Source organism: Gavia stellata, chromosome 4 (genome assembly GCF_030936135.1).
Source record: "Gavia stellata isolate bGavSte3 chromosome 4, bGavSte3.hap2, whole genome shotgun sequence".
Taxonomy (NCBI): Eukaryota; Metazoa; Chordata; class Aves; order Gaviiformes; family Gaviidae; genus Gavia; species Gavia stellata.
In genome coordinates, this window is record NC_082597.1 from 40,187,533 (window position 1) to 40,258,095 (window position 70,563).

Genomic DNA, 70,563 nt, shown 5'->3' on the forward strand with positions numbered 1-70,563 from the left:
CGTGTCTAGTACTAGGATTTCCAATAGTGATATAAACTGGCCTTGTTAAAAGCCCTATGCATGAATCATAACACTACATCTGTTAATTTTCAGTTGGGAGCACAAGAAGAGTTGGATTTGGTGAAGAGTCTCTGTTTTCCTTCCTTCCTCAAACTTGTATCTGCTCAGAGGCTTAAGTGACTGGTTTGACTGAAGTTAAGCCTCAAACTAGATACTGTGATTGATGCCTGAATTATTGGTCCTGGAGAAACCAGGGAGCGGTTGCTGCTCTGTTGTTCCTACATCATTAATAACTCGGCTGTAAGTAGAAGGTCTGGATCGGAATTAAAGCGCTACCAGTAGATACTGAGACACGTGGAGGTCTGATTGAGAATTCACCCCTGAGCAACCAAGCCTGTGCTTAGCTGAGCTGTCCCGTGTGTCGAACGGTCTTTGAGACTGAAACACGCTCTGTTTCTTAACCTTGAAAGAGATGAGGTGATTTACAAAGTATATGCGTTTATGAAAATACTAAAATGAGGCACTTTTTCTCTTTTCCTTCACTTATTCACAGTGGGACCTTAAAAATTGCCGTTGGCACAACAGAGGGCACTGCACAGCTGGAAGCGAGAGGCAGGAACTCAGAACTAGCGCTGCTGCTGGGCTCTTCCTATTTGGGTGTCACTGCTTTTACATGGTATAAATCATAGCCAAAATATTAATCATAGTCAAAAGCCCCTTAAACCAAAATGACACATTCGCTGTAGTAAGTTTTTCTATGAGCATTTGATCTTGCAAAGGCCGTAACTTGGTTAATTGTCTGAGGCACTTTTCCCCCCATCTCACACCACAGTAGCAGCAAACGTGAATTAAAATGAATCATTAGTTCAGTGCAAATCTCTATGAATGCTTTAATTCTCAGATAAAAATAGTTAACGTTGTTTTAGTTGGGTTATTAGCCCTAGCCAAAACTTAAGATACTTTTCTACATAACTATGAGGAAAACTGAAGATATTAAAATTCATTTAGTACTGTAGTTTTCAGAACAAGGTTGGGGGGATAATATATCTAACTCTTTGAAAAAAACAAAGCAAAAAGCCCAAAGAACTCAAGAGAACTACTAACTGGGTATTGACATACTAAAAAACAGAGATAGATGTGAAAGGTGGCAGAGTTTTAGCCATGGTCTTTTTTGCCGTCTCCATTGGGATAGCTAGCTGTCTTCGGCCAGTTTGAATCTAGAACGAACAGCTTTGCATACATCCCAAGAGATTTGTATCTGGCAGCAAGAGGAGAAATACTAGCTAGAATTAATTCTTAAGGAACAAGTCATACAAACAAATTCACTGTTTTTTACATGACCAGGTAACTAACAGGCTTTTTGTGTGGAAAAGTAGCGACAGAACGAGGCTTGCATGTGGTCTCACACATCTGCACAACTGCCAAGAGACTAGTTACCAATTTTTTCACACTGAAATTAGGAGTGTATTGAGTGGGATTGTGCCAGGATATCTCCTGTGCACTGCTTCTAAGTGGCAAGGTGGATGGTACAACAGCAGATACCTGCGATGGTCTGGCAGGGGCACGGGAGGTCGGGAGCAGCAATTTAGAATGCTTTGCCCGGCTTGAGAGCTGACCTCCAGGAATATGATGACATTAAACTGGGGAAACTGCCAGCCCCTTTGCTGGGCAGAAATAACTTGGTATAGAAGTACAGTGGGAAGTAAGCGCCTAGATGGCGGCTCTTGGGGGGAACGCGGGTGTGCTGCTGCGCGCTGCCGGGCAAAGCCAGGGCCGGTGCTGCCGTGCACGAGGCCGGCGTTACACAGAACGGGGGAGGAGGCAACAGGCCTCCAAGTCACGTAACTCATGAAAAAAAGAGAAAGTTCCGGCACCAGGGCTATGCCTGCCGTGCGCAGCCGGTGAGGAAGCCGGGCCCGGGGCACAGCAGAGCCACGACCCGCCGCGGCACACGCTGCGCCCCATCGTCTGTGCCGGCGCAGAGGACCGCCTCCTCCGGAAGGACGGACTACGGCTCCCAGAATGCCGCGCGCCGACGGAAGCGGCGGTTCCTCTGACGCCAGTTCCGCCAGCAGCTCGGTGGGGGCTGCGGAGCCGCGTGCTGGTGCTCTGGTGGAGGCGGCGGTTGGCGGGATTTCGGCGGCGGCGGCGGCACCGGCATCATGGTGAGCGGCGGGGCGGCGGTGCCCGCGGCTCCGCGGCGCTGTCGCCCGGGGTGAGGGTGGGGTGCGGCAGGGCGGGGCGGCGGCCGCCCTCCCCGTAGACACGCGTGCGAGGGCCTGGCGGTCGCGCCCCTCCGCCGCGCTTTGTCCGGCGGCGGTTGCAGCCCTCGCGTGGGGGCGGCCTCGCGCCCTGCCCGGCGGGCGGAGGCGGTGTTGGCGGTGGCTGGAGGCGCTTTGGGCCGGGAAGGTTCTAGAACGCGCGCGAGCAGGGTCCGTCAGGGCGCGGCCAGACCGGGCCGCCGTGTGGCAGCGGCCGAGCCTGCAGCGGGGAGGTCTGGGTGGTTCCCGGTCCCGTGGTGGGCCTCCCGCCCGGGCCCCGCAGGAGAGGCTGTCTCGGCCCGCCCGTGCCGGGCGCCCGCGGCATGGCTGACATGGTGGAGGCGGGCGGGAGGCCGCTTCTTCCCTCCCCTCGTCTCCAAAAAGGCCTGGGGAGGCAGCACCGAGTCCCCGAACGTGAGAGGCGGCTCGTGGTGACCCGCTGAAGCTGCCCTCGCGCCGTGTGGCGTCTCCTACTGCACCCTTTTCATTTTTATTGTCAAAGCGATGATGGAACGGACACGAAACTGGTGGAAAAACTGTGTGCTGATCACGCAGCGACGTAAAAAGTCACGGAACTCTCTTAAGAGGATCGATACATTTGTTCTTTTGGGATTTGATCCATTTAAGGCTTGAGTTCTTTGCAAGTATTAGTCTTTAACGGCATGTATTCATTACTGATATAATTAATTTGCCTGGAAATGCAAGGAAAAAAAAAAAAAGATGAGGGTTCAACACAAATATCAAAATAATAAAGCCACAGTGTGCTCAGTAACTAGATTTTTTTAGGTTCTGCTGGTGGTACTTTTCTTTGGGTTGTCTGGATCTGATGGTTAGCCATGCAGAACAGCAACACAAACATTGACATTAAATAAGGTACTGGTAACGGCCTTTCAGGCTCATAGATTTTATCAGACAATGTGGTATTCAGTCTCTTGGAGTAGATTGCAATCGATCTTGTAATCTTTTCATGTGATTAACAGATTGCAAGATAAATTCACCTTGACTCTTCCTTAAAAGTCTATCTTGAATATGCTTCTTATTAAAACCAAATGGGGTATACAAATTCAGCATTTAAAGCTAAAGGAATATTCTTGTGTTACCTCTGTTTTAGGCGTCCATTTCCCTTGCTCCTGTGAACATTTTCAAGGCAGGTGCAGATGAAGAAAAGGCAGAAACAGCTCGGTTGGTAAGTTTAATTCTCTAAGAAACTGGTAATACTTGGGGTAATTAAATTTAGTCTTTTCTGCTGTTAAGTGTACTTTATGGTGATGTGGAACTTCATCTGGCTCGTCGTTTTTTCTTGTTGCATGTCTGTGAACAGAAAGAGGAGTGTTGTTTATACTAACGATGAGAGTAATTCCTCATGAGTGCTCAAAAACTAAATACCTTAGCTCAGAAGACTGAAGGCATTTCTTTTGGCTGTGAGACATGCTTTTGTGGTTTCTGTGAGAATTAAATACATTTGATATGGTTATCAAAATGTAGCAGTTAAGAAACTTGGACCCAAACTGCTGAAAGGAGTGTGACTGTGGAAGGGTTGGGTTAAGATGTCCCCTGGGAAGTTATGGGCAAGCATCTATTTCTTGTATTAAACTAGAAATAAATCCTTTTCTAAGGTATATTTGCTTTCATTTCAGTCATCCTTTGTTGGTGCCATTGCTATCGGTGACCTGGTCAAGAGCACTCTGGGGCCTAAAGGCATGGTAAGACAGCTGCAAGTTCTCAGTGGTCATATCTGTTAATTTAGTTTTAATAGTTACAGTGTGTTTTCAAGCAGTATTCTAAATCTTGTATCTTGTAGGACAAGATTCTTTTGAGTACTGGAAGAGATAGCACGGTAACAGTTACCAATGATGGTGCAACCATCCTGAAAGCTATTGGAGTTGACAACCCAGCTGCCAAGGTCTTGGTTGGTGAGTTTTTAATAGCTTGTCATTGGAGTACTTGGCATTTCTTAATTTGTAACTTTATTATGTGGTTTTAATTTGTTCTTAGAAAAGTATTCAAATAATGTGAAAAATTGAAGGGAGGGGGAGCAGAGTTCCTGAAGTAAGGGGGCCAAGGTGTTGCACACTTGTGGAACTCTGCAGAAGTAAAATTGAGGTATATGCTGCTCTTGCAAAACGGTTCTGGTGTCTCGTTGTTTTCCCTCAACCCTGGTTTGTCCCAGGAGTCAAAAGGGGCAAAAGACAGCTGTGTGCCCCTCTTTTTTCACCGGGGAAAATTTGAAGCAGAAATTTACTGGGGTACAGATGTTCTCCCTGATTTAAATCTCTTTTTATTACTTAATCAACATTGAACTCTGGACAGAGTTTACCTCTGTGATCAACTGTCTTAGTGTGGAAATGGTCCAGTTCTAGTGACAAGCAGGACCCTGAACAATTTGGTGTCAGATTTCTTGATGAGTTCGTGTTTGCTGCGTCCTTGTTTATGAACAGTTCATGGGGCATACTTTGTTATTATAATCTTGTGTGTATACCTTAGAGCTTCTATCTGGCCCTACTTTCTTTTGGTGACCATCTTCAGGAATGAGGGGAGTAGCTCTTGACCATTGCGAGACTGGAACTGGTGTCTAGGTTGCACATGAAGAGCAGGAATTTGAAGGATGCTGAATTTGATTTGTATCTCAGGTTTTTCTGTGACTTATAGAGTGACCTCTTTAAACTACTGAGGAGTAAGATTCTTTTTTCTTCTCCTAACTAATGAGAGATAAACATATTGGTATTTAAAGCTGGTACTGGGGAGCATGGTATTTTGAATCAAAACATTAATGCAGCAGCTTCTTTCTTTAGATATGTCAAAGGTTCAAGATGATGAAGTTGGTGATGGAACTACATCTGTCACAGTTCTGGCAGCTGAATTACTGAGGGTGATGTATTACAGTTTTTCAGATATGTTTTTATTTGGCAGTATACTCCTGTGATATCAATAGGGGATGTGTTATTTGTTGTTTATGAAGAGGACTCCCAAAGTACAGCGATACCTTGCTCTGTTGCTGTTGAAATTGATACAGTAAAAAAAACCCCGTAGATATTGTGTCATCATTTTTTTTATTTATTTTAAGCTATAGTCCTTATTTTATTATTTATAAATTCACAAGTATTTTAATTTGGTATGTTTTAGAAAATTATTTTCTCTTATTTCATTATGCATGTGAAACAGAAATATCATTCTGTCACAGGTCGCTTCCTGGATGTTGCACTGGGCAGCATGCAGCACTGCTTAGTTGTGAGGTTCAGTCCTCTGAAATCCTTTTTGTAACATTAATGAGAAAAAAACCAAGGCATGTTAAATTCTGTTCTTGTGTGCACAAGACCTGAATTCATACTGTTTCTTTAAACTCTGCATACAGAGTTTACACTGGCAAACTCTAAATCTGAAATTACTGTGAAAGAGACTTCAGAAGTGAGGAGCTCTTGTTAGCAGAGCTGTGCCAGTAAATCTAATGATCTCAGATCCAGGAACTGTGATCAAGAGCATCTGAGAAATGATCCATCAGCTTGCCAAGTTCCTTGCAAATAGGGATTTTGAAGATTTTTTTCTTTTTTTTCCCAACTACACTTCAAGTTGCAGCTGTAAGTGAACAGGAAACTGATCTCAAACATCAAGTGAAAGATCGCTATTTTGAAGTGTATGTCTGGTTGCTATTCATATTAGAGTTAGGATTTTTTTTTTTTTTCTCAATTAATCAACATTTCTTGACGATACTCCCAGGGCAGATCATATTTGTCTAGATTGGGGGGAAAAAAGCTGCCAGTAGGGTGAATTCAATATCATTGTTACAGCTCTCTGGTTTCTACTGCCATTCAGAATTTTCTGATTACTTGGAAGTGTCTTTCCTAGTTAATGTAAATGTACCTTGGGGGAAAAAACCTAATTATTAATTTCATTTAAACAGGAGGCAGAATTACTGATTTCAAAGAAGATTCATCCTCAGACCATCATTGCAGGCTGGAGAGCAGCCACAAAAGCTTCAAGAGAGGCACTTTTGAAAGCAGCTGTGGATCATGGGTTAGTAATGTACATTTGCTGTAACTCTTTATAAACCAGTCAAGATGAAAACATCAGTGAGAATTATATACCTTTGGGAAATTCTTTGCTGTCTTTTAAGTAGTGTAAAGGCTGAACTTATGAATTTTAACAGTTAAGATTCTTTAGATGAACTACAGAAGCTTTATGAAATTTTTTAAAACTACTTCTGATGTGCAGAAACAAAATACAAGGAATAATTTGCTCCCTAGAAAAATACTTGAGCTGTTATTTCAGATTTCATACTCTGATTTTAAATGTGACTGTTTTCTTTACTGTCACTTTGAGAGCACAGGCTTTCTAAAACTGAATGCAATGGTTCTCCTAATTGAATGTGTATTTCAAGTAGAAGGTTGTATTCTGGGACACTGGAGGGATTCTGTGTAGCATTCCTCAAAAATGGAACATGGTACACATAGAGGCTAGAAGAAGTAGGGAGAGACTCACAGTGATAGGTTGACAATAGTTAAGGCTTTCAGACTTTCCACTTTAACTGTCCTGACTTTATTTTAGTGATGATGAAGTGAAATTCCGTGAAGACTTGATGAACATTGCAGGAACGACTCTTTCATCAAAATTACTTACTCATCATAAAGATCACTTTGTCAAGTTAGCTGTAGAAGCTGTTCTTAGGTTGAAAGGTTCTGGTAATTTGGAGGCTATCCACGTCATTAAGAAACTTGGTGGAAGTTTGGCTGATTCCTACTTAGATGAAGGTAAGTCTTTGTATGTTGGCTCTAAGTATGCTTGAGAAATGAAACTGTTAGAAGTTACATATCTCTCTACAAATTTGTTCTGGGAAACATTGCTGTGTTATTATTAAACTGAGTAATAAATACGAGTAGTTTTTGTGATACTGTAAATGAATTGTTTTCCTTTTTCAATATCTGTTGCTACAGGCTTTTTACTCGACAAGAAGATTGGTGTAAATCAGCCAAAACGAATTGAAAATGCTAAGATTCTTATTGCAAATACTGGTATGGATACAGACAAGATTAAGGTATGTGACAGAACTACTGTTGTGAAACAATGTTTTTGAAAATGGAATTCCTTTTTAGACTGAACTCTTTGTTTTCTTTGATTTAGATTTTTGGCTCTCGCGTTAGAGTGGACTCTACAGCAAAGGTAGCGGAAATAGAACAGGCAGAAAAAGAAAAAATGAAGGAGAAAGTAGAGCGTATTCTTAAGCACGGAATAAACTGCTTTATTAACAGGTATGTATTTTCTGGGAAAAGGGGTCGAGTTCATAATGCAGTTAGAAAGTAGCAAGATTTTAATGTTGTAGGGTGTGAAGAACATTATTTATGTTTGTATCTGTAAAATTACATGATCCTACCTAATGCTTAATTTATTCACTTTAGTGCGCCCAGTGTTTTCTTCTGTGCTTCCCCTTATGCACCATGCACCCCTCCCCTCAGTTTTGGTTTTTTATTTTAAAGAGAAAGAAGTGATGTTACTTAATCAGGGATCCATGTTTCAGTCCAGTTGAAGCAATGTCACTATGCTTTTATACTACCAGATTTATTTAGTTAGGAATACCAGCAGCATTGCCCATATCCATATTCTCCCTTTTTGGGGGAAATTGGTGCTGAAAGAGTCTGTGCTGCTGAATGCATTTAGTTCAGATTGAAGTGGCTATGCTTTTTCCTGCATTAAAATGCTGGTGCTGGAGTACTGCTCCAAATTCAAGAGTGTTTGAGGGACCTTTGTGTTCCCTGTCATGAGCCTTTTCTTCTATACACATCTTTCAAAGTACAAAAGATAACAATTTTCATTGAAGAGATGTCACAATCTAAGTTACTTATTTTTGTTAGTAGTGCGCTTCTCTCTTAAACTGTCACAGTGAAAAAAGCATTCAGGTTCTTCATGATGAAAAATGCTTCTGCCTTTCAGTAATTCTCATTTGAGTGAAACTGCCATATGTATGAGCAGCTTGACACCTGCTGGTTCAGCTCGTCATGTAGTCTACTAGGAAGCTGATTAGCTAGTACTACACCAAAGGGTAGGAGTTGTAAGAGTAGCACTGTTTTCCACAGTAGCAAAGATTCACTCTTTCAGGACAGAGTGCATCTTATAACTCACCTTCAAAATTTGTGTTAAATATCTTTTAAGAACCACTGACAAACTGGCAAATCTGTTAGTCCCTCCATCTATGTCATGTTTCACATACATCACGTTCTAGTGTAAGTAAAATGAGTACTCTGTCCAGTGGACATGGTACGAATACAGACTCCTAGGGTCAGGAGTCCTGTTGGCAAATTGATGGAAGAATCCTTTGAAGTATGCAAAAAAATCCTTAACTCCACCTCTGCTATCTGGTGTGCTTGTAACACAGGTAGTTGCCCTAAGGAAGCTCAGGTAGCGGTCAGTCACTGTAGCCAGGCTAGTGGTATTCCAGTTAGATTGACTCTTGACTTCTATATTTATTCCCTGATAAAATTGACTTCAGCTTATAGCCATACTGCAGATCCACTTCACATCTGATACTGTAAGTGTTAGCCAGTTAAATACCGCAGAGGAGATGCTTGACAAAGGCCAAGGCTATATGGATGCAGAGTTGGAAGAATCTTCTCTGTGTGTGCGCAGCAGCACCAGTTGTCTCTTTTTGAAGATAGATTAGAAACATCTTTTTTGACAGAGATGGCATCTCCCAGCTCCTGCTGAATCTCTATAACGCTCAAAATCTCTAATTTGGAAAGGAAAAATAACTTGGCATAGCACTCCAGAATGGTCGTTGACCATTCAGCTTTAGATGATTACTTTGTTCTAGAGAGAGTGGGATACATATTAATAAGGGAGCGCATACTCTTCTCTGTGGTCTGCTATTTGTATGTGTTACAAGACTGGCCATTTATTGTTCCCGGAGAGTTGTCTACTGTCTGGATTTTGTACTGGTGAAGGAATTAAAGACGTTACTTCACATGTTACTCTAGTGCACTCTGCTAGAATAGGCAGTTAAGTGGCCAGCAGGCACTTAGGATCAAAGGACTTAGAATTTAAAGCATATGGTCCCCTCTGCATTGATGGTATGTCTTCAGGGGAAGGGTATTTCAAAGAGGTGTAACAGTTTGAATTTTTTTTCTTTTTTTTTAGCTTAGTATGTTTTCCTGTAGCTGTATTTGCTTCTGTGTGGTGTAACTTTCTGTGTGTGGCAGATGCCTCACATATTGACTACTTTTGTAGCTTTTAGAAATCTGTCCATTTCCATGCTGCTGAGAATCACACGTCCTTTGGTATTAAAAGGTTTGTTCCATGTGTAATGAGAAGATGTGCCTGTGTTTTAATTGTAGACAGTTGATCTACAACTACCCTGAACAGCTCTTTGGAGCTGCTGGCGTCATGGCTATTGAACACGCAGACTTTGCTGGTGTAGAACGTCTGGCTCTTGTTACAGGTATGTAGAGTGCCTTGTCATGAAACTTGGAGGGTCACATTATTTTTTCGATCTTTAGTAAATGTTAATGCTTGATCACCTAGTTTGTACTTTTTACTATTAAGCAGATCTGTGAATGTGAAAAGTACTCCAAATAAGCTTTATTTTACAGTACTTAAATACAAATGTCTATGGAGGGCCCTGTGAAACTGGCCATAAGAAACTTTGAAATTACTTTGTTGATTTACCAACTGCTAGGTAACTGTCAGTATTTTTTCAGAAGCAGGTAACTCAGTTTCTATCTTTAGTATGTTATACTTCACATGTAAAATGTCTGTTTTGATTCTGAATCCTCCCTGCATAATGATTTAAACATTTTTTTTTCTCTAGCAACTGTGTATTCACATACATACAAGGATCACATACACATACAAGGATCATAATGCTAACTGTGGAGTATAATTTAGCCAGTTAGTGCCAGTTAGTAATTTTCTTTCGTATTTAAAAAAAATATTTTCAGTTAAGTCCCTGCTTGATAAACTTTTGAAATGTTTGTTTTCTAGGGAAGAGATGAAATTTAGCGATAGAAAAAATAAGATGATAAATCCACAAGTTAGTTAATACCATCTTGTTAGAAATGGCTGTTGTTTGATTGTAATAACAGAGAAGACTGAAGAGTCATCCTTTGTTAAAAATGTGGGTCTGAGTCATTGACTTCAGGTGGCCCTCAAATGGCATGAACTACCTGGATATTTTTAGTAGTGGTTAGTGTAAATGTGACCCTAGTAACTAACAAAAATGAAACATCTGGAATGCTACAGATGATTCTCATTGCCGAAGTTAGAGGTAGTTAACTGGAACATCATAAAAAAATTGATGATGAAAGTGATCAAGAGAATGGATTACTTGCTTTGCAGGGAGAAAAGATACTGACTTGTTTAGCTTAGCAAAACTGAAGTAGCAGTTGTGTATAACAGGCAAACACTTGGTTGAGAGGAACATTGCATATGTTCTGGGACAAATTCAGAGCAAGTTTTATAGGCAGAGCAAGTGAACCGTATCAGACCACACTGGATCAAATAGTATAGCTGAAAAAAACAGACAAGCTTTTAGTAAGCACAGACTCTCTACTACAAATCTTGTCTTCCCTTGTACTGCTACAACTACAGCAGTGCTGCAAGCTGATATTTAATAACTGAGCATACATTAGGAGTGAATACATGTAAACGGTTTTCTAAGGCAAAGAGCAAAGTACTAGAACAATATTCCATTCAGGGACATTTTGGTCTTTGTAATAATCCGTTTTGTTTATGATATGGAAGTTTACAAATGCTGCACTATATATGACTCCTACAACATGGCATGAGACTCATGATTCAGGAGCTTGGTGGCCAGCACTTCTCAGCCATTGTCAGGCAGGCAAAATGAATGCTGGCACAGGCTCAAGTTTAAAAACGTAACAAACTTGATTTAGTATTTTATAAATAGTTCATCAGTAAATACTGCTAAAACTTTAAACAGATTGACATTTTAATACTGTCAAATATCAACGTTTAGTCTCTAATCCAGACAGAACTTGTAAGCATTACAGCTATTGTAGTTCTTGTGATGTGAAACAAAATAGGTGTTTTAAGGACTTGTCAACATCGGTAGAAGGTTTCTGGTGCCATATGCTGACATTGGAAAGATTTGGCTTATCAGTATTGTTAATTTCCATTTATTTTTGGGAAATTATGAAGATGATGCTTTTTTTTATCTCCCCCCCCTTGGTTAGACCTTGACTGAATGGATGCTTTCATCGTGAGCTCTTTGATTTTTGTATGATACTACATTTTTAGGTGGTGAAATTGCATCAACCTTTGATCATCCTGAGCTAGTAAAACTAGGAAGCTGCAAGCTTATTGAAGAAGTCATGATTGGAGAAGATAAACTCATTCATTTCTCTGGAGTGGCAATGGGTAAGTTTTTTACCACTAATGGCATGCTGTAACATTTGTGTTAACCCTCTGCTAACACTGTTCGGTGACCAGGGCGGCATAGGAATTTTCTAATGATTCATGTAACCATTTTTATTAAAGCCTTGCTTCTCAATAAAAATCCTGCAAAGATGTATGTATGTATATTCATGGTTGAAATTGTTCATCTACGTAACATTAAACATACGCATAAACACTTGTAAGAATGGGAGACTAAATTGACAAGAAAAGCAGCAACCTGTCATACTTCAAGAACTTGAGAGCTTGTTCTGTAAATGCCAATACTGTAAGTTTCCGAGGGGTTGTTTTGAGATAATGTTCATTTTCTATTAAATTAAACAAGGTGTTGTGGAACAGTTCGTTGATAAAAGTGTACATAGTGTACATCATTTCATTCTACCTGTGAAATGTCATCATGCTTTCTTTTCACCCCAGAATTGATCTATGTAGAACTTGACTGCAGTGACAGCAAAACCATTACAAATACTTTGCAATAGCCTCTTTTTCTGTCGTTGGTTTCTTTTTTTAATCTTTTCGCATTTGCACTTTCTAGGTGAAGCTTGCACCATAGTTTTGCGTGGAGCAACACAGCAGATTTTAGATGAAGCGGAGAGGTCTTTGCATGATGCTCTCTGTGTTCTTGCCCAGACCGTGAAGGACACTAGAACGGTGTACGGTGGAGGTGAATATTAGATACTTTGTACATGATACACATTTCATATTACTGTTCAAGTCATATATAAAACATCTGTGTGTCTTCAATGAATAGGTTGTTCAGAGATGCTGATGGCTAATGCTGTTGCAGAACTTGCCATCAGAACACCTGGCAAAGAGTCTGTTGCAATGGAGTCGTTTGCTAAGGCTTTACGAATGGTAAGTTTGTTTAATCAGATTGCTGGATTAATAGACATAAAATTTCAGTAAGTTTACGAACTTCTGACATCAGCTTTCAAAATGTTGGTTTTCTAAAAGTAAAAGTGAAATTTAGCAGCATATCTTGGATGAACAAAGGGGAAAGAGTTACTGTTTTCTCTCTTAGAAAAAAAAGTATTGGTGTGTTAGTAATTCTGCGTGCTACAGAATTCCGAATGTTGATGTACTAGCCCTCTTCTAATTGGTTCTTGCTCCCCTTACCTGCAAGGTTAAAAGTGCAACAGAAATAGCACATGAAATCTTGGCTGATTCAGTTGACAACTGATTTAGAAAAGAGCAAGCCTTCTGTTCTGTCGATACTCTAGTACTATTTGATTGTATTTGTGCTCTGGTACTATCTATAAGCTTCTAGACTTGTATTGGCGATTGCATCTTAGTAGGAAATGAGAGTATCACAAGAAACGTTTATAGACTATTACTGTGCTAACAGACTCAATTTGAGAAAAAATTGCCTTCCTGTATTTTAAATTAGAGAAAAACTTTCTTAGGAAGTGAAAGACCATAGGAAAACATTTCTCCTAAGACAATTAAATTAAAGGGCATGGTAAGACAACCTGTGTTTATTCCCTTAGATCCCAACAATAATAGCTGATAATGCTGGCTATGACAGTGCGGATTTGGTTGCTCAGCTCAGAGCCGCTCACAGTGAAGGGAAGACTACTTACGGACTTGGTAAGGGGCTTGGTATTACTTCTGTGATTGGACTGCTGTTTGGGAGGGGGATTATTAAACTTGGTCACATCTGTTTGTCGCTGATACATTCAGCTGGAAGAACTGAATACGTTGATTTTTGTTTGCTTTGCATAGAACGTAGACATACAATATTACATTCCTTTATCATTCTACCAGGCTTTTTCCAAGAGAGTGAAAAGCTTTGGTTTTGAAGGGGATGGTTTCCACCTGTGAAAACCACTTTTATTACTTACATTGAGTCTAGTTATATTAGGCTTAAAAAGAAAGGCATTGATTTAAAAACAGACAAACAAACACCCCCCCACCCCCCCCAAAAAAAAACCCTTAAAAAAAAGTTGCAGAGAAGAATTCTGAAGTTGATACACCTAAGGAAAAAGTGCTGGGAGTCCTGCTGGAATCTTGTCTCCTCTTCCTGGTGTATAAAGTTTTCATAATTTTTTTGTATGTAATTGCAACATGTTATGCTGAAATGCAGAGCCTTGAAGTGAAAGACTTTATTTCATACTTCCCTTACTATCAGTATGGTTCATTTGAGCAGGTAAGTTACCATACTGTCAGCTGTTTGTAACTTCCTCAAAAAATACCCAACCTCTTAATGTATCTTTTCTTCCAGATATGAAAGAGGGGATCATTGGAGACATGGCAGTCTTGGGAGTAACAGAAAGTTTCCAAGTGAAGAGACAAGTTTTGCTGAGTGCTGCTGAAGCAGCAGAAATGATTCTTCGTGTAGACGACATTATTAAAGCAGCACCGAGGTATGATCCGAGTATCTACATTGGTCAGTCACAGTGGTATAGAGAAACCTCCTTCTGTGGAAGAGTAACTATGCAGGAAAGTCTTGTTCTAAAAATACTTGAAATAAAGACTGACACCTGACATGCTGACATTCCTGTTACATGATTTTTTTGCATTAGGAGTGTGAACAGACCTTTAGAGCCATCAGTGTGCTTAAATTAGTGTGCCTGAGCAACGCCTAGTTAATCTTAGGTCATGTGTCGTATATAGTACTAAAACATCTGCAAAAGTGGCTGACCAAAATGTAAGGGATCATGCTGCTTTTTTTTCTTTTGGCAAAAATTGTAGTTAAATGTCCAGCTGCTTCTGAAATAGAATCTGCGGCTAAAACAACCAAGTTTGTTAAAAAGTTTTCAGAAGGAATTCCACTTGTAGGCAGGTTATCCCATACGTGCCTGCTACAAGGTAGTTGGCACTGTTTGAATCATAGTTTTTTTTACTGTGGTCAGAGGTGATGTATTAGCTTTGAAGTGATACTGCCTTTTGTGCTGTGAGATAAAGCTAGCGCTGAATACAAAATATCAACTAAAAATTAAGTATAAAGGTGGGTGGGGAGGCTGGTGGACGTCAGTGTGGGAGGGAATTTTCTGATTTTTCTTTTTCTCCCCAGAAAACGCGTACCAGACCATCGCCCGTGTTAAATTTTCTTCGGTAGCTGAGGATGTGTGGACCAGATCTCACCTAGTGATTTTTTTTTTTAATGATCTAGTTTTCGTGAGTTTGTGGAACAGAAGCTTGAGATGAGCAGATCTCCATCAATGGCATGAAATAACTGTCTTCAGTTGGTTTTAACTTATTTCAGTTGATCTGTGTTGTGGGGAAGATTCACTTTCAAGTAAAACAGGGGTTTTATACAACCCTATTCCTTCTGTTCCTCTCCAGGTTCCACTTAAAATACACAGAAATAAAAAAAAGTAAATTCAAATCCATCAAAGTTGTATTTGTCTTTGTGGAGAACCAAGAAGGGCAGTTTCATTAGGAAAGCAGCAGTGCACATCCTCCGTCCTTGGATGCTTCAAGCGGTGACCAGGCAGTCAGCACGAAGGGAAACCTCTCAAGCCTTTGTAGCTTGCTGTTTCGGGTTGACCTGGTGCATTTCGTGTGAGCGGTTTATTACACTCCTGGCTGTATAGGTTTTGCGTTGGGACCCTAGAAACAGGCTTTGAAGTTAAATGTTATCCTTTTCTAGTGATACTGGAGTATTACTCGTTTTTTGATGATGAAAGAAGGAGAAGAAGCTGAAGAGGAACCTTGGTCAATGCCCAGAACTACAAGTCGGGGGATTTTGCAGCTTCTTGCACCACAAATTTTCTGTGGATAGGAGTTCTGCTGAGGGGGGTTGAGAGGAAGATGCAGTTTGGGGGAGAGAGCAGCATCCTGGACCAAATAGCGTGTTTGACTACAACGTACTGGACTTGGGCCGACTTTACAAACACCCATTACTGCCATAGAGGGCAGTCAGTGGAAAATGTGCCAGACCCCATTGCATTCCCATTTTCTTTCCCCCCCTTTTCATGCCTTTGTACTCTCTTTCCTATTCCTATTCCAGTGGTTGCTGCAAAGGCCATGTGTTTCTTAATTGGTCTGGTTTATGCTCAGGTCATAAGGAAGTCATGACGCCTGCAGCAGTGTTCACATGGATTCTTGATGACTGTAAGCAGGGACAAGCGGAGGCGCCCCATCTGCGTGGGAGCCTGTTGAGAGATGCCAGCTGGACGTTGTGACCCTTCTGGCCCTCACGAGCGTAACACTGCAGCAAATGGCAAACACCGGGGGAAGCCTGCCAAAGCAGGAAGATTAATTGGAAATGGAGAAAGTGTCTGTGCAAGCATTTTTCTCCCTTAGGTTTCCTGAAATGAAGAGAATCTGTTTACAGAATGCTCCTCCAATCTCTCAAAACAGACTCTCTTCAGATCTCTGGAAGTGACAATGCTGTGTAGAGAGCGCTGTGTTAAATACAAACCATTGACAAGCAGGTGAAAGCACCTTCCCCACCCTCAGACAAACCAAGTACCAATCAGTTCCATAGGAAATAAAACAGTGAATTTGGATGTTAAAAAAGCCCCAACCTCTTGTCCTGTTCAATAATTCTGTTTTGTAGGAAGAAATGGTTTCTTGGAACAAGGTTAGATAAAGAATTTGGAGAGAGAGAATTCAGTTAATTCCAAAGAAGGATGGTTTAACTCAGCAAGACGCTAGTACACTTTATTTCATTTAATGACTAGTAAGCACACTACATGGGTGCCAGCCAGATCCAAATTCAGGCTTCATTTAACAAGACAGCGAGTGCTAGCAGAGTCTATATATTTCCAGATATTTTTTCAAGCATGTAAATGACATTAAGCAGTCACGAACTGGCATGGAATCAAACCTTTTCTGGGAAGTCAACTGCTGCTTCTGCAGGCTGTGCTGGTGAGACAGTTCCACTGATGAGTGAGGCGGAGAGGGAAGTGGCTGTTCTGTGCCACCAAGGGCTCCCCACCCTTTTAAAACTGTCTTTCACCAAACTCAATGATCCGTGCCATGGAATCAAAAGCTAAAAATGTCACTTTGAGCCGGATTTCTTTTCTGTGTTACACAATTAAAGCAAAACATACTTTAAAAAAAAAGGGTTCGGTGCAGTTCCAAGGGAATCCGAGCTGGTCTGCGTTGCAAGCTGGAGAGAGACCCAGCTGAAGTCAACTCAGTCAAGTTCGCCTCAGCTTCTGTGCAAGCCTGGAGCAGCAGGCTCCCAGTCCTGGGTTTTAGTCATGCAAGTTTACCTTTACAGCTCTTGTGGTTTTTCCGTTTCAGTCAGGCTTTGATTTTCTCCTTTGCTAGTGCATGAAAACTCGGCGTGTACAGCTGCCCTTACAGGCAGCGTTGTCAGTAACATAAAAACAAGCAGGAAAGCCTCTAGCTTTCCTCACCATCATTTAAAATGCTGCTTGGCAATAAGAAAACAAGAGGGATCACTAATTTTCCAGGATGAAGGTAGCAGCGGTAAGAGGAGAGCTCGCTGGTACATACGCACTGCTTCCTTGATAGTGCAGCCAGGGCTCTGCTACTGCTTCCCATGTGGCAGGCGGGGAAACCTTCAAGCTGCTGCTGCGTTTCAGGTAAGTCATTTGACACAAATGCTGTGGGTTACTTTAAAGCTGTGACTCCCACCTGAGAGCTGAGGCTTGGACAGCTTAGCAAGGTGGAGGTGAGAAGAGCGAGCCCATGGGTGAAGAGCAGCATGTCTGTACATACAGTCCACCCATGGAAAACTTCTAAACTGTGTCTTCATCTCTACTGCAAACTCTGAGTGGTCCCTGCATGGGAAGAGAGGGGAAAGGAAGGAAGTCTTGGCTCCAGAGAGAGTGCTGGGTGCTGTGCAAAAGGGGGTGTCTGCAAAAGAGAGTTTTGCTGTCACCTAGGTCTAAACCAGTGCACCTACTCCCGAAGACTAGCCAGGCGGCATGGCACTCCCTGGACACCAGCAGGCGAAGGAGAAGCAGAGGCTGGGCGTCGTCGTGAGTGCGCCGCCACCTTTGCCGGAGCGGGCAGCCGAGTATCAGCAGGGCTCGGCTTCCAGCTCGGGCTTGGCAGCAGGAGGTGGCGACGGCTTCTCATCGAGCGTGATTTCTATCACCGCCCCCGACCGCTTGCGGGGTTCGGGGGTCTCCTCCGACCATCTCCCCACCCTGCGCACCCCTTTGGCCACTTTGGGTGCGTTCCTGCAGGGGTTGTGGTCGTAGATCACCAGCTTCAGGCTGGGGAGGTGAGCCAGGCTGGGGAAGAACCGGATGGAGTTGCGATCCACGTCAATCACCTCCAGAAAAGGCATGTCCAGGAGCACGGGGGGGAACTCGGACAGCAGGTTGCCTGACAGCCAGATGGTGCGCAGCTCCTGCAGGCACCGCAGCTGGGCAGGGAGCGTGCGCAGCGCGTTGGAGCCGGCGTGCAGGGTTTTGAGCAGGCTGAGCTCGCACACCACCTCGGGCAGGCACTGCAGGCAGTTGGACTCGATCCAGAGGGTCTTGAGGTTCTGCAGGAGCCGGAGCTCGAGGGGCAGGCTGCAGAGCTTGTTGTTGCCGAGGTAGAGGATGCACAGCTGCTTCAGCGTGCACACGACCAGGGGCAGCGCTTTGAAGTTGTTGAAGTCCAGCGCCAGGATCTGCAGGTTTTGCAGCTGCTCCAGCTCAGGGGGCAGATGGTTCAGGTTGTTGTCGCTCAGGTACAACTTGACCAGTTCCCTGAAAGAGCAAATGTGCAGAGGCAGCCGCCTCAGCTGCCTCCCGCTCAGATCCACCATTTTATCCACTGGCATCTCTTCTAGGTCTTCCAGGAGGTACTTCTGGCACTCGTCAGATGGCACAAAAGCGACCATGGCTTTCAGACTGTTGCCCATCCCGTGACTTTCTTTGTTTAGGGATCGCCGGGACTGCAAGGGACAGGGGCCCGCCTTGGTCTCCTCCTGCTGTGCACTGACCTGCCAGTAACTCAGTCTTCCCAATATAAGGCTCTGTTTACATGGCACCAGCCATTCATCTCAAGGGCTCTGAAATGTTTCTGATAACTGAATGAGTGTTTGGTGACGGGGATTACGGACAGGACGACTTCGAGCACAGGTCTCCCTCTCTCACCCACACTCCTGCTCGCTCCCCCCCGAAAACATTCCTTCTTGCTTCTTCCCGCACACTATAAATGTTCTTGGATTTTGCCCCAAACAGTCGCCCCGATGCCCCAGCGCCTTACCTCTCGCTCCAGCTGTGCTGTCTGTGCAGCTGGTGCTGGCTGCAGGGATTGGCTCGGGAAAGTAAACACCACAGAAGACCAAATTTTTAAACTCAGATGTTTAGCTTTCATGAAACTTTCAGCGGAAATGTTGGATGTAATCTAATTGTTGTTTTAAATACCTGTCAAGACTTGACTGACTTTCCAGATGAATGGCACTTTTAGGGATTTACTTTGGAGGGTGCCAAATACATAATTTCAGAGTGTAACTTGCCACCCAGTACTTATCTTAAACCTTTAACACAAATACTTGGCAAACTGCTATCTTGAGCTGTTCTACTATTTATGTTCCTAATTTAACGGTGTTTACTACAGCCTCTGGCACTCTTGACTGTGTAGGGCCTTTTTCATTACATTATGGTTTTTTCTTGTCTGAATCCCTGTTTAATACGCCCACTATCACAACCTGCCAAGGCTGTTCTCCGACCGCCTTCCGACCGTGCTACTGCAGTTCCTGTATCTGTACCAAAACCTGGCAAGAAACTGCCATGGATTTAATTCCATCAAGATTCTCACTTGTTATGAGTGAGATAAATACAATGTTAAACGTTTAGATGTGACAGTGTAAACTGTTCCCCTCCTTTTCTCAGCAGGACCCATTGCTATTCAGGTCAGGACCTCTGATTTCTGAGAGGAGCCTTTCCATGCGTAGGCACCTCTGCATACTTTGGCTTCTTGAGCTGCTGCTGTTTTAAGCTTTCTTGGGGATTGTCCCACTTGCATGTTGGCCACGGAATTTGGGTTTGAAAGCTGGCAGAGTGTTTTAAGGTGAAATAGCCTTTCCAGCAGCTGGCTCTCTACTTTGGTATCTACAACTCATTGCTGTCATTTTCCACACTTACCATAATCTAGGGAGGATACTTTCTTCAAACGATCTGCAGTTGGTTTCTGGGCATTAGGTGCTACACAACCAAAATATGTGATTGCTGAGAGCCACGTATTCTTGGAAAAACAAAAGGCAGAACAAACAGAAGATTGAGAAAAAGGCAATATCAAAACGTTAAGGTGGCCTCTGGATCTCTAGTTAAATCTGGTAATAGAGAGCTCTTTACTATCACTTGCTTTCAAATGCAAAGCAGCTCTGAGCTATCAATTGAATATAGGCTATAGGATGTTCACTGGTCTTTTCCCTTCAAGATGAGTGACTGTGGCATGCAACAGTGATGGTATGAAGGATGTATGGAGGGTTTCCTGGGGGAGAAGAACAAAAGAGAGGGCATCTGGGGACCAGTATTGCAGCAGGACGGAGAACAGCGAGTGCTGCGACCCAAGTGCCATAAAATTGGTTTTGGATGGAGAAGCTGGGCCAAGTGTCAAGCCTGGAGAACAAAGATATGTTGCAGTCATCTTTGGCTGTAATGTGGAAGAGAGACACTGAAAATACTCTCTCTCATGACAGAAGGCGGGACGTGCTGGGCATAGCATCCCAGCAGCAAGAGCTGGTTCCTGCTGAACGAGCATCTCAGAGTTGCCACTTCTTTACTGCTTTAACACGATGTGCCCTGTCAGAGGACCACTGTGGAGAACATGTCATTCCTAGATTTCACAGGGCATCCTTTCCCAAGCAGTTACCCTGGAATGTGATCTGACTTTTAAGAAAATATTCTCATGGCCCCCAGTAGGTTTTTGTATTTGTTTCCATTTCTAAGTGGCTGTGGCACCTTCTAAAGGCAAGACTCCCCACCCCGTTAAGGCACTGTAGGCTACAGGTGTGGAAAACCAAATGCATTTAGCATAAATAATAATGAATTTACATCCATGGCAAAGACATGTCCCTTAGATAAATCTCTTTAGATATCCTGCTGATCAGAACAACATAAAAGCCTAGGTAAGAGTATTTTAAGAGTACAGTTTAGGCATATTTTTCTTAATAATCCATATGGAGAGAAATAACTTTGCAATATACCTTATGTCTATAGTCACAGATACGTATTTTTTCTGTTTGAATTATTTCTACTTAATGAAACATTTAAGCTGCAGACAACTATTTCTTAGGGATCCTCTGCACTGTAGTTTAATCATTATTCCAGTTTATCAAAAAAAGTCACGATGACCTTTTGTTGCTGCATTTTGTACCTCTGTTGGCTAAATGAATGTCTGCTTAGAACACACTGTGAGATCAGAGGATTTGGGAAAAAATAATCTTCATGTAGTGGGATAACAAAGGGCTACATTTGCAAGAAAATGAACAATCTCGATCCTTCTGAGAATCAGCGATTCAGTGGAGGCTCTAAGGCAAAGGCAGTCCCCTCAGCAGACCCAGGCAGTCTTTTGAAAGCCACTTCACATCTCCAAAGTTATCCTGATGCCCTCCAACACGAGCATTCATGACTGCCCAGAAGCATTTGTGGCATTTGAGGAAAAGTTCAAGCGATAAAGGTGCTCAGCACAGACATTGTCTTGCTCTTGTCAAAGTGACACTGCCGTACCAGAGGGCAAGACATCTGCTCTGCTGTGCCTCAAGTGGCGCGTGTAGGCTCCTTGAGAAATGCCTTTCTGAAAGTTCACAAATGACCACAGCTATTGCTCACTGCTCCTTCGGTTTGGTGGCTGGGACGGCTGCGAGACAGAAAACGGGGTTGCTTGCTGAGAACATGTGTAAAACCTCCGAGTCCAAAAGAAACAGGGAACACTGCTCAGAGCTAGACAATTTAAAAAATTCACAATAAAATGGAAGTAAACATAAAAGCTGTGCGTTTATTCCTGCATTTTTTGAGATTTTTTTTTTAAAATAAAACATTAGAATAGAGATACTGGTGCTTTTTCAGATCCAAAGCTCTGCACACAGCTGTGTGACGACACCAGGCTCAGCCTTTGCTGAGAGCAGGTTATGTAGCCCTCACAATTTTGGAGGTAAGTTTGAAAAAACAAACCATATATTTCAAAATCCAGGGGACTAACGAAGAGAGCTCTAAAATCATTCATTTTAAGCCTCTCATGCCCCTCCTTCAGCAGCCTGACATAGCAAGGAAGGAGGCTTAAAGGAAGAGTTTTTAAGAATATCTTTAATATATGGTCATAATGATTTGCTTTACATTTATTTAAAGTCCATGCCAGGCATTTAGACCCCTTCTTCCCTCACAAATGCTATGTGTTTGGTTTTTTCTGCTGTTTTTTCTTGACTGGAGTGTTGCCGCTAGAGCGGATGATGACTCCTGCCTCCTCCATGTTCTTGACATTCATTCTTTGCTACACGCTGTCACACATCTGCTCTCTTTTGGAGGGGTTACTTAGCTCCAGTTCACCTTCATGTGGTGAGCAGTCTATTTTAAATAAGCGATGTATTGTGGGGGAATAATCATTATCGCTCTTTTCCCAGCATCCTAGCATAGTCTTTTGAACAAAAATGGCTGATTATTCAAATTTGGCTTTAATGTATGCTAGGCTGCAGTATGTAATTGCTCACTGCACTTTCTCGTGCAGAGGAAAGATTCAAAAAGTCTCGCAAGTAAATTGCAGACTCAGTGCTGAGCTTCCTCCCCAGGCAGCTAATGGGTTTGGGGTTGCTCTCTGTCAGATCAGAGTCTCTTTTTGACACCATTATTTTTCTGCCAGCTTGACTTGAACCTAAGTGTCAGGGAGGGATGGGAACCACTAACCTCAGGAAACTCGCAGGAAAATCAATCCAAGAGAGTGCGTCCAAATGTCTTGCTGAAATGTGTGCAAAACCACTGGCTGTTTATTACTGTATGTTGCAGCCTGACATGTTTTTTACTTTTAAGACCCATTTTTTCAGGTGGCAATCACATTTATGTTTAGACCGGAGCTCTCCCATAAATAGGGAATTACACTTCAGTTGTTAGGGGATGACTTGTCACAACCCTATCAAATGCCCATCTGCTCAGCCCTGCTTAAATGTCTCCTTGTACAAGGGAAATGGTTATATATTATGTCCTCTTTCTCTGCGTTGAACGCCTCCGGGCCGCTTACTTGGAGGGAACCAGGCAAGTCCTTGGACTGCTTCCTCTTTCCCATGCTAACAGGAGCCAAGCTCACCCCATTTGTTATATTTATGTAAAAGACATTAAGGATTGTTAGCAAAATGTCTATTTGGTCTAGACTGTGCCCTAGTTATCTGTGCCTTAGTAGCTTCACTGGACACCAATATTTGCACAATCCAGCGGTTACCCTGAGAGCAAATTGATCGGTTTTCTGCCAAAGCACTGACCTCCTGTGATTGATTGACCTGGCGAACGGCCGTCTGCTGACAACGGGGTATAAAAAAGGGACTTCTGAGTAAATGAGTGTCATTAGACTCCAAACTGCTTGGAGCCATGAGGGTGATACTGCTGGCTGTGGTTTACATCCCATTCACCGTGGCCATGGAACGGTAAGAAAACATGTCTAGCATCACTGACGTGTGTCTCAGCTGGCTTCCTGGGGTGACCCGTGCTTGTTGCTACCTGAAGTCTCAAAAACCCCAAATTTTTTAAAAAAGACTATATGAGAACTCTAGAAAGGCGATCCAGTTAATTTTTGTGTGTTTCTTTTATTTGCGTAGAATCCCTCTCATTCGATTCAAATCTATCAAGAAACAGCTGAAGGAAAAGGGAGAATTAGAGGAATTCTGGAGGAACCACCACCCCGACGTTTTTGCCCGGAGGTACCTGCATTGCTTCCCTGCAGATATTGCTTTATCGGTAGGAACTACTTCAGAAAGCCTGTACGATTACATGAATGTAAGTACAGTTTTGGTAATGCAATCTTAAGGACTCACTGTTCTCTTGAAGGCAGATTTTTTTCCCAGCACATTTGAAATCTAGTCTCTCAGTGAAATTATAGGGCTTGAGACAGCTCGTTGCTCTACGCTATAAATACTAGATCATAAAAAATTAGTTTACCTGTCTGCAAAATAAAGCTCATATGGATCTGGATTAGCATGGGCGGGACCCGGGTAGAAAGCTGATGTAATCTAGCTGTGGTAGTCCTGTGACAAGTATTGGACTTGGATGGGTCTCCAAGCAAATATGGAAGGTTTGCCTGTATCAATCTTGGTTGAGGACTGGGTTTTTAGTAGCAGAATCTGTTTACTTCATTTAGCTATATTCTATTTGTCAGAAACTTGGATGTTTACATGTTATAAAAAATCCCCCAAATCTCATTTATTTGATCACGTGGAGTCATAAATCAGTGATAACAAAGACCCGAGTAGAGGTTTGTTTTTTCTTCTTTTATTTCCTGAGCTTAATGTGTGTTAAATATTTGAGACTGACCTGGGTCTCACACTAACCTGGCTGAATTTACCCTCTAAACTGAGAAAGGAAAAATATGAGTTTCAATGGATCTCAGACAGGCAAGTCAACAGGTCAACCATTTTGTAAACTGTCTTTCTTGGGTTTAGCATTTTGTCCATTTGGTTGGTCTCTGTTTTTTAGTTTATTCAGTTCTTCTGTTACGCTTATCTAAAGGAAAGCTAAGTTGCAGAAATGCTGTGGAGGCTGCATCTGAACAGAAAAGGGAAGGGAAGGGAAGGGAAGGGAAGGGAAGGGAAGGGAAGGGAAGGGAAGGCCAAATTAATTCAGCAAGAACTTCCTGACACTTGAGAGCCATAAAGGAATATGTCAAGAGCAGCTAGAGATGTGTGTGAAGAAGAACAAAGGACACTGTAAAATTTCAACCTGCTCTAAAGCTTATCAAAGAGGTATAAATATCAAAATGACAAAGAAAAATCCACTTCCCCAGCATATCAAGCTAGCACCAGGAAGAGTTTTGTGGAGGTTTCAGTGTGGTGTGTTTGTAGGGTTATTTTCTTTTGTTTGGTTTGGTTTTTTTTATTGACCAGCATGAGTTAGAGCTGCCTCACTTTACAGATTAGTCAATAAAGGTTTGTTTAATTCAGGAAGGAATAAAATCCTGCTGTATAGCTGGATATTCTCTTAAATTGCGTGCTTGCTTGGCTTGTCATGATTATCTCATTCAGACCATAAACTCTGGGGTCAGAAACTGTATTCAGTGTATTAATTAACAAGTATGCACTTGAAGATACATATTCAAATATTTGTATTGGTACAAAAGGCTTGGCACTGGGTATTGCTTTTCTATCTGTGTTTGAATTCCAGAAATGCCTCTTCCTAAAAATAGGTCTCTTAATGCTGAAGTGCTCTTCCAGGGCCAGATAGGGGCACTCAGATACTTGCATTCGGGATGTGGATAAGCTCTTCACTCCAGCATTCACGTGTTCACAGACTATCTCTAGCTTCAATTGGTATCCAAGGACGGTCAGTGGTTTCCTTATCCACTGGACGAACTTCATTCAGTACAGTAGATACAGTGTCTGCAACAGAATTAATTTTTTAATTTGCTAATAGCTTCTAATTACAAAAGAAAAAGCCCAGCCACCTGTGACAGCATTTGTGCTGCTGGTTGGAGCCCTCTGACACTGGTAGAGGTTAGTTGTGCTGTCTTTGCATCACTCATGTGAAATCACCCATTGCAGTGAATGAAGTTAAATCCAGTTGCTGGCCGGTCACGAGCAGTGAGTGTTCTCCAGGGCTCAGTATTGGGGCCAGTTCTGTTTAATATCTTTATCAATGATCTGGATGAGGGGATTGAGTGCTCCGTCAGCAAGTTTGCAGACGACACCAAGTTGGGCGGGAGTTTTGATCTGCTTGAGGGTAGGAAGGCTCTGCAGAGGGATCTGGACAGGCTGGATCGATGGGCCAAGGCCAATTGGATGAGGTTCAGCAAGGCCAAGTGCCGGGTCCTGCACTTGGGTCACAAGAACTCCATGCAACGCTACAGGTTTGGGGACGAGTGGCTGGAAAGCTGCCCCACAGAAAAGGACCTGGGGGTGTTGATTGACACCCGGCTGAAGATGAGCCAGCAGTGTGCCCAGGTGGCCAAGAAGGCCAACGGCATCCTGGCCTGTATCAGAAACAGTGTGGCCAGCAGGAGCAGGGAGGTGATCGTGCCCCTGTACTCGGCACTGGTGAGGCCACACCTCGACTACTGTGTTCAGTTTTGGGCCCCTCACTACAAGAAGGACACTGAGGTGCTGGAGCGTGTCCAGAGAAAGGCAACAAAGCTGGTGAGGGGTCTGGAGCACAAGTCTTATGAGGAGCGGCTGAGGGAACTGGGGTTGTTCGGTCTGGAGAAGAGGAGGCTGAGGGGAGACCTCATCGCTCTCTACAATTACCTGAAAGGGGGTTGCAGAGAGGTGGGTGCTGGTCTGTTCTCCCAAGTGACAAGTGATAGGACAAGAGGAAATGGCCTCAGGTTGCGCCGGGGCAGGTTTAGATTGGATGTTAGGAAAAATTTGTTCAAAAGGGGTGTCAAGAACTGGAACAGGCTGCCCAGGTGGTTGAGTCACCATCCGTGGAGGTATTCAAAAGATGTGTTGATGTGGTGCTTAGGGACATGGTTTAGTGGTGGACTTGGCAGTGCTAGGTTAACGGTCGGACTTGATGATCTTAAAGGTCTTTTCCAACCTAAATGATTTCTTACTAATATCAGCAGGGAGTTGCCTGAAAGCCCACGTGGTTGTGTGAGAGCTTTGTCTTGGGGCTGACCTTGCCACCACTGAAGTCAGTGTAAGAGGGTTTGTTGACTTCATGGGGAACCTGACTGAGCATTTGCTTAAAAGGCTTTAAAATGCTGCACTGTTATGCATGCAGCTGGAGTGAAATCTGCTGCCTGCAGCCACGCGTGGAGCCAGACATACTTCCCTGTGGTGTGCATTTATGTTTAGATGAAATTGCACCAAACCCCCTGAGAAAGCATTGAGTGATGCTCCCAAGTCTGCTTTTTCCTCAGGAATAGCTCACCGGGAGACAGGCCGGGGCTGACCAGATTGTTCCTCCCCCAGGCGCAGTACTACGGAGTTGTGAGTGTCGGCACACCGCCACAGAGGTTCACCGTCGTGTTTGACACTGGCTCCTCCAATTTTTGGGTGCCTTCTGCTTATTGCATCAGTGAAGCGTGCAGTAAGAAACGTTACCCTCCCTTACGCTCCTCATGTCTCGGGTACCTTGGCCATTTCTCCTTTCCTAAGGAGCTCGCCTGCAGCAGGGATTTGGGAGGGGAGGATCTGGAGCATCCCGAGGCCCACTCTCCCCTCCCTGGCTTGCTCCTCTGTCTCTGCCCCTCCGTGCTGCCCTGCAGCCAGGACAGGCACCGGCTGCAGCTTCCTAACATCCCTCCACACCACGAGGTGCCTGATGTAAAAGGCATGAAAATAAACCTGGGAGAGCTACAAATAGTGGTGGAAATGCCCTTTTTTGTTTTGATTTGCCTTTAAAACCCAAAATTACCTCCAAGGTACAGAAAAACAGGGGTGCCTGTGGGGGAACGGGCACCTCCATTGACACCTTCCTCATAAGACAAGCAAAAATCTGCCTTGCCTGCAGCTCAGCCGGCTCTGCTTCGGGGTGCAGGCGCGATGCAGGAACCTCCCCTTGGTGCACAGATGTCATTTGTTTTGTGTAGGGGTGCACCAGAAATTTAAGTCCTTTCTGTCGGATTCGTACGAGCACGGAGGGGAAGCTTTCTCCTTGCAGTACGGCACGGGACAGCTTCTGGGCATTGCTGGCAAAGATACGCTGCAGGTGAGCGTCCACCTAAAACGGGTGTCACTCTCCAGGTCAACTGTTTTCAGGGCAGTTCAGATATTGGTCTTGCACTGGAAGACCTTGCCTGGTTCAGGCAAGGGCAGGGTGAGGTCCCACCAAGCTGGGTGCTGAGAGGTGTGGGTGCTGCTCCAGCTTTGGGCTACCCAGACAAATCCCCAAGATTTTATTTTGCATTTCTGCTTCTCTCCATGGGTTCTGTCCTGGGTTTATGAAGACACATCCACAGAATTAAGGTATTAAAAGGAATCGGTGCAGCCTACCCACCAAATGGGCACCTGCTATGTTGATGCAAGTCACATAAGGCTATCCAGGCATTATAAACTGAATGAATCCATTGAGATCAATCTGAAATGTGGCTCATTTCTTGTAACTGATGGTGTCTTTACTTTCATTTGTACTAAACAGATAAGTAACATCTCCATCAAGGGACAGGACTTTGGCGAGTCTGTGTTTGAGCCAGGAACAACCTTTGCCCTTGCCCACTTTGATGGTGTTCTGGGCTTGGGCTACCCCTCCTTAGCAGTGGGCAATGCTCTGCCTGTGTTTGACAGCATCATGAACCAGCAGCTGGTAGAGGAGCCGGTCTTCTCTTTCTACCTGAAAAGGTCAGTCTTTAAAGTGACACTGCCAAAAAAGAAGGAAACCTATTTTAATTGTTGAGACAACAGTGCATCTGTATAAATCTTCAATTCTAGAAAGTAATTTTCCCCATTTCTTTCTTCTTTTCCAATTTGACACTGACAAATATAGAGTGAAAAGGCAAATTGTGCTGGGGAGGACCATGAATTTTTGGACGGACAGTTATTCTTGTTGGAGCTGGTCATAAACAAAAGAAAAATTCCCAGCTCACACTCACCATGTCTGAGTTGCCAGAGGTTTCCTTCTGGCCAGTGGAGATGAACAGAAATGCCGTTCTATACCCAAGTAGCCAAATTTCAGAAAAGTAATGTTGTTACCTCATCTGGACCTAGCTGTAACTCCACCAATTTATCTAGTGTTTATTCTGAAGTGAGAACAGCAACTGGCTCAGCCTGCTTCTGATGCCTATTTTAGTCCTTGGCAGCCTACAGTAAGTATTCTCAGAGGTTGTTTGGAGGCTCTGAGTTGGGACATATGCAGTTATAATTTAGAAGTAATCCCTTTCAGCCGTCCATATCTGAATTTAGAAAGGGCTGTGGTTTGTCTTTTGCTTTTTAAGTGTAATCTCATCGGCGTATGCTGGCACACTCCCGTGTCTGTGTTAATATGTCTTCTGCTTTCAGAGGAGATGACACCGAGAATGGTGGTGAGTTGATTCTGGGGGGGATAGACCATTCCCTCTACAAAGGTTCAATCCACTGGGTCCCAGTCACCGAGAAAAGCTACTGGCAAATACACCTGAATAAGTATGTATGTATGTATGTATGTATGAAATACCTGGTGGAATTCACCTCCTCAGGTAAAACCCGCAGAGACAGAAACACCTGGCAATACAGATGCAGGAGGACCTGGCTGCAGTGTTTTACCCTTGTGCCTTTCAAAGAGGGGGTTCGCCAGGATGAGACTGGGGTTTTTAGCTCTCTAAATCTGCTGTGACATGGGTAGCTGGTTTCTGAGAGAGCATGTTAATATGTTTTAATATGATACACCAGTGGTCAAGTTGACTCTCGGTGGACTATTCAGTTAAGAGGTTAAGGCACCCAGGAACTGAATCCAGCTCCAGGTCCTGCTCTCATCTTTCCTGTTAACCTTGGTCAAAGTAGTCAGTGTCCCTTCAGTCTTCCTCCTGCTGCACAAATCGATAAGGACACATACCTGTGGGTGAGGACAAATTAATCAGCAGGCAACAAATGATTAGGGCTGTAGGATTCCTGAGAGAGAAAAGTGGGTCCACAAATGAGAAGTCTTCCTCATGCTGCTTCCTTTTATTACTTTCTTGTCTTTTAAAGATGTTCTTTTCTTTTAAGACTGGGAAAGCTTGGCAGCTAGTTTTACCTTCAGACTGTACTCTGGTACTTTAGCTAGCAATAATATGCTTCTTCAGTCACAGTGTATATGCCATTTGCTTAAAGATGCCTTGTTTTTCACTTGCAGCATAAAGATCCAGGGCCGGGTGGCATTTTGCTCCCACGGCTGCGAAGCCATCGTTGACTCAGGCACTTCTCTTATCACCGGCCCCTCTTCACAAATCAGGCGATTACAGGAGTATATTGGGGCAAGCCCATCGCATACTGGAGAGGTAAAAACTATACAGCCAGAAAACAGCCAGAGAGGAAGAGAAACTGGTATTTTGTGCAAAGAGCTTACAGGGTGGGAAAAAAACTGAAATAATTGCTCAGAAAGGTCTCAGCAGAAGCCTTGTTTCCAGGACAGCACTGAACTCAGAGCTGGTTTTGACCCGTCTGCCTTGCTGCCCCAGCCCTCCTCCCAAATGTCCACCTCCTCTCCCATACTCATCAGTACTGGTGTGTAAGGAAATAATGGGGGCGTCAGTTTGAGGAATTGATCCATACTCTACATCAGAGATAATTTTCTTTTGGAAAATCAGAGGAGCACTGCCATTCAAAGTCCCTGGCTATAGCCGTTGGCTCGCTCAAGCCAGGAGGGGTTCGATGCTGATGGCCATCTCTGTCAGCATCAAATGGAAAGGGAAACTGCAGCCCCACAATGGCTCCACTGACAGGACCACTCACTGTCAGCTTGCAGCAGAGCAGGCGGTGTTGTGCTGGGGCTCCTGGGAGGGACACACATCTGTGATGCTCGCAACGGTGGCTCCTGGCAGATGAGCCACAGGATGCAGGACCGACCTCGCTGTCTCTTATTGTCCCTCCTGAACCTCATTCCTCTGTCTCCTCGCTGGTTTTCCTCTCTTCCCTGCTGCTGTCTCCTGTGTCCCCCTTGGTGACATTCCCCACCAGTCCTCACCATCCCTGTCTGCCCTCTGAGCAGCACCTCCACCTCCTCCAGTGGGCCAAAACAGCCTTGATGTGTCGCTTTATGGCCTCTCTGGCCCCACACCTGTGGTCCCCAGCCCCCCGTGCCTCTCTGGGGGGCTTGTGTGAGCTGAGGTTGCTCAAGGTAGGTTCTCCCACTGCCTTGCCTGTGGGCTGGGCTGGGACGTCTCTCTGCCACCCTTCACATCTCCCCACTGGCAGTTTTCAGATGGCATGACCAACCCTTGTAACATCTAAAGCACTGAGATAACAAGCCTGAGATGGCTAAAACCACCTGCCTCCAGGGAGAGAGCAGCTTATTTTTACCGTGCCTTATTGCTGGCCCTTGGCTGACTCCCATGGGTAATTACCACGTCACCACAGCTCCAGCGCCCCAAGTAGAGCTGCCGCGTATGGTTGCTGTTAACTTTGCAGTTGTCTTGATCCTGACACAAAACTGCACTTGGAAGAAAATTAAGAGCGTTACGATTGCCCAGTGCACTGGACAAAGATCAAAGATGGAAGTGGACTTTTATTCTGCCTCCTTCTGTAAGAGGAGGACTTGGAGTTGTATCTGTGTAACTCGTGAAGCTTCTGATTCTTTCTCAATTAAACCTTAAATTTCATTTTTATTCAAATTTTCAGATACATGTCAAACAGTATGCTTTAATAACCAGTTGGTCTTATAATGGTTCATACTAATGGATATAGATAAAATATGTATTTCCAATGCACTTATATTAGTGTAATAGAAACAAGAAACGGGTAATTGCAGTATAAGTTTATATACTCCAGTGCTGATGCAAGAGCACCCAGCCAGCATCTCAGATTCTGCAAAAGCATCCTGAAAATAAGATTTTTCTATGACTGTTTTTGTAGCAACCACAGACAGGCTGAGTATATTGGCTCAAATTTATCCCAGTATAAGTGGGTGCATCCATCAGTGATTTTACCAGAACTTTTATCTCTTTCCAGCAAGGATTAATTTTTTTCTGGACGTACTAGCTATGTAAATGAACTATGTCTTGCTTCTTGTATCCTACAAACCATTATACTGGCTTTTTTACCCTTGTCCTCTGTATCCCATGGTTTATTTTGTTCTAATGGTATGACACCTGATAAGCATACACAAGATTTAGGGCTATGTTTTCATAAAGCAGATTTAACAACCACAAAAAAAGTAGATTCTTCCTTATAGGAAGCCTCTAAAACAATAACTTTAAACACTGCAGTTTACAGCAAAGTTCCCTCTGGGGCTTGGAGCATTCTGCAGTGCCATTTAACACACCAGTTGTTTCATGAAATAACTAGAAAGGCCAGGAAATGGTCTTCTGTGATACTGTAAGTGAATGTATTATTTATGGAAATTAATGGGCATACCAGAGTCCTTCTTCTGCTCTTTACATCCCATTCCAGGGCAGAGTGTAAAGTGCTGTGTTCCTCACTGGCTTTTTTTCCCTAAAACTATGATGTTACGGGAGGGAGCGGGGTGAGCTGCAGCCATAGGGCACCCCCTGAGTAGGCTGGAGGCAGCTCCCTCCACCCAGTCCCAGCCAGAGCATCGGAGGGCTTTTGCTCAGCAAACCTTGCTAACATGGGTTCACTGGGGCTCACTCACTCAGTTTTGCTTCCGAGTTGTACAGGGGGGATGTCAGAGTGCTCCTTCACCTTGTCTCTTTTGGGGCTCGTGAGGATTTCCATCAGCCCTGGGTCCCTAGGGGCTTTGGTGCGGTGGTCTGGGCTGTCAGGCTGGTTTGACCAAGTGCAGGAGCTGGAAAGCTGGAGGGCAGTGTTGGGCCATAAGTCAGCCTGATGCTGTTTCTCTGTGGTAAATTAACTATCACCTGTCACAAAAGTCTTGAGTTAAAAGGGCAATACTTAAAAAAAGGCAAACCGATCCCGTCTCAATCAGTGCATCGCATACAGTTTCTTGTAGACTGCAGAAGACTGTCCAGCTTGCCTCACATAAGCTTCACGATAGGACACCACGAGTACAAGCTGACAGCAGAGCAATACATCGTAAAGGTGCGTATCTGTGGGGTCCCTGGTCCCCTGTCCCTGCTCCCTGACCCGGGGCTGGAGCAGGTGGCCACAAGGACAGGTGCTTTCCCTTCCAGGAGTCTATGGAAGACCAAACCTTCTGCATGAGCGGCTTTCAGTCTCTCGACATCACCACTCGCACCGGCCCACTCTGGATTTTAGGAGATGTCTTTATGTCTGCGTTTTACTGCATTTTTGACCGTGGGAATGACAGAGTGGGATTTGCAAAAGCTGTTCATAGGAAGGATTACTACTGAGTCGTGACAGCATTTATACTGCCTTAACTCGAATGTTAATGTAATGATCTTCAACGCACGTGTGAAGAAGGGCTTTAACTGCAACTCTGGACCTAAATGCAGTCATGTTTGGGCTTTGGGGTGATCCTTGTCCGGAATTATATAGTTTGGTTCAATCTCTATATGTTTACAACTGAGAAACAATTTTTCCTGAACAACTGATGGACACCACAGCTCTCAGGATGAAGTGAAAACAGCTCAACACTCAGGTTTGCAAAAGAGCAGGAAGGATAAAAATGCTGAACAGTGCCAGGCTGACAAGATAGCAGTTATGAGTGAAGGCAACTAATCCCAGTCTGGTCTGGTCTGGGTACCCTTTTTTCTTCTCATGTGCTAGTTTCTACCTCATTTCCTACTGCTTTCCTTTTCCTCACTATTTTCCACAGCTGGGGTTTTGTCCAACCTTGTTTCTCTTTACATGGGCTTGCTCCAACCAGTTTATATAAAGGGGAATTTGACTGATGCCTGTGTGGCCACTAATTTCCACTACTGTTCCTTGCACACAATTTCCTGCTCCTTACGCCATCTCTCAAACCTTCTTTTTCCCTTGGGTTCATTCTTGCTTGAGACTTTTCTCCTCTTTTGGGTCTCAATGTTCAATGTCTGTGTCTTAGGTCAGATGATGCTTTTAGCATCTGACATCTCTGCCCCATGGCAGCATGGGCATCTATTCGCATTACAAAAACCAGACTGCAACCCTTGCAAAGGGAGCTGCAAAGGGATACTGCAGCGTCCCTCCACCTCAGATGAGTTATGAGACCAATGCACCAGCACTAGACATCTACTACCCCTTCCTCAGCCACTTCTTGTCAGCAGTGGTAGCAGCTTCAGCACTGGCAGAGGTGTGAAACAGCCACGGGTAGCTGCGCTGATTTGGCAAAAGAAGATTCACTTCAATTATACCCATTGGAGTACTTTTTTGCATTGCTAAAGCTGATACTGCCACCGTACACGTGAATAAAACTTAACCAAGCAAAATGTGATTTGGTCTTAGTGCTGTTTCAGTTTCATTTATGTTTTCTTATAGTGGTTCCTGTGCCGGAGAGCTGGGGAGGAGAGGGTGCAACAGCAATTGAAAATCCGGGTTGCTCTGCAGCCTGGAGGGGAGAGGTGGGATGTGTTGGGGTGTTGTGTCTCCCTAAAGCCGAAAAATGTCTGCAGCCCCAGCCCTGGGCACTGGCCACCTCCAGGCAGGGCAGGGCCATGAGGAACTGGAGACTGGCCCCACTGCGGCATCGCTGGGGCAGGGGCTGGCAGCCCCGGGGGACTTGCTGCTGACTCCTGTCTGGATGTGCTTAGCACAGACCAAACGCAACATCCATTACTGGCCTTGGCAGCGTTACAATCATGGCCCCTTAGATTTTGAGGCTTCAGTTGTAAGGCTCAATAGTATTACTAAAACGAGACGGTTTGCCTGTAGGTATCTCTGAAATACTGATCATGCCTGCCAGTATGAAATACTCCCTCTCTCCTGTGCATGTTTTCATAACTCTCTATTTGCCGCCACGTTGTGTTACACATTTGGCATCCAGACTATCCACCTCTAGCAACGGGGACTCTGCTGTTAGTTCTCTCTTTGCAGACTGAGCTGTATGAAGTTACCATGTATTTCAGGCCAATCTTGCCTTGTTTCCCCATTGTCCATATCACTCTTAAAGAGTGACCATGAGCTAACTTACTTGTCTAGAAAATGTCATTTGTTTGGTCATAAACTAAGACAAGCAAACATCTATAGAGCCCTATCACTCATTTAACAGCAGTGGGGTATTTTTGTTTTCTCTACTATGCAGCAGACAACACTCCGGTACATTTCCATTATTTCTAAAATAAGTGTATATTCCTCAAACATGATCTTGCAGTCAGAGTTAGAGATCTGTTATTTATTTGGAGGGTTTTAAGGGTGGTGGGACATGTCCCTGCAGCCGGTTGGTCCCTGCACCGACATCTCGACCCTACAAATTCCAGCGCAGAGCGTGAAAACATCCTAGAAATAGGTGAAAAGTCAGGCAGCACATGCAGGGACTGGCCCTCTCTTTGTTCTGATGTATCTCATCCTGCTCAAGATTAACACCAACTGATGGGAGCAAGCTGCTGCTCTGACCTATTTGTCTATCCTAACCCTATTCTCTCCTCAGTCTTTCCCAGCTTTGCCAACTTCTGTAGGTCTGCCTCGCTGTTCCTGGTAGACATCAAGCTGACTTGCGTGGAAGGTCGAACCTTTGCCAGAAGTGCTTCTTGGTAGTTCAATACAGTCAAGATGACTATGTTTCTCTAAGTGCCTTTATTCATGCAATAGTTTGACATTGTTTATACTGGTGGACATGAATTGTAAATTGTTGGGTTTGCTAAAATAGTCCATTTACCACACTAAGGCAAAAAGTTCACTGAGAGAAGTGCCTAAGAGAGCACATAATCCCAAAAGATAATTTAATACAAATTAGAGCCCACAGATGTTTGTGAAAGTGAGATAACAAACTAAATGAGGAGAGGAAATTTTTCTGATAACTCATCCCAGCGCTAGCTTCTTTACAAGCAACGAACAGAATATTATAGCTAACCTGGAGCTTGCCTGCTACGTGTGAAATGCTATTTGTGTATTGCAGATAACATTGTGAGACTTCAGAGCTGTCATTCCTAATTTAACATGCATCTACATGTCTAATAGACTACCCCTGTGATGCTTTTATCTACCTAATGGCTACTGTGTGGCCACCCTTAGCCTCCATCAAAGAATGAACACAGTTGCTGGGCCAGGGAGTGCTGGCAGAGTGAGTGGAAGAGGTAGCAAAATCATTGCTCATGACGTACATAATGTCCTGGTGGAAAGCAGCAGTGTGCGTCCTAGGTGGTGGCCGAGCTGAGAAGAAGATGATGGAAGATGAGCAGAGCTGGACAACGAGAAGCTAGGAAGGCTTCTTCAGGCTTAGCAGTGCCGGGATGAAACATGCTGATGTCTGGGTTGGGGAGGATGAGCACTTTGCTCCAACACCCTAAGCCCTGGTGGAAGCTGTGTGAAGGAGGAGAGTAAGGAGGTGTGGTGGGACTGGACCTTCAGTGCAGATTTGTAGTGGGCACTTTACAGTCATCTCTAATTTCTGGCTTGATTTCCCTTACAGAGAGAAGCACAGTTCCTCAAGCTTATGTACTGTGAGGAGAGAGATAGATAATAGGCTAGACTTTCTCCACAGCTGTTGAAAACCCTTCCTATATATGTACAGCTGGGACAAGTAAGGCCAAACTCCCCTGAAACTTGTATTGCTCTCCTGACTTTAACAAAGTGCTATAGAGGAGTGTTTCAGGCTCCCAAGGAGAGCAGCAGTTACTTTAATTTTGAGTCAAACTGTGTGACTGGAGCTGTCTGGGTATCCTGAAAATGTATCGTTTATACTTAAAATTTAATATTTGTTAAAGTTAAGCTCATTGGTAAATGGAGTTCCTTGACAGTTGCAGATGCAATTAAATTGAGAAAATATTGACTTGAAAAGTGTGGCTTCAGCTAAAATAAGAAATAAGGAGTAGGGAAGAAAGGGAATGCTGGAGGAAAATATTTTTTTCTCTGCTGATGTAGGGAAGGGAAAACTATGCGTTTCCACCATTCCAGGCCGATAGAGTCCTCTTCCCCAGGGACAGTCAGCAGTCTGGGGCTCTGATGACTGAAAAGGTAGAGGATGCTGCAGAAGCTGGGTAATGCCTAGTAAGGGTCATCCAGAAAACAGGATTGTTAGGCTAAGGTGCTGTTTATTTCAATACAATTTCACTTTGTTGAAGTTCTCGTTTTGTAAATCAAACCTGAACATAGCAACTTCATTTGCCTGAGGACTTGATGCAAAGTGGCAAGGGTGAGGTTGCACCAGAACGTCTTAGTCCAAAACTGTGATCAAAACTCACTACTCAGTTGTTGTCAGACACTGGCGTCACCTCATCTCATGGTGTGAAGAAGTGCCTTCATAGGTGCCTGGGAAATTTGTGCTTGGCTTTTCTGCATGCCTGAAGCTCCCATACTATGAGTTTGAACAGCTCTTCCTTGGGCTAAGTGTCCTCTGCTTCCTGATGGGGATACATATGCTTTCACCTAGTGTCTTTGAAGGGTTTGAAAGGGTGGCACTGCTCAGACCATGGCTAATGCACACCAGCAGGAGCCGGTTCCCAGACTGAAACGAAGCTGGAAGAAGTAGAAGTGGGGAGGGCAGATGAGATAGCAGAGTCCTGCTATATGTGATAGCCTGCCACAAGGGCTCCTCGCCTAAGCTGCTGGCAAGACGAGACGGAGCAGGCAGGTCCATTCATTCCCTTCCCAGCTTCAGGGGGTCCTGAAGACTCCCAGCAGCCATTGGTGCTGTCTATTACCCTGCTAGAGACACTAGTTTGTTGTCTGAAGTGCAGTCTTTTGGGCAAGAGAGCTGGGTGGACTTGCTGTCCATACAGTCCACACTGCTTGCTGGCTGCTGCAGCCCCCATAATTTTCTGTGTCTCCTCCCATCTCTGTTCTTCCCAGCCCCTGAGCTACCTGGTCTCTCTCTTGTCTAAGGAGACCATCTCCTTGGATACTCACTCGTGAGGGAATGCTGACATCACTCTCTGGACTGCGTTCGTGTAGATATGGGTTAGAGCTAAAAACAGAGTCACCGCTGCTTTTGGGGCCTGCTTTGAGATTTCTTGCAGGAGCAGCAGCTGAAAGGACAGGCTGCTACCAGGAGGTGGCTTGGCCACCACTGGAGCAGCAGGAGCCACCTAATGCTGGCTCAGGTTTGCGTTAATGGAGAACCTGTGTGGTACACCTGGGCAGCATGGGAACAGGGGACGGTGGAAGGAAGCAGAGAGCAATTTTTGCTAGCAGTCCTGGGCCATTTGGTTGTCTCCCTGGGATGACTGCAGCCTGTGTGCTGCCAGCTGAAGACCTCCGCAAGAGTAGAGCCCTAAGCTCAGTTGCCCCTGCAGCTCCATCACCTCTTTAGAGAGTGCCACAGCCCTGTCATCACTAGGGAGGCCACCTAGGAACAGCGTTTTACAATAAACACCACTAGGTACGCCACATACATACTCCAAGGGGCGGAAACCAAGGCTCACACCTCCCATGCCCAGTTCATCTGCAGTTTTGCCTCTTCCATTTTTATTAATGAAGTTAAACATTTAATCCTTTTATTTTCCCACTCTGTAGTGGCATAGCTTCAGCAGAAGCGGGGCAGGCTCTTGCCCCACACAAGCGAAGAGCCTGATTTTTCAAGCGTTCTTCCAGGCAGTGAGAAATGGTGGGCTGAATCTTTCCAGGCTGAGGAGGGAATTGAGCCCACACCTCCTCTTCTAGCCACTTGAGTAGAAACGAAAACTGTTGGTAGGTCTTACAAGGATGTCATGGTCCTTAATCCGAAGGCATGGCCAAAGGTGGTGATGTTCAGGGTGGATTTAAAGTGTACAGAGCCACCTCCGCTCTTCCGATAACCTTAGTGGTTCCTCACGGTGAGCCCACACAGCTCACTGCCATGTGCACTGGCTGGTTTGCATCCACTCCTGAGGCTCCCAGTTCTCCCCATAAATGTTTTCCCCACAGGGTCACAGATTTCAAGCCATTGACCAAGTGCCTTAAAGCATGTCACCACAATGCCTCCTGTTTAGGTGCCCAGATCCTCTGCTGGATCTTGCTCAGGACTTGTCTGAGCATCATGTCTGCCCTTCTGCTCTTTCAGCAAATCTGCTTGAGAATCACTTTCAAGAGAAGACAGAAAGTTCAGTCAGACCCAGGGGAAGCACGGTCAAAGTTTTCTTTCACTTTTCTCATTAGAAAATTCTACTATGGCTGTTTCTTTAGTATCCAGGTTTTCCCATAAGTGCTGCATCTCAAACGTCTCTGGAGCAGCAGCAGAAGCAACATTTTTTCCATCACTGAGGGTCCTTTGCTGTGAAGCTGTCCCAGGATCTGTTAAAGGCAATGCAGCATCGGCATTTGACACTGTGTTGTGACTATGGAAGCTTGGTAAACTCCATCGCTGAAGGTTTCTCTCATGATCTGTTATGAAACCGGCTATGTTACTACCGTGGGGTTCATGTTTGGGCTCCCCTATCACAGTAGGAAGTGACTGATGCATCCCAGAGCCTGGGAGGTATGTAGTCCTTTCTGGGGGGAAAAAAGGATGGTCCAGTATAGTCACATTTGCCTCAGTTAGGCTCCTTTGGAACTTCTCTTCTGGCATGCTTGCGGTGTGCTCTGTTTGCAGATCTGGTTTGCCCAGCACATCGGGTGCTTTCTCCTCGGCTTCAGAGATGATGACTTCAGGAACTGGCTTGTTTGTCTCGGATGAGGTGTCACTGTCGCCGAACTGTGCCTCGTTCCTTGAGGCTTCCGTTATGGGTCCTAGATCTCTGCTACTATGAAGTCTGTTACTTCTGTCAACTCCTTCATGTTTCTTCTTGAAGCTTGAGGTAGAGTGTCTCCCTCTTGTGTGCATTTCTTGCAACTGTCTAATGTGCCCCTTTTCATCTGCTGGGAAAAACACCGAATTCTCACTTGTCTGCCGACTGTAGCGCCGGTGAGCCGGGGACGAAGGGCCCTCATGGACACTGAGAAATCTCTTGACTCTTCTCAGCACTGATCCTTGTCTTCGGTGTTTCTCCTCTTCCCAGGGCCACTCCTCCCCGTAGAGGAATTCGGTATCAGCCAGCCTGCCAAATAAACCCAGGTAGTAGGTGTCACTTACATACAAGAAGCCTGCGATCTACATGCACATATATCCCGCTATCTCAGCAGGACCTCAAGCCCTAGTGTGTCCCCAGGGAAGAGCATGGAAGGGGTGAAAAAGGGGTGAGGGTGCCAGGAAATAGTGCCTGTGCCTTTGGACCAGCCAGATCACTTAGAAAGCTCTCCACGTCCAGGTGTCTCTTCTCCTGAGGACCAGGCTGGGAGGGCATCCAGCCAGGCACCTGGCCCCATTTCGTATTTGGGCTGCAGCCCTCTGCAGCAGCTCTGCATGGTTAGGCTTGTGCTTAGGGTGAGGGAAAGGGGAGGAAGAAACCCTGCTCGGTGCTGTAGATATTTTTTCAGGAGAATCCTTCGGGCAAAAATAACAACAGTGAAAAAGCTACTCCTGGAAACAGAGTGCGATGGTTTCAAAAAATGTTGGAACTACTCAGTTGACCAAATCTCACTTACTTCTGGGCCACAACAGTGTGTCTGAAAGTCCCACTTGTACCTGGTACTCTTCTCCTGCCCAGCCTCAGTGGTTCATGAGAATGACTATTGCTTAATCTGCCAGACAATTCAGTACATATTACTGACTCAGTGCACCCCAGAAGACAAGTTAAATTGGCCCAGTTACCTGTCCTAAGGGCAAGGATGGCAAAGGGGCTCAGGCCAAGTCTGAGGTGAGGAGCACATGGAGGCTACGCTAACCTGGAGGTACAGAGGAATTTCATCCAGCATTTGTGAAGATGTTGGCTTGAGGGAACTGGAGAAGGCTTTGGATTTGGGCTCAAGTTTTATATATTTGCTTTGGACTTGGATGAATCTTTAGACCTTGTTTTTGAAGTCTGCCTAAGAACTACCTATATTTTTTTTCGAAAGATTAACAGAGGAACGGTTCAGAGGAGAAAATAATTAATAAAAACTTCAACACATCAAAGCTCCTTGCATTTCACAGGGGCTAACATGGAGCCATTTTTCATTCACTCCCCCCTTCACTTTTTGTGTGAAGTGCTTCTTACTAAAAAATTGTTTGCAAACTTAATAATGTTTCTTCTTTTCTTTGCCACTTTTTTCCCCTAGCAATTGCAGTAAAATAAATTATATTCTATGGGTTTTTCTTCTTTACTGATTTACTTTCTTCTTTACTTTTCTTTTGGCCATTTTATAGTTTTTCCAGAAGGAAGTAAATTCTGAAAAGGCTGTGTGTGATAAAAGGAACTCATATAAAGCATTGCTTTTTGTACTAGAACGCATGCAAAAATGGAAAAATAAGAGGAATAAAAATGAGAAAACACCTATTTCCTGGCCAAATGAAGCAAACAATTAAGCACATTTTATTTTGATAAAGGCTGGAAAATTTTGGAAAAATTGAAAAATTCTAGAGATAAGTTTTAAAGTTAAAAAAATGGCTACTCTAAAGTTTTTGAAAAGATTTTCAGATAAAAATGTCTACTTGCCCTGGTATTTTTTCAGGCACGGTGGTGTTTACACTTACTGAGCTGTTCTATATTACAGCATGTCACGAGTGTTTAAACTCAACAGCTTCTAAGCTGACTGGCCTATCACTGATTTCTCGTATAGGTCTTGACAACATGGGGCAATCCGGTACCTTCTATATGTTTCTTTATAACTATGGTTCTTGTGTTGATCTCTGCAAATAACTCCTCTTCTTTATCTTTTCACAAAATCTGATCACTCCAACTTCTATGCCTAGATTATTAGCCGATGAAAAGTCATACAATGTTTAAGATCATTTCTTGTTTATCTTCACAAAAATCTGGAGTGCTTTTAGCCATCATCTGATAACAAAACAAGCTATTTTGCTAACTGGGGGGTGTATGAAGAAGTTCTAGTAAATAAAAAATTATTAAGAAAAGTCAGTCACTGCCTTCAGGTGTCATCCTGTGCTCACAGCCTATCAACAAACCCTCCCTGTGAACATACTCTATTTATTAATTACACAATTTAAGCAATAGGTGCATAATTCATATCAGCACATGGACCAGTGGAGACATCATCCCACCAACACCAGACTGTCCGCCCCCCCTCAGTAGCATCATTTCCCATCTTCATCTTCCCCGTTCACAGTATCATCACAGCCCACAGCCCTGTGCTGTCAGTCAACGTGGGCTGTAGGGGTGGTGATCTTTCTGATGGCATTAAGGACCCTTAGTGCCACTCACCCCATTTCAATAGTCGATCCGAGGAACGAAGGAATACAGTAATCAGCAGCTGCTTTTGTGTAGGGCGGCCGGGCAGAGGAATCGTTCCAGTAAATATCTTTCTCCATCCTCGGTAAGTTCATGTGCATCTCGTCCACCGCCAGAAGAGAGACCTTAGATTTTTTTTGGTATAAATCACATCACTTTCAACATAGTACAGTATACAAAATAATCTGCTTTGTACTCCCTGGGTAAACATTTCTTTCAGAAACCCTTTAAAGTAAGCTGTGTATGCTGAGCTGGGCATTGGGAGGAGACTCAGTATTGTAAAATATACCCCCTATACCCTCCTATACTCATGAAAGCACAAATTTTATTGTAACTTGAGTCTTCTATGCTGCAAAGGTATTTGCATCAGACTGAAGTCCTTTCCTTATGCATGATGTAGTTAAACGGACATATGATCCTCCACGTGCTATGGGAAGTCTGTGTCGAGTATTAGTTGTGCTCCTTAAAATGTCCAGAGGTTGAGAAGCTTTCTGATAGGCTTCGTCCACATTTTAAGACATTCAGAACAAAGTATGTTACCATACTGTTCTAGGGCCTTCCAATGTATTTTATACAAAGGGCTCTGAGGCACCATAGCATGAGTAGACTGAAATGGTGTTAAGCCAGAGAGCATCTTTGGTAGCATGAAGGCCTTTCCCACACCTGCGTGTACCTGCATCACTTGCTTTGCTTAACATGCTGGTTTGCTTGCCCTGCCCTTGCTCCCTCTAAAATCTGGGTTCTGCTTTGCAGTCTCAGTGGTCCCCAGCAAACGTAGGGTCCAACAGCAGCTCAACCCTATGCTTGGCTCTACCTGCAAGGGGAGCAGCAGGTGCAATGGGACCTCTTCGTGTCTTTGGGATCCTTCATGACATGACAGCCAGGGGCTGTTTGGGAATCAGGGGTAACTGCAATAAATCTGTACTGTGGCCATCTCACAGCTCCTGCCACTGAGGACACTGGCTCCTGTGCTGACCACAGATGCTGTTATGGGCGGCAGCATCGCAACATGAATCATGGTATGGGCCCTGCTTGTTAGTTCAGGGCCCTGCTTGGTCTTTGTGATATCTTTACTGCCTTTTTTTTTTAAAAGGAAGATTCATATACAATATTGTAACCTCTAGACATTCAATTAGCAAAATGTATTCTCATGTCTCTGGGAATAGATGGCTTTTGGATTTTGCAGGCTTGACCTACATTATGTGTTTTTTCAGGCATAAAGTGAGCTTATAGTTTGAGGTCAGCTGTTTGCATGTTTAGTCAGGCATCAAGAAATGCCAAATACCTAAATCACGATGCATTCGGTTGTAAAAATAAAATCTGGGGATCACAGCTGTAGATACTCTTTCAGGGAAAGAATTTGTTTTGATGACACTTGTTGCTTTTAATTTGTACCGCAATATAAGAAATAGGCTTAAATGTAATGATAATCTATGGTACGGTAAAGCTGCAAGAAGAAATAACAACAGCAACCTGTAAATTTCTGTCAATGCACCAGTTAGTTTCAAAATCATCATCATCCTCTCCAAATGGATTAATAAGTTGTTCAGCCACCTGAAAAGAAAATGAGACAGTGAATAGAGTTTGGCATGCCATGTCAGGACTGCTGCCGCAGAGAAAATAGGATTGGATTTTTCTTTGTCTCCCTGCCTGTCACTTGCAATCATAGCATGAACTCCCCTATGATGGTTTTGCCAGCCTAGCGAAGGAACAGCTTGCTTTCCCTATAGATTCATACCAGTGCCTTGTTGGTGCTGTCAATCATGATTGTCAGCACTGGCCTACTGGGAACTGAGACATGTCTGGGCCACGGTAATTGTCACATAAGACAGTCATTACCTTTCCTTACTGTTGTCTTGGGCTGATTTAAATGAATGGTTTAGCAGCTAGAGGCTCTGTTATTGCATTATGGTCTACGATACTCCACCAGGCCACTGGGCCAGTATTCCCAAGCCCTGCAGCTGGAGTCTGCGGGAGGGAGTACAGCTCGTCTCTCCAGCTCAGTCCTCAGCTCCTGCTTCTTTCTCAGGGGTGATGCTGATGGCATCCCTCTGAAGCTTTTCAGGAAAAGCAGCCCGCCAAAAGACTTGTCTCAACTGGATGCCGTGCATCATGCTAGCCAAAGCCAAGAGATGGTATCTGAGTTTGTTCTTTAATTCAGCCTGCTGTTTTGGGTTTCTGTACATGAAGCGATTAAAACTGCAGGGGAGAAGCCCATCCTGTGGAGGAGACAACCAAACAGTGAGCTCAGGCACCTTTGTGGTGAGGCGCCTTAGTCTGGGAACTAGGCTGGAAAGGAAACCTCTCTGGCTGCCCATAACCTTATCCAGCCCCGCACCCCGAAGGAAGAAATAAATAGAAAACCAACCAGAGACTAACCCCCCCCCCACCTTCCCATGATCACCAAAGTACATTGCGGGGAGAAAACTCATAGCTGCTGGGAAAGAAAAAAAAGATGAAATAGGAAAATTTAAATAAAAGAAAAAGTTTTAGGAAATTCAGAGTGCTTCTCTATTTCTTAGTTCCTTGGGAAACTAAGGTTAATTATCCTCTCCCCTTCATGCTTTTGTTTCTCTGTCTTTTTAAGCCCCAGTTTTGAAGCCAATCACGTTCTTACTGTCCTCCCAAGCCTTCCTGGTGGTCACCAGGGCCATGCACAGGAGCAGTGGCCACTTCCTTGGTTTAATGTGGATATGGGTGAAGCAACTGTATGATTAAACAGCCCTGCTCATGAACCTCGCTATGGATGCCTATGATCTAAATAACTTATAATAGTAAGGCAGTCACTCCCTGGCTATTTATTCCTATGTGCCTCTAGGTTGTACCAGTGGGTAAGGACTTGCTGAGTCTCCTAGGCCAGCACTTCCCAGGCCAGTGGTGGAAGATGACAAATGAACTGCTGAGCAGACTATCATGACAAAAACCCCACATAAGGCAGGAGGAATGAAAAGAAGACAGGGAACGCCTCTGCTCACACTTGTTGGCCTGCCCCATGGCATTAAATTTTGGGTATAGCTATGGAAGTGCTGCAATAGAAATAAGCCAGAATGCAAATTGCGTTGAGGCTCTCCAGGGAAGACACTGGATCAGCTCAGTGTACACTGGCGGATCACTGCCCAAAAATCCAATGCAAAACCTGTCACATGAGCTAAAAAAAGTGAGCAGGGCTGGGACAGAGGGAAATGCAGTGGTGGCCTTTTTCTTGGCTGACCTCGTCCTGGCGTGTGAGACACGACTTTATTCTCTGGAAAGGAAAGTAGTGCTGTACAACTAAGTCCTATATTTGGACGGTTCATCTCTCCCCATAATGAAAATGGGGATTTAGAAGTGTCTCACGTGATGGGAAACTTTGCCCTGTATTGTAGGTATAACAAACCAAGCCCAAGGCCAAGGAATGAGCTCAGTTTAGCCATCATTTCTGAGGAATTGCCAAGTTACTGGAAGTCAATAGCTCGGGGCCCTTTCTGCAGCCTGGCAGCCAAAGCCCAACACACTCAGCAGGAAACTGGCTGTAACCTTCAAGACAGAAATATCCTGACTCAGGGGCACTGCAGGTTCGAACAAACCTCCTGTCCGACAGAGCACTGCAGATATTAAATTCGCTTTTTAAAACTGCTTCTCCTCCCTTTCATTTTCTTATGCAGAACATTTTTCAGTTTCAATGGCATCTTGTACCTGCCATAGCTAGGAGTTGGCTGGAAGCCCTGAGCCTAACTGGAAGAGGTGCTACTGACAGCCTTGGGTGCTGACGAAGGGGAAACCATTCCCCCCTCGGAAGCACTGGCAGGGCAGTCAAGAGGAACAGCTTACAGTTTTGTAACCTGCTAGTAAAACCCTGGAAGACATTGCCTCGAGATGAAGCCTCACATTTCTGCAGGAGCGACATGCTCCGCCTGCCCTGCCAGCCTCCCCTCCTCTCTCTCCTGCTTCCCCTCCATGCTGGTCCCTATGTAGCAAACCCCTTCCCCCCCCGCAATTTCCTAAGACACAGGACCAGAGGAGCTTGCCTTGCAGGCACTTTGCTATCCCCTGCGATCCACCAGCTCGATGTGCTGCCTTCTCTACTCCGCCATTCGGAATTGGCTGTGGGAAGGGGGCTCTAAAAGTGGCCAATTTTGCGCAATTTATATCCTAACAGAAAAGTTAGCTCTAAGTTTCCAGCCATGATTAATAATCCCAAAAGGAAATCTTAATGCACATAGACCCTAATGTACCAATTTGCTTTTTATTTGAAACTTTTTTCCAGTTAGTCTACCTTGATACTCACTGCAGAGGAGAGAACTGCCGTGAGGTACGTGGCTTAATTACTCGACTATCAGATCGATGGCAATGTGTTAACTGACCAGGCATCAATGGGCTGATGGGTACCATCCAATTCCTTCTATAATAACTCTTCTTTTTAATGAACATTTTTATGCAGTGGGGTTGTAGCCAATATTGGCTGTCACTGTTTGATAGCCCTCTGGAACTGGAGACCTTTAATTGCCTACATCTGATTAAGTTAACAGCAGATACTGAAGGCTGGCTTTGATCATAAGAAGAAAGTATGATTCAGTCCCTTTCAGCCCATGCCAGGTCTGCAGCAATATTTCCCCATTGCACAGTGGAGTGGGAGAAAGTTTTTTATTTTAACCTTTCATCTGTCATTTTATAGTCCAGGTCCTGGGACCCGATTTTGCTGGAGCAATACTTCCTTGGGGAGTTGTGGCTGCACTGGTCCTACTAAAAATGAACTCTTTCAGGTTCCTGACTGTTTCTTACTGTAAGATCTGTCAGGTGGAATTAAAAATGTATTGGATGATGTTTCTTTATGACCACAGGACGCTTTGGGCTCAATTCAGCTTTGTTGTAACTCCATTAATCTTCGTTGATTTTACAGCATGCCACAAATCTGACACCTTGACTTCAGCTCTGACACCTTCACCAGCTCCCCTAGGGAGGGTTCCCCATTACCTTTCCAGAAAGCTAGTTTACCTTGAGCCATCCTGCGTAGAAGAAGAACTGTAACAGCGTGAAGATTGGAATGTAAAGATCTAAGTCATGTCCCTGATACCCTTGGTCAGTATCCAAAAATTGGCGCCCTATCAGGCAGGCAAAGAAAAAAGTATAGACTGCGAGAGTAACAACCTGCAAAGAACAAAACTTCATTGAAATCATGCAATCATATAATCTTATGCATAAGACAACACATACCCGAAGACCTCTGACTGCCTTTCACAATATAATTTACAAATCTGAAGGGAGGTATTACAAATAGAGAGGCCACGGGAATAGTTATAGCCAGGAAGAAGACCCAGGAAACATAAAAACATTTCAGTACTTCCATCCCCTCTCCCAAATTATCCAAGGCCTTCAAAACATCACATTAAATATGAATTAAATAGTTAGCCAGACATCCATAGTCCTGTGGCAGTCAACGAGTGTTCTACAGCTCAGAGACTCTGGTCCAGTCTGTGGATGTTGTGCACCAAACTCCCCTTTTACAGAAATTGTGTTTTAAATTTTGTAAAGGATAATGTCTCAGTACCTGGGTATAGACAAGTGGAATTCCAACCCAGTCATAACCAAACAAAAGACTACACCAAGACCGGTACTTATTCATCTCCTACAAGGAAAAAAAAGAAAAAAACCAACCCCCAATAAACTCAATTCTAAATTATAAACATCTTGTTAGAATTCATTTTTGCACATGTGAAAAAACAGGGAGATAAAAAAGTGTAGTATGTATAAATTGATATCATAATTATATCCAGCACCCCCTTGTCACATTTGAATATTCAGTTAGTTTATGGAGTTGGAATGCTTAGTATAGTACATATGTCTTCACAGTTTATCTTTTGTTTCTATCTTATCTACAGTCTAGTGATACAAAAAAGAGAATATTTTCTATCATAAAAAGATGTTTGACCAGTTAATGAAATATTCAGGGAGATTATCTTCCCTGAAACTGATATTACAATCTTCAAAATATCAAATCATTCTTTTTTTTTCTTCCGGCAGCAATGGAACAAGTATGAATTTACAGTGACATTACAACAATTTTTTACTCATTGATTTGTTGCTTCAGTTAATACCTTCTTAGTCATGTAAGTACAATCCCAGTCACCTGGTGCTGTGTGTGCTTGAGTGTACATTGGTACACAGAGAAAACTGGTATAAATCTTGAGTAAGATAATTCAGATGACACTGGAGAGTTGTGGGTACTAAATCAAATTATATAAGTGAAAAGCTACTGCATAGCAGTTGCAGATTAATTTTCTGTAGATTTACTTTTTCTACTTACGTTCATCAGTGTCTGCAGATCTACACTGTCTCGAATTCTTCCCTCTTTTCGTGCCTTTGATGCCAAATTTCCAAACCAGACAAAAGGAACCCAGTATTTAAGGTGGGGAGACTTAAGGTCATCAAAAATTTTTCTTTCATATCTTGTCATAAAACCTATTTACATAAAAAAAAGACTTCATTTATTCTGTGCAGTCAGTGCAATTGATGTTATAAATTTTGAATATGTTTGAATTTGTTTATGTGATATTTGCATAGAACTATGCAAAACACTATTTATAATTCTAACTAGTACCCTTTTTTTTTTTTTTTTTGAGCTTTTTTTGCCAGGATAGGTCTTGCTTGTAACAACTTCTTCTTGCAATAACTGCCTACGCAAAATCCCTCTTGATCAATATATGCAATAATTTGCTACTACTTGTGTTCCCATATCTGACTGCTGACAGATTGTAGATACATATAATACTAAGAATTGTACAGATTACTCTCTAGTTTCATATTCTACTTTCAGAAAAATAAGGAACTGGATACATCAGTCAAGAAACTATCACTTTTCAGCAATTATGGTTTTTAGCAGCATCTCAACATATGTTGTAAGGGCAGTTATGTGACCTTCTGATTCTGATAATTTTTTGGTAAATCTGCAAAGCAGTGAGCAAGCAAGAGGGGATACAAGTGCATGCATGAAACAGAGCTCAACAGAGAGCGTGCCTTCTGCCAGTGAAATACTTCCCTGCCAGATTGTGTTTCATGTTTTCTTTGGGGTTACGAAGGTGTGCAAAGAGATGGAAAAGGCATCATGCACAGAAATCCTGCTGCTATCGGGACACCGCGCCAGATGACATGCTGTGGGGCTGCAGGCTGAAGCTGTTCTCTGCCTGGCAATTTGCCTCACTGGGGTGCTGGGAAGGTATTAAGTTTCCTGTGGAGTTCTCCTGGCCTTGTGAAGCCCTACTTCCCCCTGCTGCAAGCAAGTCCAAGGTCAGATAGCAGGAGAGCCAGGGCTGTGTGGGACAAAACCTGCACCTGAGCAGTTCACTGCCTGGGATAGCATGGGAGCAGCAGTTTTTGGAGCAGCACCTCCGCCCCCTTGGACTCTGTGGGTAAGAAAGCTCTGCTGTGCTCTGCTGTCCTCCTTCCACCCAGCTTTTGAGAAAAACAACCTTGAAAAATTCATGAGAGGGAACTTCACATTTTCCTTTGACCAAATCCTGGATTTTCTGGGGTTGGAGCAATCTTCAGGTTTGGGGCATCATAGTTTTGCTCAGGCATGTATGTCAGCTACCAGGGTAGGTATAGGGCTCCTTTTGTTGTGTTCATATTAATTCTGAAACAGGACAAAGTTAGTAACAAAGCAGACACAAAATAGGTGGCTCAGCCAATTAATTACAAGTTTGAGTGCTGAGAATTCAATAAGGGAATTGAGAGTAGACAGGATTCTTTTTCTAGTCTCCAACTAGTAACTAAGAATTGGCCCGCTGTTGCTAACATTGCTAAAGATACATGAAGCAACCAAAAAAAAAAAAAATACACAAACTCAGTTGTGTTTTGTATAAAAACGAGAATAAGGTAAACAGAGTGACCTTCTTAAATATTCTGTTGTTGAGGAAAATGCCCCTCTTGTACAGTTGCAACAAGTCAACACAGGTCATATGAAATACTGGAACTACCAAGAAGGAACACAAAGACAGGACAGAAAATTCTGTGGAAAAGTTCAGCAGCAAGACACAGTACTCCTGCAGTATCCTGGAACTTGAGAACAGCTTTAACATACAGCTTTTAAAAGATCCCTAGGCAGTTTGCAGCCAGCTCTCCTAATCAACTGCACAGAAATAATCAGGCAATCAGACAAATTGACCTGCTAGTCAGGACTCCTGACTCCTAAAAGTCAGTCTTTCAGGCTGCCTTTGATTTTCAGCTGGCCAGCCTGCTCATTACGGGACAGGAAAAGATGTTTCTATCAGGCTGAAACAGACAGAGACAATATCAGAAAATTGACAGTCTGGAGTAAACACTGGATGCAAGTCCCTTGAGAGGCTCTGGGAAGTCATTATCTGGAAGGACACAGCCTGAGGGGGTCACGAAGAACAGCAAAGCTCCAAGGATCAGTTCAGCTCTCCACTTAAACTGGGTACCTTTTTGTTCAGAAAAGCTCAACAAAGACTTGGTCTTTTAACAATAACATTCAACTTGTGATTATTTTTAAAGTTAAGGTGTTTGTGTTTATATTAATTAAATATTGTCTCTGATGGATTATTAATACTGCCTAGTATTCTTCTCACAGAAAATACTAAACAATTCTGGATTACTCTTATTGCTGATGAAGGTTATGGCAATACAAACAATATGCAGTTCAGAACGGCTTGCTGTTATTGCGGTAGTAAAGAATCACTTTATATTCCATCAAATACAAGGAAGAATATTAAACCTCAGTTATTAAAATTAAATGATTTCTAAATATGGTCATGCTATTTTTATTCAAGAATATTCAAAGAATTAACTGAGGAACTCTCCGAACAAGACTGTTGGTTTTGACAAGCACTGGAAGATTGGAGCAGCTCCAGAAAATTGGAAATATTTGGTAAATACTGTGCCAAGATCTAGAGAAGGATGATGTAAGGAATGACAGAGCACTGAATCCTTGCGAAAGCATGAAACATTGACGTCGGATGGAATCAATAAAGAATCAAAGGACACTAATGTGAGCAGTGTCAGCTAAAGTGATCTTACAGAAAAATTATTGATGAGAACACAAGCCTCCCTGTAAAAAGTCATTTGTGGTCTCCCTCAAGTGATTCGAAGAGTATTCAGCTCTCCCATCAAAACTGAATGGTTTGAGACAAGACTGGTCCAGGGTACGCACATCAAATATCTGAAGACTAGTGGTTAGAGAAGAAGGAACTGAACACCTGTCATCTCCCACATCTCCAGAGTGCACTAACAATGGTCAAGCAGATAAAAGTTTCACTTTGTGCGTCTGTATTATGTTAATTAGGTTAATTTAGGTACTTCATTCCAGTAGAGGGTTTGGGACTGTAAACTTCAGCTGTTCGTAGATATTCATGTAGTTGGGCTCACACCTCATGTTTCTCTTCAGCATTTCCTATCAGCTGTTTGGGGCTGCTCTCTGCCCAGCTGCTGACTCCTTACTCATGTTTTTTAAGACTCGTGTTCTTAAGCATCCAACTTCCCTCTTGCACCTTGCAGCCAACAGTATTGGTACTCTCAGGACTGCTGCTAGGCATTTGACGCTTACGGCATACATGCCGCAGTACTCAGCACCATAACGTCATGAATCTACATGCATCTACTGCCTACAGCTCCATAAAGAATGTTAAAAAAATGAAAAAGAGTTTAGAAAAGAGTTAGTAGAAAGGTTCAGCACTGAAGACCATACCTTGTAGAGACAGACTACAGAACGTGAAGCTCCTAAGTTTTTTCAAGCCTTTATGCACTCTGCTAACAGGTAGCTATTGAGAAAAAATGGTGTTTTCATCTAATTAAAAAAAGAATAACCCCAACCCATTACAAAATCCAATGACTAGGAAATGACTCTGTGCAAGTTCAAACTGAGAATAAAATTTCAGTTTTCATCAGTGAGTTCACCATTGTGAATGTCAGTTCACCTACAATGTGGTGTAGTCTCCATTATACCCAGCTGAATTTTAAATCAGGGCTAGTTATATTCCTAGAAGGTATTATAGCTCAGTCAAAAATTGAAACATGATAAAGGATGTCATGAGTAAGCTTTTATGCCTTGTGTTATGGATGAGTCAGACTAGATTATCATAACACTGTTCTCAGATTTAAAATCTATGAATTTAAGCAGTTCATTTGCTGAAAAGGGAAACCTGTAGCAATAGTTACACTGTGGCAGTGCTCAGTTTGATAGCGAAATGCAAAATCGGCACAAGTTGTTTCCATGATGACTATGCTGTAAGTATCAGATTCTGCCGCTCATGTTCATATTAAATGTTGCACTCCCATGCAGTCTGATATGTAATGCCATAGGGAGCCAGGGAGGGGATAATTGCAGAGTACTATTTTAATCACTGGATCTTAAGAGGAGCAAAATATGCCCTCAAATGCTCAGTACTGCATCAACAAAAAATTTGTAGCACAATATGCATTAAAACCTATAGAATAAGTACTGAAATCCACAGAGCAGACTACGCTGTCAATACTTAGTTATACAGTTTATAGTAGAATATTTGCCAGTGTACCAAAAAAAAAAAAAAATCTTGTTTTCCAGTCTACAATTTTTGTACACCACTGCGACATTTTGTCTCTTTTGGAACAGATTGTCTTTAGCAATAGGGAGGCAGAGCTGGATTAGCCTGCTGGAAATGTTGTAATTTTCCAGTGCATATTAGAAGCAGATTGCTGGGGAGAGTGACAGAAGCTTCCTTGACCTCTCAAAGGCTCAGGTAAACAGTTTTGTTGAACAGCACAAGGAAGAGAACTTCAAAATCTGACTGAATCCAACATAAATTATTTTTTTCAGTAAGATCAGTGCATTCTGCCTGGATTTTTTTAATATCCAAAGCTTCTCACACATATTTGAAATGTGTATATACATATACACACTGCATATTTTAACTTGCTACAACTTTGCTTACTAATCTCTGCCAAAGGAATAATTTTAAGAAACGCAAGACATACAATAAAAAATGTATGTCTTCTCCTATTTGGAACAGATCCCCATATCTCTGTGCTGGTGTCCTACCCCTGACTCTGATCAAGCCAGCCAGAAGGCATGGCATCAGGCCTTGCCTTTAAATACTCAGCGGTCAGTCCTTCATAGAAAAGCAAAGTCTTACATGATTGAACTCTCTTCCCCATCATCACACTCACTGTGTTATCAAAACAAACAGAAGATAAAAACATGCTTAACACTTAGTATATTTATCCCTGAAAAACTAAGCTTAATGTAAGGTTGTAAATTTAAAAAGAATACCCTTGAGGTTGGGGGTTTTTAAGTGTATCACAATAAATCTATGACCTATGCAATTTACTTACAAATAATTGAGATAAAGCTGTACTTGCGAAGTGCCTGCGGAGGCCAGTCTCTGAAAGTCAAGACTAGGTTATATCCTAGACATCGAGGCAATGACATATAACAAGTCACCATTCCCACTGCATCATGCTACAGTGCAACTACATTATTCTTCACTTTGGAGAACTTGGTACCAGTTCCATGTGCTTGTGTGTTCGGGGAGGCCTATTGCCTCCATGATGTCTGGAAGCGGATAGACATAAGAGTCTCAAACTTATTCTGATTTCTATAGTGTCACTAAATCACAGAATCACAGAATGATTAAGGTTGGAAAAGACCTATAAGATCATTGAGTCCAACCATCAACCAACACCACCATGCCCATTAAACCATGTCCCACAATGCCTTGTCCAATGCCTTGTCCACCTCCAGTGATGGTGACTCCACCACTTCCCTGGGCAGCTTATTCCAGTGTCTCACCACTCTCTCAGTAAAGAAATTTTTCCTAATATCCAGCCTGAACTTCCCCTGGAGCGACTTGAGGTCATTTCCTCTTGTCCTGTCACTCATCACTTGGGAAGAGACCAACACCCACCTCTCTACAACCCCCTTTCAGGTAATTGTAGAGAGCAATGAGGTCTCCCCTCAGCCTCCTCTTCTCCAGACTGAACAACCCCAGTTCCCTCAGCCGCTCCTCAGAAGACTTGTGCTCCAGACCCCTCACCAGCTTCGCCGCCCTTCTCTGGACACGCTCCAGCACCTCAATGTCCTTCTTGTAGTGAGGGGCCCAAAACTGAACACAGTATTCGAGGTGTGGCCTCACCAGCGCCGAGTACAGGGGCACGATCACCTCCCTACTCCTGCTGGCCACACTGTTTCTGATACAGGCCAGGATGCCGTTGGCCTTCTTGGCCACCTGGGCACACTGCTGGCTCATCTTCAGCCGGCTGTCGATCAACACCCCCAGGTCCTTTTCTGCTGCGCAGCTTTCCAGCCACTCTTCCCCAAGCCTGTAGCGTTGCATGGGGTTGTTGTGACCCAAGTGCAGGACCCGGCACTTGGCCTTGTTGAACCTCATACAGTTGGCCTGGGCCCATCCATCCAGCCTGTCCAGATCCCTCTGCAGAGCCTTCCAACCAAGATGAAGACTTTAAGAGCATTAAAGACGCACACTTAAGGGCACTTCATTAACGCCAGAAACACGGTAGCTTTGACATGGGTTAGTTTGAGGGACACATAGGGCCAAAGAAGAAAGAAAAAATTAATCTGGCTCCTTCCCTCCCTGTGCCCCCACCTCTGAAGGAAAGGAAAGAAATTTTGGGGAGAAGGACTCGGCAGTACCTGCTCCTACCACGTGGTCCATTGTGGGAAACCTTTTGTACACGGCTGTGCTCACGGAGCGAAAGATTAGCAGAGACGTTAAATTCACATAACGCATGAGAGTCCTCCTTAACAAGCGCCCATATTCATCTCTGCCCTGGACACAGCTAGAGATGAGGAACATCAGACGATCTGGCCATGGCAAGTTCACAAACTGATTCCACCAGCGATTCACCACCAAAGTAACATAGAAACCTGGGGGTTAGAAGGAAAAAAAAAGTCCAGTGGCTATCAGGATTTCTGTTTAGGTTACTTTGATTTAGTTTGCAGAGTGTTATTTATATCACTAAGCTGCTACATTTCCCGGAATAAATGCAGTAAGTCACACCAAAACCCAGGACGCAATCAATGCTAGTTATTTAATAGACTCTGCCACTTAATGGCCCGTTCCAGCTGAGTATCTCATACTCATGAACTTCGAAATTTCCTCTTCTGTAGTAAGCCTTGGATGAATATAGTGCTTTGAAAGATCAGGCACAATGTATCAGTGTTAGTGGGCACTATGTGTATATATATATGGAAACTTTACTCTTTTGTTGGTATGTTAAGAACATGAGCATAAATGTTGATGTGACAAAAGCGACTTGAATTTAAGAAGCCGTGTTGGAAGCTGATGATTTTATTGTGAGCCTCTAACCTTCCATATGTCCCTCAGTTCTGAAATGCTTCCATGCACGGACATTCACAAAATGCCTGAACAGAGACAGCATTGGAGAATAATTTCACATGTAACTGGAACTTACCAAGCACAAAAGTTACTGGGATTTGTTCAGCATATTTGTCACAGTAAATTGATAATTTTTCAAAGAACCGTTTCTGGCTACCTGTAAGAAAAAATCTGCAGCAAAAATAAAATATATCTGTCCTTTCATAATATTCTTGCACTAGCTACAAAGTACAAATATGTATAAATAATCAGGCATGTGCAATCTGCAGTAACCTTAGCTAATGTCTTCAAGCGAATTCTTAAAGGCAAAGTGCTGAACACTTTTGGCATATAATAAAGAAGTTGGAGGATAAGACAATATTATGCCCCGGTCTTTGCAGTTTTCTCATGACTAATTTGACTGGCACTACTAATTAGGATCGGTACACCTGGAGAATTAGCTTGCTATCTCATACACACCAATGATGACAGTAAGCTGTAAGTCTGCAAGTAGAGCTTGCTTTCACTTTTCAGAGGGCTACTTAATAAAAAAGCTTAGGTCTGCTTGAATTGCAAAAGGTTACCAATCTCTAATTGCTCTTATTTGAAAATGCTACATTGTTGCAGCAGTTTTTTTACTCTTACTCCTACGAAATTTTTCTTTTCCACAAAATTAAAAACACAACTCTATGTATTTTGCAGTGAGGAAAGATGATAGAAAATGCGTGGAGCATGGCAACTTCTGCCCATGGAAAAAGATATCTAATGAAATACAACAAGCTTAAATATAACCAATTTTTTTTATTTGTATAGATGAGTATTACAGTTATTCTGTGATTTCATATAAAAGAAACACATGACAAATATTTGGTGGGTTTTGCTTACAGTTGTGCAATAAAATCTGGAGGGCATACAGAAAGCTTTCCATGGTGTGTTTACCATGGTCTTTAATTGCCTAACATTTCAGAAAAACTAGATTAATTTAAATAAATGTAAGACTCTGGTGTTTCTTTACATATTAATGCTGTAATTTTCTTTCCGAGTTTACAGGTATAGATTACTGAACATTTTGGAAAACTAGTGATTAATCACAGACAAACTGAAGATCATTTTCTCCTTGCTTCACATAAAAAGCAAACACTGAGGTCTAATTACAGATCAAGGTAGGAGCTGAATCATTATTTTGATACTTATGTGTAGTGTACTTCATCAATTAAAAGTTTCATTGTACTAATTGATGCATTGCATCTGTCACACCGGTGTTTAATTCACACCTTGGTGGAAGAAGCAACTCTCCTAATGTAACCCCCCCGACATGTGCTGGGTGACACACAGGTAATAATAACCTGTCTGGTTTCCATGGAGTTTTAGTTGGTCATCTGCAAGCTTAAGCTGTCCCAGCTTTAAGCAAAACTTTGCTTTTCCTGACTATATAACCTGGCTCACAAACTATTACCCTTCAGGGTTGTTAAATAAATTACCACTGAGCAACTGAAGACACAGTTCTGCAAGTAGAACGAAAGGTCTATACTTATCATTTAAAGCAGAGAGGCATGCTCACTGTCGCCAACTTGATGTCAGAACGATAAAAGCTATATAACATAGGATAGCTATAGGTGTTTATTTAGCCTAACTTCAGTAGAATGGTTGCTCAATGCTGCACTGAAAGTAGAATCAGCTGAACACGATAGACAGTATTTTATTTATAACCTACATACTTTCTCTGGAACGTTAAAGTTAACGTGGAAAGGAAAGGACTTTAGAAAAGGTCCAAGGAAAAAACAATAATTATGCAGTAACCTCCCACCACAACCATCATTCATCAGACTAACACGATGAAGTGTGAAACTTCAGTATGACATTTAATGAGATGTCAATTGGAAAGAGTGTACCTGTATAATACACTTATCGCTGTGTAAAAAGTAGCAAAAACAATAAATTCTCTGTACAGCAATTTGTAGATGCTGCCTTTCCACTTTAGGAGTAATCTGTGAAATCCAAAGAAAGTGGCATTTGCTACTTTGCTGGAATAAGTGACTGTCATCGTCTTGGCAGGCTGTGCCTAGAAACAGTAGAAGAGAAACAGGAAACCAACAACGTTTAGACAGCGTATCCTAACCTGAATGCACCCTTGTGCATAGGTACACAGATATACACACACATAAACACCTATAATAGTATATGTATACATAAATACATGCTCTGTGTATTTATATATATAGAAAGAGAGAGATAAATAAAAATCTTGCAGTTACAAGCCCCACTGAGACCTGCAGATTGACTGATGCAAGGCTGTATTTGGGCTTTACGTCAAAGACCACCCAAAATCAACAGCTAGCACTGAATGTGGCCACCTGCCTGCGTGGCAGCGGCAGAGGCACATTACACCTCTGAGGCCTCTGCTTACTCTCAGTTTGCTCCGGTCTGGTGTAAGCAATGAAAAGGAAGTAAATTTGCTTGAAATTTTTTTCAAAACCTTGTCAGCACTCCAGCAAGAGAAGTAAAGCTAAATTCCGCAAATGCACCTTCCTCCCCAGCCAGTACTTTTAGCTGGCTTTGGTAATTACACTCATCTAAAACCAAATGAGATTTGGAGACTGCCTCTTTCATTAATGGTTACAACAGCAGCTGAAATCAGCTGGGGAACCCTGTTATTTCTCAGCTTGGCAGTTAGACATACTCATCAATACTTCAGCATTGCATGGCCATGCAAAAAAAGCCATAGGGTTGCTCAGGTAGGCAGCATGCAACCCAGTGTAATTAAAGCAGTACTAAAAGTATACAAGTAAATATTTTCCACTGGTTTTGTCACTTGCTTACCCAGTGTAGGGAGATGCTACAGGAACTTTTATGTGCTTAAAAAGAAAAACTAACTCCAAATGTGGATGAAAGTAGTTTTGTACAGCATGCAAGAAAGGGAGTAACTAAGGCAAGCACAAAGCCTCAAGGTAGTTATTGTGCATCACAAATATGATTCTTGTCTAAATTTTCTTCATGCCCCAGTAGGTCATCTGAACCCCTAGTTAATAGATGGCTTGATAGTATTTTATGCAACTTGGCTGTGTCTCTGATGCAAAGCATAAAGTAAGCCATTAAAATTCAGCTGTAAAAGTGCCACTTTTTCTTTTAGTCACCAAGGGAATCAGCAAGGAAAAGACACCATAAGCCTTCTATTGCTGACAGACTGTCTCTTCTCATCTGCAGAATGGCTGCTCGAGGTTTGCCAGCGTGGGCTCGGAGATTTTTTTTTGTGTTACTGTTTTTTTTTAAGATGCATGGGTTTTATTCTTCAGCATCCAAATGATAGTTTTCCTGTTTCTGAGACTTGGCACAGGCCTTTACATTTTTTTGTTGTCGTTGTTGAACTCCAGAAAGTTCATTTTAGGAGCCAAACTGGCTGACTGGCATGCAGAAATGCAGTCCTGTCTGCTAAAAAGCCTGTGGTCAGGTTGCAACACTTAAGAAAGTGGAAGCAGAGATTTCCATTCTCCAGCTGAAAAGGGGCTTTATAAACAATGGGAGAAGTCTGTGGCTGGGCTATAGGGGAGGAATGGGGTAAAAAAATACTCTTGACAATACACTGGGTTTCCTGGAATTGCTGTAGTAGGCTTTAGTCCTTGCCTATTGATGCTGGGGAGTATGTGTGTTTAAGCCGTATCGTCAAGAAATGTGTCTCTGTCTCCCCACTAATTTGTAATGGAAACCACCAGTGGGACTGCCTGCGTGTAGGGACTTAGATCTAGAAAAGGTATATGATAATGTGAGGGCTTACGCCCTGGCAGGAACCCAGACCCACAGCGTGACACAGTGCAACAATTAGAAGGTGAAGTTAGACAAATGCAGTCTGAAATAAAACACAAATTGCTAATTGTGGGGACAACCAAATATTGGAACAGGGGACTGGATAGACACCCTGTGGTTTAGGATCTTTAAGATGAGAGCAGATAGTTGGACAAAAGATGGCCTTCAGGAAGAATTCACATAGCTGGGACATACAGGGTTGGGGCTGAGTGGCTCTGCTGGTCTCCCCTGGTATCTGGGCATCTGTAAAACTTTCTGTCCTGTCCCTTCTGTCATGGGCCATGGAGGGAACAAGACCGCTTGCAGCACCCTCACAATATCTGCAGCTCTGCAGGAAGGCAGTGATTAGTGTCAAATCCATGGCTCTCAGTTTCTGCCTATGGGGTTCAGGAAGGAGTCGTCCTCCCAAGCATCAGTGACTGGACAGTGCCAGAAACCAGCCAGTAGCTGAGCTGGACAAAATGGGTCCACCTCTTCTATGGAGCTGCAGCAAATCCTGTCTTGCAAGACCTAGTGGATGGGTTTTGGCCACAACTGCAGAGCAGTAATGATAATAGGATTCAGCACTAAAAATACTTCCCCCTGCCATTAGACTGGGAGAGGAGAGTTTTCTCCATGAAGTGCAATTTCCCTGCTTGATTCAAGCAGCTATATTTCACTTAACCAGATTCCAGCCATCTCTTTTAGCACTTTACTCGATGCCCTTGGCTCTGAATAGAAACTCTTCACATTAGCTGGGGAAGCACTGGATGCCCGCAGCTTTTTCTTTCTGCCTTTGAAATGGGGCAAAGAAAAGTGGTACTGTTACAGCAATTTCAGGTTTCGGCGCCTTGGTTTCCTTGTCTTGCCTTGCCTGTAATGCACTGTATTTTAGTTTCCTGCTAAGCAAACGCTTTATTGAACATTTATCATTGGGTTCATATAGGGACTTCAGGATAATATAATGTAATGTCCTAAAATATACATTAGGTCAGATTAGGTGATCTAAGATCCCTTTGGACTATATGAAGCTATGAAAGACAGCTATGTGTCTGTCTGATTAGATTTCATAATGTAGCAAACACAGATTTAAATCTGCACTTGTGTTTTTTTCTCTGGGAACAACTACAACCACTTGGGTACAGCCCACCCACCAGCGGGAATTTTTGGCATAAAGCCTTGCGCTGGGTCTGGTTCTTGCACAGTGGTCCCATGCCCTTGGTTCACGGGCAGCATGTTGACTGAGAGTCCTTCCAACATTACTCATGGTCACAGGAAATTAAAAAGCTAAAACTGAGATGGCCAGGAAGAGCAAAGCATAACGATGCCCCCCAGCACATTCCTGTCTGAGCGCTGTTTTGGCTGGGGCCACAGAAGGATAGAGCGCATTAGATTAGATACCACAGGCACTGGTGCCATGAAAGACTTTCCTATTAATCGTGTTGCTCTTAACTTCATTAGCAGATTAGGGCTAGGCTTTCTGCTGGTACGGACTTGCGAGTTTTGAGGACATATCACAAGTTATGCCCATTTTATGCCTGTAGAGGCTTTGGCTCATATCTATGATGCTGCTTTTCCTTTTGTTCAGTGGTTGTTGCCTCTCTGAAACTTTCTCAAGCACAGGCTGAAATGTGAGTTATATATTACTCCACTTTTGCTAAGACCATCAGAAGCCTTTAGGCATAAACACCTAAAAATAAAAGATTTTCTTTTTCCCCCTACTAATACTGAGCCCAACTGTAAATGGGATTTTTGCCTGGCTGAGAATTTCAGGATGCATTAGGATTCAGAGAGAAACCACAGTAAAAAATAACAGCCATCAGTGTTTCCTAACTGACCATGAAAGGCACATTACAGAAAGTATAAATAAATAGTGCCTCTGCGCAGACCTACCCCCTGTCATTTTATCACCTTATTTCTTGGTTTATGGCACAGTAGAGAAAATGAGTGAGAGAGATTTGAGTTAAGCCAACTATAAAAGCATATTAAGCTCACGCTATATCCACTGACCTGCTATTTTGATTCAGCAATCCAAGCCCAAAGGCAAATCCTGGACCCTTCCTCTTCCTCAGACGTCCCAGACAAAGTCCCCTTCAGGTCTGCAATAGTCACCTTGCTCTTCCCTTAACCTGAAGCAAGGGGTTGCTGCTGCCGAGCCCCAGGAGGAGTGGACTGACAAGAACAGGGGTAAAATGTCTTTCCACTTCTGGAAGTCTGTTTTTGCCAAGTACTCTGTCCTGTCAGTTACAGAGGGAACAAACACAAGCAGCAGCAGCAGCAGCTGCTGATCGTGCTCTTTTCTAGTCTATAATTATAACGCCACTTGCCATCGGAAGGACCCTTTTCATTTGAATGAAGAATCTTGCGACAGTTTGGCTGGCACCTCCAGTTTCCTACATTTTGTTTTGCGTCCCCAAAACGGGATGGACAAGAAGGGAGCATTTTTCTCTGAGACTTCTCTTGAAAAGAGTGATCTCTCTGAGCCAGCCCTGCGAAGACTCATCGGTGAACAGCACTGACTACATCTGAATGGGAAGATGGGAAGAACGGAGACAATCCCACCAAACTTGGGGATGTGCCTCAGCTGCACCTCGATCCCACCCTGGAGCACAACTTTGCTGCATTGCTGATTCAAACCAGGAAATCAGGACTTCAGGGTACGCTGTAGAAATCACCCGTCCCTCCAAATAGGCAGAGTTGCTGTTACCAAAAGTCCCATCGGACTCGACGAACCTATTCATGATGGTACACTTCAGCATGTGAAAACCTTTCTGCTGCTGGAGGATCTGCACAGGACTTCTTCTCCCCTTCCGCTTTGTAAAATGAGATTAACTCTCTCTTTTATGACCCACAGCATTAAGAGGGAGCTGTAAAAGGTGATAGACTGTGAAAGCCCAGGAGATGTCATAAAATGTTGCTATAAATCTCTACAGAGAATGAAATAATGCAACTGTGAAGTAAATAACAAAAAAAATTGCAGGAGGAGAGAGTAAGCAAGATTTATAGATTTAATACATTTTATGATGAACGGTTTTTTCCCTCTGCCTTAGTCCCATTAAGCTATTTGAGACCACTTATTTAATTAAAATTCTCTTGAAAAGAAAATCAGTTGCTGCCACTGTTTGCCTTTCTTCTCATTGGCAATGGCAGAAGGAAGACACTGTTAAAGCAGGCGAGACATTAGACCGTGGCATGTGTGTGTCAGGCAGTAGCCTGTGGTGAAAGATGACAAATCATTTTAGCATTCAGTGACTTGGCATGAAGAAACATACTGCCTGATCCTATTACAGTCACCACCCTCTGCAAGGAAAACTCCTAACAACAGGGATATTTTAAGGTCACTGGTAAAATAATTACTTAGACCTAAACCATTATTCTTTGCTAAGTATAATCGTTCGCTGGTCTAGCTGAGCAGTAAATAATAGCACCTCTGTGTGTCAGTGGGTATCAGGCATTTTTTCTGGTGGCTCTTCAGTCTTTCTGCAGATTGGAGCAGCTGAGATTTCTCCACTGGCTCTGAGCTGTTTTGCAGAAGACACAAGATTTAGAGCTCCTATGTGTTCAGAGGCAGAGATAAATACAGGTTTCCAGCTGTGTAGCTCCATTGTGACTGGTTCTGTAGGAAATACTCCTCTTTTCATCAGTAAGGTGCCTCTATGTCCTTGCTGGATTTTTCCCAAAGATAGGCGATGTTTTTACCTCTCCTTCTCCATTTCCCTCCTCCCAAGAGAAGCAGACTTGATTGGTGTAGAATCCTTGCTAACAGAGACTGCTGCATGGCTTTACTGCACACTCTGACTTGGCTGGGCACATCCTTTCCCAGCTAAAGGTGCTCCCATTTTAGGGGACATTCGAGGGTCCAGTCCCCATAGACTGCCTGGGTCCACCTGACTGTGGGAAGAAGAGGGGAGGGAGTGACAGCTTGTAACTGCTACTGCAAAGTTCCCAGTTAATGAACTTACTACCCTTCCTAGCTGATGCTAATATCTGTGTTGGCATGAGTGAGTGGAGACCTTCACTGTAAATTTTAAGGTAGTCTTACATCTTGATTCAGCTCTTCAGTTTAGCTTTATATTGATATTTTGAATCCACAACATTAACACCACATTGGTGGTGGGCTCCAAAAGCTCATCTATTACAGAAAGGCTGTGAAAGCCATCATTTCTTTGGTTCAGGAAGGACTAGCTACAGAGCTCTGCAAAAATCCTTTTTTCCAAGACATTAGAAGCTTCCTTCTGCTTTAGAGGCAGAGGATAAAGGCAGGGACCTGGGAGGAAGGAACTAGCAGTGAATGCTTTTCCCAGTCTCTGACAAAAGTGTCAGCTAAGGCTAAGGACTGAGAAAATACTGGTTAATGACAGTCACACGCCTTTGCTTCTGGGTGATGTTGACATGGCCGTGACAGTCCTGCTGTATAAGAAAAGCCTGCTGGAACTTTGAGAGGGCTGACGGCAAGGAAGCCGTGAGCATGACATCGCTGCAGTGAGCACACAGCTAAGCAGAGCTGTAGGGAGGCAACAGGGCAAAGGGAGGCCTCTGGCATTTGTTCCTCTGCCCCTCCGCTGGTGGGCCGCAGTCTCACAGGGGTGTGACAGCACCGGGGATGGAGAGACACTGGGCACAACTGCCCCGCATCCTCCTCCTCCTCCCCCCCGTTATTGGCCACCACATGCCAGTGGCCAGAGACAACATGGCTGCGGTGGCAGTGGAAGCAGGGTGCCCATGGCCTCTTTGGGGAGAAGAGATGGCGCTGGCAGACAGAGGGACGAAGGCAGCAGTTTCATGGACACTGCTGATCTCCTGGCCTCCTCCCGGGTGTTGCGTGGGATTCCTCCCTGATGGCCAGCCACCCTCCTGAGCAGGGCTCTTTCATGCAGCCTCCCTCCAATTTGCCTAGCAATAAATCCCCGTTGTCGCATGCTGCTCATTGCTGATGAGCTTTCAACAAGGTTGGGGTAGATATGCTGTGTTGGGCCAGTAGGCATTAGCCGGGCAAGGCAGCCTCAGGCAATTTGACAGGAAAGGGGACACGGGTTTTCTGGAGCATTATCTTGCTGGAGTTATCAAGGAACAAGCCTGCACTAGTTCCCAGAGACTCAAGACAAAGAATTTTTAAAATAATTCTGATGATTTCTTCCAAGCTGGTGCAGTAAAGACTACTCCATCAAACACTGAGCTTGGGAATAGACTCTGAAGAACAGAGAGACCTGCAGCCTGTGACCTGTTATTAAGAACTGGAACTTCTCTCTCGTACTTTCTCATAACCCTCTCTGCCAAATTTGTTGAATGAGCAAATCTGTGCTACAAAGAGCCACTTGGGCAATCTGAGTGATCTCCTAGCACTTTAATACACTATTTAGTGAAGAAGAGCATTCACAAAGGGTGTCAACTGATTAACTGGCTAATAGGCAGCTGATGTGTACAACATAATGGAGGAAATATATAAATATATATTTTTGAAGGAAAAAAAATAAAAATTTCTCTAAGGATTTGTCTTTTTATTGCCTTCCCTCTGCTATGTGACTGTTTCTACCATAAGGTTTATGGATAATTATGACCATTTATTAGATTTTTTAAACATAACTGAGTCCACTGCAGCAAATGAAGTTTTATAGCAAATTCTTAAAATCTCATAATAATGAGCAAGTACCTGCAAACTGTTGCTAGAATTCCAGTGCTCTTTATACTATAAACCAATAATTTTTTCACCTTTGTATTTAAGAAATTATTTTGTAGATCTTGGAGACCATTTAAAATCTATATGGAGTCTTATTACAGACTATCAATTCAAATGAAGATCTCTTCAAGACATGGTAAGTAAGTAATACTTTGTTAAGATATTCACACCTTTGCTTTCATATGCAATTATCTTTAACAGGTGTCGTATTGCAGATAGCATGCAGAAATTCTGTTTGTATACACTATGTTCCTAAAAGGTTACCAAAAAAGGATGGCTTTGCGAAGTGTGTAAAATAGTATTTCACATTTGCAATAAATAGTTTAATTTTATCACTTCTTGTCCTTTTTCTGACCTTTCCTAATGGACATCCTTAGCAAATGTTGTTGCATCATCATCAAATAGGAGTGAAGGAGGTTCTTTTGTTTTACAAGTGTATATGGTAGACAAGGATTTGAGAGGTCTCATCTACAAAAATAGTTTTCGGAAGTTCCCCTGTATATGCAGCTCTACTAATGATCACTGCTAATGGTGTCTTTTGCATCCATGTTCTCTTGATGAGCTTTGGACACATACAAATCACACAGAGACAAAAACATTTTAGTGCTGTGTAACTAGACATCATCCACAGGTGTTTAACAAGAGAGTGCAGTACAACAGATGGTAGAAATCCATCAAATAGAAGTTATTTTGTTTATTTGTGCTTCCTGCTCCTCTTTCCTCTTGATTTTTGTACCCATTTATACTGGAAGAGATACTAATTCATATTGTGTTCTAGTGAAGCTTCAAGCAAACACTTCAGTATCTGTAACAACAACACATAACAACAATGTCCAATGAAATGCCATAATAACTAGGCTAACATGTGATCTGAACAACATGAAAGAATTTTCTTATTGAAAAGAAGTGAACAATTAAAATGTTGGGAAGAGGGCAGTATTAAAGAAGCTGCTGTCAGATTTTCTCAGGCGAGAATATATTGAGTTTTGCTTTATTTTTCTACTTACTGTCACTTGCTGCTGGAATTCCTGTATTAACTAAATAAGTAAATTAGCATAAAATGTCCTTTGCCCATAGAACGAATGTGTAGAGAGCTGCTGTGATATCTTACAGTCTCTTTCATGAGAGAAATTGCAATAATTAAAAGTTAATCTAGTGAGAGAGATACCACCATACTTAGCATCACTCAGTGTGGGTTGTGGAAATATACTTTAAAGGAGGCTCTTTTATCTCTGGAAGTCACATGGTAGAATACTTCAGAGGATTACAAATGAATTTGTCTGCAGGATAAAGCCTGCTGCCCTGACAGATTAATTTTCCAAGTACTGTAAAACTGTATTCAGAAACACTTTGCTTTGCAACTTCCTTTTAATGAAATAAACATCATTTGTTATGCGGTAGTGCTGAGTTTGGTATTAGAAATATTATTATTACTGTGACTGTTACCAGCCTCAACAATCCTTTTATTGCCAGAAGGCACGGACACACAGAAGCAAACTGATGTCATGGCACGGGACTTGTCAGACGGAAGATGGGATCAACAAAGCAACCAGGAATAGGGTGTCCAGGAACTGGGCTCAAAAGTCAACACCTGGACTGACTGGGACAGCTTTCTCTTGACTTAAGATCTACCTCTCCAAAGTGCTAATTATCTCGTTCATCTGAAATGGGCTGGGTGGGTTAGTTAATGTATGCTAACGTAGCTTCAGCTTAAGTGAAAGCTAAATAGTCAAAAGGGCAATCACAGGAGGAGAGGTACTTGATTTTGCTCTATGGACTGGCTCTTCTGAAGTCAGTGTCATTCTGCTTTGCAAGATGACCAGGGTTTCAAAACTTCTTGCACAATGTCAAGCATTCGATATTAGATAATTTCCTTGCTTGCCTAAAAATGCAGCTGATTGCACAGCCATTTGCATAATCATATTTTTGTACACGCAGGATGCTGCAAAACTGTAATTTCTTTTCATTTTTAATGAAGAAGTTATGTTAACAGAATTTCATATTGTTGCGGACATTGAAGAATATTGATGGTTGATAAACAGTCTGTGCTTTATAATGCTTTATATATTAATATATTTTATATATTAATATCTCCTGCACTTCTCTCCCGCACTTGAGAAAGAGGGATCTTTTCTCACATCAGAATTTCTTTTACAAGAATACCAGAAGTGTTTATTTATATTACAGTTAATAATGCATCTTTGTTTGTACAACAGGTATGTTTGTGCTCTCAGGCAAGATTTTTGAGGTATCACTGGAAGCATCATAAACTCATGTTCTTCATGGCTTAAGGCGCTAGGTTTTCAGTGAGTGGTGTTACATCTCTGAGAGCAGTAAATGATAAATCTTGTTCCCTGCATGGAAATACAATAATAATAACAATAATAACAACAATAACAATAATACATAACAATGGACAATATACATAACAGTACAACTGAACCATTCTGTTTCCCCCATTTAATAATTAACAAGGACAGCTTTGCCTATTCTTTGAAGAAATTCTCTGTACGAATGTATTTTGATTTGTGTATATGAAAAACCACCTGTAAGAATGGTGATCCAGATTAGTGCATGACTTTAAGAGAATTAACACTGTGCAGTAATGACTGGTGCAAAGCTGTGGTACAATTTACCACATGTAAAACTGTTAGAGGCATGATTAAACCATGCTGCAACTGATGGGAGAAACTATACCCTTCATTATCTGTATTCAAATTAAAGGGGGCCTCAAAGCAAAATGTAGAGCCATGTTACCACTGAATACAACTGGGTCTGTAAGGATGGAGGATTATCTTGAGTTGTATTTTGGACAGAGAGATTTGTGGGAGTATCTGCTTGTATGAGAGAGAAAGGGAAAGATGAGACAGAAGAGATTCAAAGAATGAGATGGAGACTAAGAACAGACAGAAAAGCATTTGCAGGGAAAAGTGTTAGAAAAGGCAAGTTCTTTTGAGTTAGGTGTTGTCTGGAAAGGACTTGGAATGGTTGTTGTTGCTGTATTTGTGAGAATAGGATTATTGGTATTTGTGCATAAAAAAGGATTACTTTGGGACGGCTGACCACCATCAATTTCTTTTTGTAAAGGGAACAACTCCCATGAGTTCTTTTTCTTATTTCGCTAGTTTTAGTTCAAAAAACCCTAATAATACTTACTGCTATTAAAAATGGTACTTGATACACATGTGAAAAGGATAAAACTGAGGACTTTACTCCATGACCCAGGTGGTCCTGCCAGTCCTGCATTAAAGCTAGCTCTGGCTTTCCTCCCTTGCATATTTCAATGCTAAACATTTCCCTCAGAACTTCATTTGTTCACTTTGCAGATATTGATTCAGAGAGAAAAAAAAGAGTATAGAAAGTAGCATCCAGGAAAAAGAATAGTGAGTTTAGTGAACAAACAGAGATAAACAACTAGCCTTTCCTTTTTCTATGGACAGCAAGCCCAATCACTTCCACCTGAACTGCAACAAACCATCTCAGTCTCTGCTTTCTGCAACTTCTCACTTAGAAAAAATGCCTAAACAGCCTGGGTAGCTTTTGCAAAATACAGACTATGCTGTGTTTGTTTACCTTAGTTCAAATTCAAAAGTCTCATTGCTCCCCCAGACACGAGGTTTAGTCTGTGCACCAAAAGCAGATGAAACAAACCCTGCACTCATCGTGTCACTGCTGAGCCAGTACGTGGCCCAGAATACACATGGGCATCGAATGGTGCTAGTCAGGGAATTTATCCTTCACACTCAGAATCACAGAATCACAGAATCACTAAGGTTGGAAAAGACCTGTAAGATCACCAAGTCCAACCATCAACCCAACACCACCATGCCCACTAAACCATGTCCCGCAATGCCATGTCCACACGTTTTTTGAACACCTCCAGTGATGGTGACTACACCACCTCCCTGGGCATCCTGTTCCAATGCTTCACCACTCTCCCAGTAAAAAAATTTTTCCTAATATCCAGCCTAAACCTCCCCTGGAGCAACCTGAGGCCATTTCCTCTTGTCCTGTCACTCGTCACTTGGGAGAAGAGAGCAACACCCACCTCTCTGCAACCCCCTTTCAGGTAATTGTAGAGAGCGATGAGGTCTCCCCTCAGCCTCCTCTTCTCCAGGCTGAACAACCCCAGTTCCCTCAGCCGCTCCTCATAAGGCTTGTGCTCCAGACCCCTCACCAGCTTCGTCGTCCTTCTCTGGACACGCTCCAGCACCTCAATGTCCTTCTTGTAGTGAGGGGCCCAAAACTGAACACCAGTGCCGAGTACAGGGGCTCCTCTGGGTAAATCCATGCTTTGACTATTTTAGTGAGGTGACGGAAAACTTTTCCTGCCACGGAGAGTGTGGGCACATTTCCAATCAAGGTAATGCAGATGTAAATGCCAGTGGAGACAAGAATCCTGGGGGGCCTGGCACTTCCAAGGTCACTTTGGGAGGTGTAACAGAATAATCCCTCTCTTTTGTGGAACTGGAACTGCCCTGGTTTTGGTACTACTTCAGCATCTTTTACCATCTACACAACTGAGTAAAGGATTCTGATTACTTTTCAGAAATGCCTCTCTGCTTCGCTGAACTTGCAGAGCATTGCCACCACGAGTGTACCAAGCTGGAGAAGACAGAAGGAGATGAGGAGAAGAAAAGGCCACTCTAAATTGGGAGGCATTCCTATGCCCAGTGGAGTGATGTCCATATCAACTAGGTAATGCTGGACAGAAGATGAATAAAACAGTATTTCTATCACATAGGGAAATAGTTGTTACCTGCAAAAACTTTTCCACAAGACCAACTTCACCTTGCAGAGCAGAACATAGCAATAACCAGCAGCCTTCATTGAAGTCTGGTTTTGCATCTCTGTGTCATTGAGCAAAACTAAAGAAAAATCATCCCATTAAAGCCACATCTTCCATTTTTATAGCAACTTCAGTGTGAAAGAATGAAGACCTTAGAAAAATTAATTATTTAAGCTTTATCATGTGACCACATGTTATGGGGAAGGAGGAAGAAGTCTCATGAATTTCAGTTTAGAGATGGATAAATTAAGGCACAGGGAGGGTACCCAGGTCCAAAGCAGAACTGTGAATAAAACATAGGATTCCTGAAGGCTCACTCTATGCTTTTCACTGTTATTATTTGGAGTATTTTGTGGAGCTATTTTTGGAGTCTCATCAGGTAAAACGATTCTTGAGTTGTAACTATAGGTTTGTCAGGGCTACAAAGTTTGTTTGGCTTTTAGTGGGTTAATTTTCAGGTGAAAATGTATTTTGTATTTTTATTTTCTGATTTCTGAGTTCAGATTTGGCATCTCTGCCATCTTCCCACTAGGGATGAACATGTTGTATTATTTTTAATCGCACTCTGGATCCATCCCTGGCTTGCTTCTAAAGATAAATGAAACTACTTGTCAGTCCTTACAGAAGTTGGTAAGGCTATTTCAGTTTTTTTCTTTTCTTCCGCTTAGTATTAAGTTACATTTATAAGCACCTTCAAAAAACCCTAGAAGCATTATTTATTTTATATGCGACAGCAGAATCTGCCTAGTTGGGCAGCCTGTTTGCAGCATCAGTCTTACAGCCAAAGCGGACAATTGTAAACTAATGTGCTCGAAGAGGAAATTTCTATTTAATCCTTGTCATTTAATAGTTAATAGAGAATTTGTATTCTTTATTCATTTGTATCTTCCCTGATTAGGCTGTGTTCTGCATAGTCATATAAAGGTTGGGGTTTTTTTAACATGGTAAAGAATTTGCCATTCTTGTTATATTGTGTCAATGAGTTCTGCAGGTTGTGCATAGATACATGCGTGTATAAAAGGAATTTATTTCCATTTATTCTTTAATGAGCATTTACTTTTTAGACATCATTTTAAGCTCTTATTTCTGATTCTGATTTAGTGCGTTGACAAGTCTAAGAGAGGAGAGGACTATGAAGTGGTTTAAGGTTTTGATGCTGCAACAGATTTGTTGTGTGATTTGAGCACATCATTTGAGTCATTCCAAGATAAATAGGAAAGAATCAGTATATGCGGTACAGAGTTTGGTAAGGCATTTGAAATTCCCTCCTATGACATTTCATAAAAAAGGGAGGGACATACTGTCTAGCATAGACTACTGCAAAGACAATACAAGACTGTTATGAAAACAATGCTCAAACCATGGTTTTGGATAGCTGATTGTTAAAGTAAAGCATCTCATCCCAGAGGATCATTCTGGTTCTGAAAACATGCAATACTTTAATTAATGTCTTGGCTCATAGAATACGGAGTGCACTTACCAAATTCGCAA

At 43.1% G+C, this 70,563-nt stretch overlaps 4 protein-coding genes across 4 annotated transcripts; 2 read left to right on the forward strand and 2 right to left on the reverse strand.

The window, feature by feature from the left end:
- Positions 1 to 2,101: 2,101 nt before the first annotated feature.
- CCT2 (chaperonin containing TCP1 subunit 2) lies at positions 2,102 to 14,983 on the forward strand. Its single transcript, XM_059816344.1, has 16 exons — positions 2,102 to 2,165; positions 3,373 to 3,447; positions 3,899 to 3,964; positions 4,063 to 4,174; positions 5,054 to 5,130; positions 6,160 to 6,272; positions 6,804 to 7,006; positions 7,190 to 7,290; positions 7,377 to 7,504; positions 9,581 to 9,684; positions 11,502 to 11,621; positions 12,193 to 12,321; positions 12,409 to 12,512; positions 13,145 to 13,244; positions 13,879 to 14,020; positions 14,671 to 14,983. The coding sequence occupies exons 1-16, from the start codon at positions 2,163 to 2,165 to the stop codon at positions 14,699 to 14,701; spliced, it is 1,608 nt and encodes a 535-aa protein (XP_059672327.1). The 5' UTR covers positions 2,102 to 2,162; the 3' UTR covers positions 14,702 to 14,983.
- Positions 14,984 to 16,259: 1,276 nt separating this feature from the next.
- On the reverse strand, positions 16,260 to 18,480 carry LRRC10 (leucine rich repeat containing 10). The gene has a single exon (XM_009813122.2). The coding sequence runs from the start codon at positions 18,433 to 18,435 to the stop codon at positions 17,599 to 17,601; it is 837 nt and encodes a 278-aa protein (XP_009811424.2). The 5' UTR covers positions 18,436 to 18,480; the 3' UTR covers positions 16,260 to 17,598.
- A 4,615-nt stretch (positions 18,481 to 23,095) lies between these two features.
- LOC104263294 (cathepsin E-A) lies at positions 23,096 to 32,597 on the forward strand. The gene is made up of 9 exons (XM_059816931.1): positions 23,096 to 23,151; positions 23,323 to 23,500; positions 26,626 to 26,743; positions 27,246 to 27,364; positions 27,794 to 27,993; positions 28,651 to 28,773; positions 29,462 to 29,606; positions 32,227 to 32,325; positions 32,418 to 32,597. The coding sequence occupies exons 1-9, from the start codon at positions 23,096 to 23,098 to the stop codon at positions 32,595 to 32,597; spliced, it is 1,218 nt and encodes a 405-aa protein (XP_059672914.1).
- Positions 32,598 to 37,773: 5,176 nt separating this feature from the next.
- BEST3 (bestrophin 3) lies at positions 37,774 to 60,745 on the reverse strand. Its single transcript, XM_059816254.1, has 10 exons — positions 60,617 to 60,745; positions 56,719 to 56,888; positions 54,924 to 55,018; positions 54,142 to 54,375; positions 47,806 to 47,960; positions 47,050 to 47,127; positions 46,497 to 46,649; positions 42,996 to 43,076; positions 41,496 to 41,647; positions 37,774 to 39,293 (listed from the first exon to the last, which is right to left on the reverse strand). Exons 2-10 carry the CDS (start codon positions 56,868 to 56,870, stop codon positions 38,387 to 38,389), a joined length of 2,007 nt encoding a protein of 668 aa, XP_059672237.1. The 5' UTR covers positions 56,871 to 56,888; positions 60,617 to 60,745; the 3' UTR covers positions 37,774 to 38,386.
- Positions 60,746 to 70,563: the final 9,818 nt, after the last annotated feature.

Bases quoted from the DNA above. Each gene is read 5' to 3' on its own strand.
- BEST3 (XM_059816254.1), bottom strand. From the start codon at position 56,870: ATGACAGTCACTTATTCCAGCAAAGTAGCAAATGCCACTTTCTTTGGA. The intron at 54,376-54,923 runs GTAAGTTCCAGT...TCTAACCCCCAG, and splicing joins CCCAGTAACTTTTGTGCTTG to GTTTCTATGTTACTTTGGTG. The intron at 46,650-47,049 runs GTACTGAGACAT...TGTTCTTTGCAG, and splicing joins TTCCACTTGTCTATACCCAG to GTTGTTACTCTCGCAGTCTA.
- LOC104263294 (XM_059816931.1), top strand. From the start codon at position 23,096: ATGAGGGTGATACTGCTGGCTGTGGTTTACATCCCATTCACCGTGGCC. The intron at 28,774-29,461 runs GTATGTATGTAT...TTTCACTTGCAG, and splicing joins TGGCAAATACACCTGAATAA to CATAAAGATCCAGGGCCGGG. The intron at 32,326-32,417 runs GTGCGTATCTGT...TTTCCCTTCCAG, and splicing joins CAGAGCAATACATCGTAAAG to GAGTCTATGGAAGACCAAAC.
- CCT2 (XM_059816344.1), top strand. The intron at 5,131-6,159 runs GTGATGTATTAC...TCATTTAAACAG, and splicing joins TGGCAGCTGAATTACTGAGG to GAGGCAGAATTACTGATTTC. The intron at 12,322-12,408 runs GTGAATATTAGA...TTCAATGAATAG, and splicing joins TAGAACGGTGTACGGTGGAG to GTTGTTCAGAGATGCTGATG.
- LRRC10 (XM_009813122.2), bottom strand. From the start codon at position 18,435: ATGGGCAACAGTCTGAAAGCCATGGTCGCTTTTGTGCCATCTGACGAG.